This window comes from Bubalus kerabau, chromosome 13 (assembly GCF_029407905.1).
Source record: "Bubalus kerabau isolate K-KA32 ecotype Philippines breed swamp buffalo chromosome 13, PCC_UOA_SB_1v2, whole genome shotgun sequence".
Lineage (NCBI taxonomy): Eukaryota > Metazoa > Chordata > Mammalia > Artiodactyla > Bovidae > Bubalus > Bubalus kerabau.
In genome coordinates, this window is record NC_073636.1 from 84,069,336 (window position 1) to 84,140,393 (window position 71,058).

At 44.4% G+C, this 71,058-nt stretch overlaps 1 long non-coding RNA gene across 1 annotated transcript; it reads right to left on the bottom strand.

Moving 5' to 3' along the window:
* Nucleotides 1-26,956: 26,956 nt before the first annotated feature.
* LOC129625154 (uncharacterized) lies at nt 26,957-48,434 on the bottom strand. The gene is made up of 4 exons (XR_008701287.1): nt 46,901-48,434; nt 30,223-30,335; nt 28,619-28,664; nt 26,957-28,165 (listed from the first exon to the last, which is right to left on the bottom strand). It is a non-coding gene; the product is annotated as an uncharacterized LOC129625154 (long non-coding RNA).
* Between the last annotated feature and the right edge of the window lie 22,624 nt (nt 48,435-71,058).

Consider the following 71,058-nt stretch of genomic DNA (forward strand, 5'->3'; position numbering starts at 1 on the left):
AAATGTCTCTGCTTTTGAATATGCTATCTAGGTGGGTCATAACTTTCCTTCCAAGTAGTAAGTGTCTTTTAATTTCATGGCTGCAGTCACCATCTGCAGTGATTTTGGAGCCCCCCAAATAAAGTCTGACACTGTTTCCATATCTATTTCCCGTGAAGTGATGGGACCAGATACCATGATCTTCATTTTCTGAATGTTGAGCTTTAAGCCAACTTTTTCACTCTCCTCTTTCACTTTCATCAAGAGGCTTTTGAGTTCCTCTTCACTTTCTGCCATAAGGGTGGTGTCATCTGCATATCTGAGGTTATTGATATTTCTCCCAGCAACCTTGATTCCAGCTTGTGCTTCCTCCTGCCCAGCATTTCTCATGATGTACTCTGCATATAAGTTAAATAAGCAGGGTGACAATATACAGCCTTGACGTACTCCTTTTCCTATTTGGAACCTCTGTTGTTCCATGTCCAGTTCTAATTGTTGCTTCCTGACCTACATACAGGTTTCTCAAGAGGCAGGTCAGGTGGTCTGGTATTCCCATCTCTTTCAGAATTTTCCACAGTTTATTGTGATCCACACAGTCAAAGGCTTTGGCATAGTCAATAAAGCAGAAATAAATGTTTTTCTGGAACGCTCTTGCTTTTTTGATGATCCAGAGGATGTTGGCAATTTGATCTCTGGTTCCTCTGCCTTTTCTAAAACCAGCTTGAACATCTGGAAGTTCACGGTTCACATATTGCTGAAGCCTGGATTGGAGAATTTGAGCAATACTTTACTAGTGTGTGAGATGAGTGCAATTGTGCAGTAGTTTGAGCATTCTTTGGTGAGTAGTGACTGTTATCGGTAATTTCTGGAATCTATTCATGGCTAAAGGCAAAGGTGCACCACTGCACCCTGGACCAAGGCTCATCGACTGTTGGCGAGAAGTGGCCACAATTGAACCTCATCAATGTTATAACAGGAGAGAACACAGCTTCACCAAGTGGGAAAGAGACTCAAGTTCCAGATGCCCAGTGCAGACACAATAACCAAAGTCAATTTGTGGGCAAGCTTTCGCCATCAGATGAGTGCCTGAGTTTTAGAGTAATGAGGCTGACAAGAGTTAAGCTGCAATAATTCTGCCTGGCTAAAGCCCAACTTAGGAAGGCTGAGTGTTGAAGAATTTATGTTTTTGAATTGTGGTGCTGGAGAAGACTCTTGAGAGTCCCTTGGACTGCAAGGAGATCAAACCGGTCCATCCTAAAGGAAATCAACCTTGAATATTCATTGGAAGGACTGACGCTGAAGCTGAAATTCCAATACTTTGTCCACCTGATGCGAAGAACTGACTCATTGGGAAAGAGCCTGATGCTGTGAAGGATTGAAGGCAGGAGGAGAAGGGGACAACAGAGGATGAGATGGTTAGATAGTATACCAACTCAATGGACATGAATTTGAGCAAGCTCCAGGAGACAGTGGAGGACAGGAGGCTGGCGTGCGGTCATCCATGGGGTCTCAGAGAATCGGACATGACTTAGTGGCTAAACAACAACCACAAAGCTCTTAGGTAAAACTAAGGCGTTTGTTAGCTCAATTTGTGAGCTTCCTGCAAGAACGGTCAAAGAGTTGTGTTTTCTTTTTTATTCCTTTCTTCCCCATTCTCTTAATCATGGGGTCTCATCACTCAGAGTATCTGAGAGATGCGTTTAGTGAAAGTGAAGGTCAAGCATGGGTGGGAACCAGCCATCACAGTCAGGGGAACCGGAAGCCACATGGGGAAGGGAGCGGCGGAGGTGTCCTGAGGAGCTGGTCATCCAACTATTTATTTGGCAGCTGCAGGTCCTAGATGCTTTTCATTGCCCTGAGCTTCTCTGTCATTCTCAGCGGGAAGAGGGAGAAAGCTTCAGTCCACAAGGTCGCCCTCGTCTCTACCGCCCTTCACAGCACTTGCCTGGGGGGAGTGTGGGGTAGGAGGCCTGAACTGGCGGAGGAGCTGACTGTCTGCGTTCCCATTGCCTCTCTCAGATGAGCCTCTCCCGTGGCTGCGTGTGAGCCTCGTGTTTAAAGAGAGGTATCTTCCTAGAACATGGCCGCTAAAAGCAAGCCAACCACTTTGTCTCCCAGCTGAAAAAAACGGCAATCTGTTTTGACTCTGACAGAAAATGTGCCGATGGTGGCTCCCTGGGAGCTTCTGTCAGCCGCCGGTGTCAGAACTCCAGGAGCACTTGACCTGAGCAGTGCTCCCCTCGGGGCTTCCCAAGTGGCCCTAGTGGTAAAGAACCCGCCTGCCAATGCAGGAGACATGGGTTTGATCCCTGGGTCGGGAAGATCCCCTGGAGAAGGACATGGCAACCCACTCCAGTATTCTTGCCTGGAGAATCCCATGGACAGAGGGGCCTGGTGGGCTACAGTCCGTGGGGTCACAAAGAGTACACGAGTGAAGTGACTTAGCACGCACGCATGTACAATGCTCCCCCTGTGTGCTAAGTTTAGAGTCTAACCCTGGAATACACTGCAACTCCATTGGTTCCCCCATGTCTGGAGAAGCCTCAATTGCTGATAAATTCTCCCATTTAACTGAGATATAGATCTTTATCTATATCTTTATCTGAGATATCTTACCACCCTGATTTCACAGATGAGGAAAGAGAGGGTCTGAGAGGCTGCTGCAGAAGGGGTGGATTTGATTGCAGGACACTTGTCTTCATGTCTTTCCCATAAGACCATACAAGAAAGGTTGAAAGGAAAATCCAACAGAGCTTTTGGTATGTTCAGAACTAATTTTTTGTCTGTGATGAACCGAATTCAGAACAGAAACTGACTGTATCTGTAGAAGTATTAACATCAGTAGAGAACAAACAGGAATGAAACTTAAGGAATAAGAAGACAGATCTCAAATCACACAATTCTAATAAAAGCTATTGAGCATAAGCCCAGGGTAGAGAGATAGAGGTATATGTGTGTGTAAACATATATAATAAATTAAATGACAAGTATTCTATATATATCATTAGAACGTGGTCAGATCATCTTGTGACCTCAGCGCCTTGTGTGCTTTGGCAGTGCTGCCCAGGGCTGCGGTTTCACATTCACTGCCTTTTCATGTGACTCAAACTGTCTTCCGCATCGTGTTGTGAGTTACACGAGGGCAGAAGGGAACTTCTTTCTGCTCACCGTAATATAGCTGATTTCCCAGAACAGTTCCGGGCGCATAGTACACGTGTGTTAGATATTTGTCAAAGGTAAAGAATGAAGCGATGTGGCACAGATTCTAACTCTGGCTTCCTTCTCTGAGGGTATTTCCAATCACAACACTAGTTTCAAACCTCACTTACGTCTTCCCTGACCCTCATGCATCCTGCGCGCTCTGTAATAACCCACCCTCTGCGCCTGGAAGCAGTGTGTTGCTCAGCAGCCTTTCCTTCCCCTGGAGGCCCGTCTTCACAGCTGTGCCTTATTTTCCCTTCCTCACATTGGGTTGTGGGTGTGTCTCAGTTTTGGCCAAGCTACCGGCTCAGCCACTTTCTTTTCTGCCCCTGGGGTTCTGATAATGCCTCCTCTTTGTTAGATTGTGGGTTCAATGAAGCAAAATCTGCCCTTTGCCTGCTAATTGGGTACCTGCAGGATTCTAGGAACAATTCCAAGGTGAGAAGCTATGGCTTCTGAATCCACTGCTTCTGGCTTCTGGCTCTCTGGGCTGGCTATGGGCATCCTGAACGACTAACAATACCCCAACTAACTTGACACTCTGGGCCATCTGTCTGTTGGCTAAATAACCACCTCTTGGATAGACCAACTCATCACTGAGGCAGCTGGTGTTTGAGAGATTGAGTGAGCTGAACAGCTTCTGGGTTGGGTCCAATATTTCCTGACCACAAAAAAAGAAAAAAGAAAAAAAAAAAGAATTTCACAGGGCTTTGAATGAGCTTTGTGGAGTCTTTATAAAGCAAAAGAGACAAGAAAAGCAAAGTGAATGAGGAAATAAATGGGCTGCGCTTCGGAGCACGCCCCTTGTGACTGTGTCTCATTCTCTCCTCCTTTTACTGTCCACACATCCTCCATGTTTCTGCTTCTCTTACTCTCTTCCTATATTTGTTTTTCTCAAGTTCCCAGTCTTACACTCCACTCAGCCAATAGGTAATTAGGGCTTGCTGCTGCTAAGTCACTTCAGTCGTGTCCGACTCTGTGCGACCCCATGGATGGCAGCCCACCAGGCTCCGCCGTCCCTGGGATTCTCCAGGCAAGAACACTGGAGTGGGTTGCCGACAGGGCATTAATTAGGGCAAGGGTGGAAACTCCAGTGCCCTCAGGGGTGTGGCCGGCATCTGTGGTGTGGCTCTTTCTGGTTACTCAAGGGTAGAAACCCCTTCTCACCTTTGGGACCCTTATCCTCAAGGAGCAGAGCTGAGAGCACCAGATAGTCGTGTCCACCTTCCCTTGCAGCTAGGGTACAAGCACGGGACCTAAACTCTGCCAGTCAGACATCCCCCACCCGTCGTTGAATTTGAAGTCTGCACAGGGCAGCAGGGAGCTCACGGAACCTTCTGGGGAGAGAGGAAGCTGCTGCCACTGTTCTAGGGCAGAACCAGCACAGGGAGCCTGGAGCAGGCGACAGGTGCACAGGAGGCCATGTGTGGGTCTGTGCGTGGCAGCCACGTCTGGGGTCTGGTCTCAGTGGGACAAGCTGTGTGCCCCCCTGGGTGCATCAGCCCCAACCCAAGGCTTCCGTTCTAAGAGCCTGTGAGCCGCTGAATGCGAGTGCTCAGCACTCGGTCCTGTCTGACTCTGCGACCCCATGGACTGCAGCCTACCAGGCTACTCTGTCCACGAGATTTCCCAGGCAGGAATACTGGAGTGGGTTGCTATTTCCTCCTCCAGGGGATCTTCCGGACCCAGAAATCAAACTCCTGACTCCTGTCTCCTGTCTCCTGTGTCTCCTGCATTGGCAGGAGGATTCTTTACCGTCGAGCCACCTGGGAAGTCTCAAACCACTGAATATACTCTAATAGATTCCTTTTCTACCGAACCAGTCAGTCAGCTCTTGGTGCTTGCAAGTGTGAGTTCAGATGGACACTGGGGCTATAAATCAGGGCCATAAATGGGTGACGTCAGAAGGAGGGAATTGTGATGACATCAGAAGGAGGGAATCCTGGAAAGGTAGATCGTTTCCGCCTCATCTTGAACAGGCAGCTGGTAGTAAACCTGGTTCATGGCCAGATGTTTGATTTTTCAAAAAAAAGATAAGTTCTGATTTTTTGGTGAAACTTTCACTTTTAGATGTTAGCAACTCAGCCAAAAATGTTGGGGAGGCACACAAACATGACTGTACGCTACAAACAGCTCCAGAACTGCCAGTCTGCATTCTCTTTACTTTTCATTTTTGTCATTTGTGTGTTTGTGGTGTTTTTGCTTTTTGTTTTGTTCTGTTTTTTATTTTTAAGAAACACTTCAGAATATCTGTGACAGAGAGGCTTCTTTGAAGTAACATTCCTTTTTTGAAGTGCAGTGCTTTTTTTAAAACCTTGATTTTTGGCCTTACTGAGCAGCTTGCAGGATCTTAGTTCCCCAACCAAGGATCAAACTTGCACCCCCAGCAGTGAAAGTGCTGAGACCTAACCACTGGTCCATCAGGGAAGTTCTGTAATGTTCTTATTTCCCACTCAAACTCTACACTTTACAGGAGCTCAACCAGCTCACAGATCTATTTATCGCCTGTGCTGGGTCTTCGTTGCTGGATTTTCTCTGGTTGCATGAACGGGGGCTGCTCTCTGATGGCGAGGATGTTCTCTTTGTTAGGAGGATGTCCAGGCTCCTCACTGTGCAGCTTCTCGTGGTGTGGACCACAGGCTCTAGGCGCACAGGCTCTGGTAGGTGTGCCTCAGGGGCTCTAGACTCAGGGTTAGTAGTCGTGGTGCACAGGCTTAGTTTCATGTGGGATCTTCCTGGACCAGGGATCCAACCCATGTCTCCTGCATTGGCAGGTGCCTTCGTGGCCAACAGGGAAGCCCTACTTCACAGACAGAAAATTGTTGGGGAGTAGGTTGGTCTGAATGCGAAATCAGTTCAGTTCAGTTCAGTCGCTCAGTCGTGTCCGACTCTTTGTGATCCCATGAATCGCAGCACGCCAGGCCTCCCTGTCCATCACCAACTCCCGGAGTTCACTCATACTCATGTCCATTGAGTCAGTGATGCCATCCAGCCATCTCATCCTATGTCCTCCCCTTCTCCTCCTGCCCCCAATCCCTCCCAGCATCAGAGTCTTTTCCAATGAGTCAACTCTTCGCATGAGGTGGCCAAAGTACTGGAGTTTCAGCTTCAGCATCATTCCTTCCAAAGAAATCCCAGGGCTGATCTCCTTCAGAATGGACTGGTTGGATCTCCTTGCAGTCCAAGGGACTCTCAAGAGTCTTCTCCAACACCACAGTTCAAAAGCATCAATTCTTCAGTGCTCAGCTTTCTTCACAGTCCAACTCTCACATCCATACATGACCACAGGAAAAACCATAGCCTTGACTAGATGGACCTTTGTTGGCAAAGTAATGTCTCTGCTTTTGAATATGCTATCTAGGTTTGACATAACTTTCCTTCCAAGGAGTAAGTGTCTTTTAATTTCATGGCTGCAGTCACCATCTGCAGTGATTTTGGAGCCCCCAAAAATAAAGTCTGACCCTGTTTCCACTGTTTCCCCATCTATTTCCCATGAAGTGATGGGACCCGATGCCATGAATGGGAAATAACAAATGCTAATTCCAAACCATCACAACTGCCCAGGTGGCCCTGATCACACCCACCCACCTGGTCAAAGGTTTGAATCGCATGGCCTCTCCAGCTCAGACATCACCTCTGACTTGGGGAAGCATCCCAGCTTCCTCCTGATGTGCCTGCTCCAGCTGGGGTGCCTGGCTCCTACCTGGCCACAGGCCATGCCCTTTACCATCCCAGCCTTTCAGAGGAAGTCTCAGGAAACTCAAGAGAGGCTGGGCTATGCGTTCCCAGCATCTTTAGCCTTTAAAATGGAAGGTAATCCTTCCTCTTGGACTTCTGCTCCTGGGGACAGGCAACTGAGGCCACTTGTTCAGCAGAGCCTTCTGATACTCAGAGCAGATCAGGCTGAATGTCTGCCTCTGCCAACCAAGACCTCCCAAGTAACAGGGTTGTCTTTTGCTTTCAATAGAAAACAGTAAAAGATGACAAGGGCAAATGAAATTTCTGTACTTTGGTAACCAACGTGAAATGCACATTTGCCTACTAACATTTTACGGCTCTCAGTTCTACCCAAGAAGATGTTTCAATTAAGGATTGAGCACAAAGGGCTTCCCTGGTGGCTCAGTGGTAAAGAATCCACCTGCCAGTGCAGGAGATTCGAGTCTGACCCCTGGTCCAGGAAGATCCCACATGCTGTGGAGCAACGAAGCCCATGTACCACAAGTACTGAGCCTGTGCTCTAGGGTCCCATGTGCTGTGACTACTAAGCCCAAGCACGCTGGAGCCCATGCTTGGCAACAAAAGCCACTATAATGACAAGCCCTGCAATGGGGCAGGAGCCCCTCACTCCTCCCAGAGAAAAGCTTGAGCAGCACTGAAGACCCAGCACAGCCAAAAATAAAATAAATAGATTTAAAAAAAATTTTTAAAGTATTAAGCACGAGGAAAGTACTAACAGAGGAACCAACGTGATGAGTGATGAGAAGGAGCTGTGTGTGTCCAAGACCTTTTGAGGATGACTCAATGAGGACTTTAGTCCAAACGAGGTGTGAAAAAACTGCTCTTAACAAAGGCAATTAAAATGAAGAGACTGAATCAATAAGAAGCCCCAGAAGAACCCTTATTTACCGAATCTTTGACAGAAGAAGCCAATCCTTCTGCTCAAACCCCAGCAGCTCTGAGGCTGGCAAGGGCAGCAAGGACAGAAGAGGCTGAGCCTTAGATACTGAAGGAGGAAGAACACGTTTCCAGTTGCACGTGGGACACAGACACGAACCCAGCCTCCTGTGAGCTTCCCCCAAGTGGATGCCGAAGAAGCCAGACATGTTTGCAATTAGTGATTTTACACGGCTTGCCAGAGCCCCATTGAATAGCCTCTCGAAAACTCAAGTTCACATTGTTCACATTGCTATGGAAACACTCTCCTGTCAAACAGAAAAAAACCCACAAGAGTGACTCTCAAGTTCTATATAAACTGTTAAGTCCGTACCTGTGTGACCATGTGTGAACACGCGTCCAGGTGCTCACACCTGCACACACACAGACACACACCACATACATACTGGGAGAAGCATGCAGACGCTCATCCTCTGGACTGCAGATTTACATGAAATAGCCTTTTCCAAAAGGAAATGGCTGACCACATCTCTATGAAGGGGATCTACAGAAGTCGTTTCTTGTTTGATAGATGAGACACACAGGAGAAAAAGCGCCAGGAAACATCCTACGGTCTTTCAGGAAGGAACGCCTCCCAGTCCCCTTCCTGGTTTCGGTACTCTTTCCCTTCTCTTGAACACTCCCTCCTTCTGAAGCACTTGAAGTCCCCTTTCCCTTTTCTCTTTTCTTTGTCAGAAAGTTCTGAAATTGTAACTTTCTTGGGAATAAATAAGGTATCTGCATTGTAGTTCCATGAGAGAGTGTCTAATACTATGATGAAACGTGGGCAGAACTGGAACGTTCACCTTCTCTAGAAAGAAGTAGGAGCGGGCACTTCATTTCTAAGGGTCCCCTAGACTTTCTTCTTGGAGACAGCTCCTCACCTGTGTTTTGTCTTCATCCCCATCATTCTGGTTAAGCCACCAACATCTCCCACCTGGGTACTGAGAGGCTTTCTAACTAATCAGCCTGAGTCCAGGGTGGCCCCCCTCTGCCATTCCCCCACTGATGCCAGAAGCCCCAAGTCTGACCATTTCATCCCCTGGCGAGACCGTCTCACTGGCTTCCCACTGTTTCTGTTTAGCCACTTTGCTTCCTACTATTGGTCTCAAGTTGCCATGTCATGTCTGACTCTTTGTGATATCATGGACTGTAGCCCACCAGGTCCCTCTTGCCATGGGATTTCCCAGGCAAGAAGAGGCCATTTCCTTCTCCAGGGTACTTTCCTGAGCCAGGGATCAAGCCTGTGACTCCTGCGTTGGCAGGTGGATTCTTCAACGCTGGGCCACCAGGGAGCCCCTTACCTCCGAGATAAAACCCAAGGTCCTCAGCAGCCCGCTCGCCACCCCTGGAAGGCCCACACCTCCCAGACACACTTGGGTTTGGTTTTCTTGTTGACTGTCACCATTACCACTCATCAATATATTTTACTTTCTGATAGTTTACAAACTCTGTAAGACCTAGGATCACATCTGACTTGTTCAGAATGATAACTCCTCTATGCTGCACAATGCCTAGCATGCAGTAGGAAGTCAAGAATTTTGTGTTGAGTAAATGAGTGAATTAACAAATACGTTCTGGAAATTGGTGGTCTAGCTGTAAACCCCTAAAAGGAAAACTCCTCGGTGCTTCAGCCTGCTGTGTTGTTCGGTGTACAAATATAAATCTGCATAACAAAAACAAATCTCTATTTATCCAAAATGTAAGTGTCTGTTAGGCCCCAGACTAATATTATCCATCCCTCTGCCCTCAACATGAGGGCAGGGGAAAGCAGGTACAGGGAATAAACAAGGAGGAAAAGATACCTTTGGAGAAGGACTTAGGAACTGAGACTGAAATGTTCTGGAGACCACATCAAGACAGATGTTAGACAAGACAGCTTGAAGTAGACTTGACCTTGGCAAAGGCAGTCAAGGTCACAGCAGCAGGATCTCAGGGCACAATCGCAGTACAAGGTCAGGCACGATATGGGAGGATGAATAGCACATTTGGTCCATCCGTGAGTGGAGAAGAGCTTTGTAACAAGCAGTTCAGAACTAAATCCAGGAATGGAAAATTCAAACTAGGGCATGGTATTCACTTAGTACCCATAAAGCACATTAGGGACATGAGTGCTGATTCCAACTAGCCTTGCCGGGCTGGACTTCATTCCCTGGGGTTTGCTCAATTCCTTCGGCCAGAGTTCCTCTCTCCTTCTCCAAAGACTGACAGCAACCTGCGTATAGACCCTTCATTGCACTCAGCACATGCGGGCCTCAGGTTTGACTTGACCTTGGGCTTCTTGGCTGGCCTAGGAACGCGTGTGCTGTGCTGCCATTCAGTCCTGTCTGACTCTTTGTGACCCCGTGGACTATAGCCTGCCAGGCTCCTCCATTCATCGGATTTCCCAGAAAAGACTACTGGAGTGGGTTACCATTTCCTTCTCCAGGGGATCTTCCCAACCCAAGGATTGAAACCATGACCCCTGCGTGTCCTGCATCTTCTGCATTGCCAGCAGATTCTTTATTGCTGAGTCACCAGGGAAGCCTAAAGAATCTCAGTTCAGTTCAGTTCAGTCGCTCAGTCGTGTCCTACTCTTTGCGACCCCATGGACTGCAGCGTGCCAGGCCTTCCTGTCCATCACCAACTCCTGGAGTTTACCTAAACCCATGTCCATTGAGGCGGTGATGTCTTCCAACCATCTCATCTTCTGTCATCCCCTTCTCCTCCCACCTTCAATCTTTCCCAGCTTCAGGGTCTTTTCAAATGAGTCTGTTCTTCGCATCAGGTGGTCAAAGTACTGGAGTTTCAGCTTCAGTATCAGTCATTCCAATGAATATTCAGGACTGAATTCCTTTAGGATGGACTAGTTGGATCTCCTTGCAGTCCAAAGGACTCTCAAGAGTCTTCTCCAACACCACAGTTCAAAAGCATCAATTCTTTACTGCTCAGCTTTCTTTATAGTCCAACTCTCACAACCATACATGACCACTGGAAAAACCACATCTTTGACTAGATGGACCTTTGTTGGCAAAGTAATGCCTCTACTTTTTAATATGCTGTCTAGGTTGGTCGTAGCTTTTCTTCCAAGGAGTAAGTGTCTTTTCATTTCATGGCTTCAATCACCATCTGCAGGGATTTTGGAGCCCCCCAAAATAGTCTCTCACTGTTTCCGTTCTTTCCCCATCTATTTGTCATGAAGTGATGGAACTGGATGCCATGATCTTGGTTTTTTGAATGTTGAGTTTTAAGCCAACTTTTTCACTCGCCTCTTTCACTTTCATCAAGAGGCTCTTTAGTTCTTCTTCACTTTCTACCATAAGGGTGGTGTCATCTGCATATATGAGGTTATTGATATTTCTCCCGGCAATCTTGACTCCAGCTTGTGCTTCTTCCAGCCCAGCGTTTCTCATGATGTACTCTGCATATGAGTTAAATAAGCAGGTTGACAATATACAGCCTTGACGTACTCCTTTCCCTATTGGGAACCAGTCTGTTGTTCCATGTCCAGTTCTTACTGTTGCTTCTTGACGTGCATACAGGTTTCTCAAGAGGTAGGTCAGGTTGTTTGGTATTCCCATCTCTTTCAGAATTTTCCGCAGTTTATTGTGATCCACACAAAGGCTTTGGCATAGTCAATAAAGCAGAAATAGATGTTTTTCTGGAACTCTCTTGCTTTTTCGATGATCCAGCGGATGTTGGCAATTTGATCTTTCGTTCCTCTGCCTTTTCTCAATCCAACTTGAACATCTGGAAGTTCACGGTTCATGTATTGCTGAAGCCTGGCTTGGAGAATTTTGAGCATTACTTTACTAGCAAGTGAGATGAGTGCAATTGTGCGGTAGTTTGAGCATTCTTTGGCATTGTCTTTCTTAGGGATTGGAATGAAAACTGACCTTATCCAGTCCTGTGGCCACTGCTGAGTTTTCCAAATTTGCTGGCATATTGAGTGCAGCACTTTCACAGCATCATCTTTCAGGATTTGAAATAGCTCCACTGGAATTCCATCACCTCCACTAGCTTTGTTCGTAGTGATGCTTTCTAAGGCCCACTTGACTTCACATTCCAAGATGTCTGGCTCTAGGTGAATGATCACACCATTGTGATTATCTGGGTCATGAAGATCTTTTTTGTACAGTTCTGTGTATTCTTGCCACCTCTTGTTAATATCTTCTGCTTCTGTTGGGTCCATACCATTTCTGTCCTTTATCGAGCCCATCTTTGCATGAAATGTCCCCTTTGTATCTCTAATTTTCTTGAAGAGATCGCTAGTCTTTCCCATTCTGTTGTTTTCCTCTATTTCTTTGCATTGATCTCTCCTTGCTATTCTTTGGAACTCTGCATTCAGATGCTTATATCTTTCCTTTTATCCTTTACTTTTTGCTTCTCTTCTTTTCACAGCTATTTGTAAGGCCTCCCCAGACAGCCATTTTGCTTTTTTGCATTTCTTTTCCATGGGGATGGTCTTGATCCGTCTCCTGTACAATGTCACGAACCTCTGTCCATAGTTCATCAGGCACTGTCTATCAGATCTAGGCCCTTAAATCTATTTCTCACTTCCACTGTATAATCATAAGGGATTTGATTTAGGTCATACCTGAATGGTCTAGTGGTTTTTCCTACTTTCTTCAATTTAAGTCTGAATTTGGCAATAAGGAGTTCATGATCTGAGCCACAGTCAGCTCCCAATCTTGTTTTTGCTGACTGTATAGAGCTTCTCCATCTTTGACTGCAAAGAATATAATCAGTCTGATTTTGGTGTTGACCATCTGGTGATGTCCATGTCTAGAGTTTTCTCTTGTGTTGTTGGAAGAGGGTGTTTGCTATGACCAGTGCGTTCTCTTGGCAAAACTGTTTGCCTTTGCCCTGCTTCATTCTGTACTCCAAGGACAAATTTGTCTGTTACTCCAGGTGTTTCTTGACTTCCTATTTTTGCATTCCAGTCCCTTATAATGAAAAGGACATCTTTTTTGGGTGTTATGGTTTAGGGCCCTCATAATTCACTTTAGAGCAGTGTGATGATTAATTTTATGCACCAAGTGGACTGGGCTAAGGGAGACCCAGTTATCTTGTAAAACACTCTGTGTGTGTCTCTGAGGATGCCTCTAGAAGAGATTAGCATGTGAATCAGTGAACTGAGCAAAAAGAATCTCTCTCACTGATGCCAGTGGGCATCAACCAATCCATTGGGAGCCTGAATAGAACAAAAAAGCTGAAGAAAGGTGAATTTCTCTCTGCTAAGCTAGAACACGGATCTTCTCCCACTTTGGACATGGATGTTCCTGATTGTTGGACGGCTGGAATCAGACCAGGACTTATATCAACCCCCCTGGTTCTCAGGCTTCCAGACTCAGACTGAATAACTATCTGCTTTCGTGGGTCTCCAACGTGCAGATTGTAGTCCATGGGACTTCTCAGCCTCCATAATCACGTGAGCCAATTCCTAGGGTAATTCAATCTCTCTCTATGGATAGATTTTTTTCCTGATTGTCAGGAAAACCCTGGCTACTAGTAGAGATGTTGAGAAACAGAATTTTAAAGATGAGATTTCTTATTATTTATTGAAGTGTAGTTGATTTATAATGCGTTAATCTGCTGTACAAAAAAGTGATTCAGTTATACATATATGCATTTTTTACATTCTTTTTCTTTATGGTTTATCATGGGATATCGAATACAGTTCCATGCTATACAGCAGGTCCTTGTTTGTCCATTCCATATATAGTAGATTGCATCTGCTAAACCCAGCCTCCCACTCACTCTACCCCGCAACAACCACCAGTCTGTTCTCAATGTCCATGATTCTGTTTCTATTTCATGGATAGGTTCTTTTGTGCCATATTTTAGATTGCCACAATAAGTGATATCATATACTATTTGTCTTTCTCTTTCTGACTTAACTTAGTGTGATAATCTCTAGTTGCACCCATATTGCTGCAGATGGCATTACTTCATTCTTTTTTGTGTAATATCCCATGAGAAGAGTGGAGAAATAACTCCAGAAAGAATGAAGAGATGGAACCAAAGCAAAAACAATGCCCAGTTGTGGATGTGACTGGTGATGGAAGTACAGTCCAATGCTGTAAAGAACTATATTGCATAGGAACCTGGAATGTTAGGCCCATGAATCAAGGTAAATTGGAAGTGGTCAAATAGGTGAAAGGTTGTTGCTGAACTACGAAAAGAGGCTGGGATTCTTGGCCTCTGGAGGAGAAGAATTCAATCCGGGGCCAGAAATGAGGCTTGATCGCTCAGAGCTTTTGTGTAATAAAGTTTTATTAAAGTGTAAAGGAGATAGAGAAAGTTCTGACATAGGCATCAGAAGGGGACAGAAAGAGTACCCCCTTGTTAGTGTTAGCAGTGGAGTTATATACTCTCCAATGAATCAAAAGAATGTCTGGAGGTTGTAAAGACCTCACCAGACCTACTCCCATAATTTACATTTTAAGATAACAGGATTAGCCAGAAGGTTTAATCCAGAGACTATCCTCATGCAGGATACATTATTGTTATATAATCCTAGAGTTGGCTTAAAGCTCAACATTCAAAAAACGAAGATCATGGCATCTGGTCCCATCACTTCATGGGAAATAGATGGGGAAACAGTGGAAACAGTGTCAGATTTTATTTTTTGGCCTCAAAATCACTGCAGATGGTGATTGTAGCCATGAAATTAAAAGACGCTTACTCCTTGGAAGGAAAGTTATGACCAACCTAGATAGCATATTCAAAAGCAGAGACATTACTTAGCCAACAAAGGTCAGTAGTCTAGTCAGGCTATGGTTCTTTCAGTGGTCATGTATGGATGTGAGAGTTGGACTGTGAAGAAGGCTGAGCACCGAAGAATTGATGCTTTTGAACTGTGGTGTTGGAGAAGACTCTTGAGAGTCCCTTGGACTGCAAGGAGATCCAACCAGTGCATTCTGAAGGAGATCAGCCCTGGGATTTCTTTGGAAGGAATGATGCTAAAGCTGAGACTCCAGTACTTTGGCCACCTCATGCAAAGAGTTGACTCATTGGAAAAGACTCTGATGCTGGGAGGGATTGGGGGCAGGAGGAGAAGGGGACAACAGAGGATGAGATGACTGGATGGCATCACTGACTTGATGAGCATGAGTTTGAGTGAACTCCGGGAGCTGGTGATTCTGGAAGGCCTGGCGTGCTGCAATTTATGGGGTCTCAAAGAATCGGACACGACTGAGGGACTGAACTGAACTGAGTATTCTACTGCATATACATCTTTTTTTATCCATTAATCTGTTGATGAACATTTAAGTTGTTTCCATGTGTGGCTATTATGAATAGCACTTCTATGAACATAGGATGAGTTTTTTTATTTGATTCTAGCTTTTTCCAGAATTGGCTCTCTAATATAATTAAAGATTCTATTTCCACTATTAAAAAAAGATCAACTGTCCATGACATGAGCTATTAATGGAGATATATATATCTCTGCATTGGACAGTCCTAATCAACCACTTGTAAGAAGTTAAGGAGCTAAATGATTCTGTATATGATATTTTCTAAAAATTTTAGAAAACTAAGGAAAATAATGACGTTGGCTGTTGCTCCTAATGTTGCTGGACAATGTGAATGAAAAGAATGGGCTCAGGGATTCAACCATTAAATCCAACTGATGATGCTGATTATACTGATCATAATTACTTAATTGTTATAATTAATACTGATTATAGTTGATCTGATTGATAATGCTTATTAAAACAGTGATGTGAATGGTTTGGATTCCACATAATTCATTTTAGTACATCCGTGTGTTAAATGAGAATTTAGTCAACATCCATCCCATATTTATTTATAGCTATCAGGTACCACATGTGCTCTGTACTCTTGCAGCCTCCAATCCATTCTCCTCAGTATAAAGTGATTTTTTTGTTGATGTGCAATATTATATAAGGTACAGGTTTAGCAAAGTGATTTTTTGAAAAACCAAGTCTGCTCCTGCTTGGAACCACACAGTGTTTCCTGCTGCTCACAGGAGGAAGACCCTGCCACTGAAGGGCCCTGCAGACCCCGACGCCCACGCTGACCCCACCCTTGTGCTGAAACACACAGCCGTCCTGCAGGTCCGACCACATCCCTTCTCACCACAGGAACTGCTCATGAAAGAGCATCTAATCCTAGAACGATGGCCTACTCATTGCTTGATTAAATCACACACATTCTTCCAAGTGCCGCTGCCCAACAGAACTTCTACATGGATGAGAAGGCTCCATGTCCGCACTGTACAGTAGGCAGCGGTGGCTGAAGCACCTGAAACGTGACTAATGTGACCGAGGAATTGAATCTTAAATTTCATTTCACTTTGATTAAAATTTAAATTTAAATAGCCGCATGTGGCTAGTGACTGCCATACCGGATAGTGCAGCTCTAGCATGCAGCTCGGGGAAATGCGAGAGGAAATGTCTGTCGTCACCTCTAAATCTACAGATAGAGATGTTAGCCCCGTACTTTTTAATCATGAAATTTACCACAGAAATGCCATGTGTTAGGGTTTCTATGTGGCTCAGCGGTATCGAATCTAACTGCAATGCAGGAGACCACTGGCAGTGCACGAGACACGGTTTCGATCCCTGAGTCGGGAAGATCCCCTGGAGAAGGAAATGGCAACCCTCTCCAGCATTCTTGCCTGTGAAACCCATGGATAGAGAAGCTTGGTGGGCTACTGTCAATGGAGTTGCAAAAGAGTCAGATGCAACTTAGTGACTACTAACCACATTAGTGTGATTATTTCTTTATCTTCAATTTCCCCCAGTTGTCATCAATTTCCATGAAGTCAAAGGTGGCTCTGTTTTCTTCCACATTGATCCCTAAGACTTAGTACAAGTGCCTGGCACAGAACAGACAATAATATTTGTGAATCAATAAATTAATACAATTCTGTGACTATCTGACTACAAAAACTGGCTGCATACTTCTAACCTTCCATTTTGTCATCTGCATAGTCCATGGGTTCCTTCAAGCTTAAGCACCTTGTAGGTCATGTCTAAATAGGAAATTGCAGACATGTGCACTAGATGAAAAGTTCTACTTATTACTCGAGGCCGTTTTGTCAGCACAACGACTTTTCCTAGAGCATTTCGGAAAATGACAGAAGTTTATAGTTCAAAGACCAAATACAATCCGAAATATTATCAAAGCCCATTTCTGCCACTTCATTAAGGCACACAAAATGGGTACAACCCACGTTTGGCTATTGAAACAATTCATTGGGGTGACCATTTTATATTTTGCTGAGACTACAACACTTTTCAGGCTGAAAGTTAAAATCTGGGACCTCAAAATATGAGAAACACTCCTGGTAATCACTGCACCTCTGATTTATGCATCCTCACAACTAATAAAATATGGATCAGAGAGATTTAATACCAATTTATAATTATCTGTTACTTCTTATTACTTTTGGTAATAACTTTTGTAGCTTTCTCATCACACATGCTTCTTCCAGAACAAAGTAAACCATGCCAAACATAGAGAAGGTTTCATTTGGCCAAGCTATAAAATAAATTGTGTAAAAAGTGGAATCATGGAGGGTTTACATGGAGGTTGAAAGCTTGTCATGAATTTAAACTTGGCCAAGGGCTGCAATCCATGGGGTCGCTAAGAGTCAGACACGACTGAGCGACTTCACTTTCACTTTTCATTTTCCGGCATTGGAGAAGGAAATGGCAACCCACTCCAGTGTTCTTGCCTGGAGAATCCCAGGGACGGGGGAGCCTGGTGGGCTGCCGTCTATGGGGTCGCACAGAGTCGGACACGACTGAAGCGACTTAGCATAGCATTAGCATAGCAAGGTCTTATGTATAGACTCAAGATGCAGAATATAGATACAGCATAGTCATCTTCTGGACCTAGCTTAAAATCTACCCTTCTTTCTGTATTGCCCTGGCTGGGCAAAGGCCCTGCCCTCTTTGGGGCAAAGGCTCAATAAATGAGCCTTCCTGATGCGCTCACCATGGTGACAACAAACAGCATGCACAGGCCACAAGCACAGGCGCTGGGGGAAGCCTGCTGAGGTTTCAGTTGCATCCTGTTTCCTCATATGTAAAAGGAGTGATCGTCGTACCTTCAGAGCTGGCGTGAGGATTAAACAAGATAATTATGTGAGACGTGCTTGCCACACTGTATACGTGTCAAAGAAAAACAGCTATCTTGATATGACAGAGGAACAGAAGCAGACATACTACAGATCTGTGTGCGCAGCTCCTTTACTCAGCAACTCTGTACACAATATTGCCAATAAGTTTAATGCACCACCCTCTTTAGTGGCATTTATGCTTCATAACTACCACTTATCAAGCACCCACCGAGCACCAAGTACACACAGTCTCATGACACCCTCCTGGAAGGGGACGTAATCATTGCAATGGTCTAACAATAACAATAAAACAACAATAACAGTAAAGATAACACCTAATCATGTCTGAGTACTTGCTGTGCTGGACACTTTGTGGTAAGTGTGTTATGTTCATTACCACATTTAACCTCCCTTGTCATCCCATCCCTTCCCACGATAATGAGGGAGTAAGGTTTGGGGCTTCCTAGGTGCTCAGGGGTAAAGAATCTGCCTGCCCACGTAGGAGATGTGGGTTTGATCCCTGGTGTGGGAAGATGCCCAGGAGAAGGAAATGGCAACTCACCCCAGTATTCTTGCCTGGGAAATCCCATGGACAGACGAGCCTGGTGGGCTACAGTCCATGGGGTCACAAAAGAGTTGGACACAACTGAGTGACTAAACAACAACACAAACCTATGCTAGTAGAAGGGTAACTGCTGTTGTTTTAGAGAAAATGAACTCTGGTCTAGAGAGCTAAGTAATAAGTTCAAGATCTGACCATCTATACAGTGTGTCTAACTACTAACAGCTGCTACGTCATACTCCCTTAAGCCTGCTGTCGTGGGAATTTAAAATTGGAAAACTGTATGTATCAGCTGCCAGTAAAAACATGAGCTGGGTAATAATGTGGAGGAGGGCTGGGGCTAGGACGAGGCAAATGAAGTGCCCAGGGTGCCAAAGTCAAGGAGGAATGAACTCTAAAGAAGAACCCACACTGGTTGGGAAGGGATTGGAAACTTGCTATGTGGCTCACTGGGAATGGTGGTTAGGGGTCCCTCATTCTTCTACCCCTTTGTTCCAAAGCCCATGTCTCTGACCTACTGGGAACACAGCATCATACAGTGAACTTGACGTAGGGTGTCTGTTGAAACCTGGATGATGGCAGTCCAGCCCCTTAGTGGGTCTCCAAGCTCCATGGTGTCTCCTACCAGGCAGCCTTGGGGGCTTCAGGAAAAAATGCAGCCAGTGTGACCCTGGCCATGCCCTCCTCCACTGCAAAGGGGTCCACCACCACCTTACGGGCTTCCCAGGTGGCGAGTGGTAAAGAATCTGCCTGCCAAAGCAGGAGCTGCAAGAGACACAAGTTTGATCCCTGGGTTGGGCAGATCCCCTGGAGGAGGGCATGGCAACCCATTCCGGTATTCTTACCTGGAGAATCCCAAGAACCGAGGAGCTGGAGGGCTACAGTCCACAGGGTCACGGAGAGTTGGACATAACTGAGCGTGCAGACACTGTGTTATATGAGATTCTCTATTTGTACACAGTATTCAAATACTATAAAATCTTGGGACATGGTGTAGGCAGAGGCTCTGTGAGCAAGACAGGAAAGGCGGTACCTGGAATAGGTATTGACACCAGCGAGAAAGTGTAGGAAGCAGCTAATGTAATCAGCTGACCACCGAGTGGCCAGATGGCCCCTCAAGGAATGGCATTTCATCAGGGTCTCATGCGATCTAAGCCCGCTACGGGGCCCATATGTATTTTTCATCCCTGCCACCGTATCTCCTCTCTCACGCATGTGTGGACGCACTGTGTGTGTTGATGTCAGATACTGCCTGACACCAACCAGCAGAGTTATTCCGTCCCCCTGATTATTCAGGGCTTCTTCCCTGGCGGTTGCTGCCTAGTGGGTGGTAGCATGCAATGAAGGGTCTTCACACTTCGCACCTACTCCCATGGCTCACCCACATTCCATTCTTCAAACCATGTTGATCCTACTCTTCTTATCTTTCTCCTTCCAGTCTCCTGACCAATCATCCAAGTCATTACTCACTATCTAAAAGGCCACACTCTATCCTTAGGGCCCATCTCTTTCTGTATAGTGTAAATGTGGGTTCACCATCCAAAGCTCTGTCATTGGGAGGATTTCTCTTCACCTCCATTTTCCGGGACATTCCAAGTGTGCAATGGCTTACTCCCACATGCTGAGTCAACTCAGTTCAGTTCAGTTCAGTCACTCAGTCATGTCTGACTCTTTGCAACCCCATAGACTGCAACATGCCAGGCCTCTCTGTCCATCACCAACTCCCACAGTTTACTCAAAGTCATGTCCATTGAGTCAGTGATGCCATCCAACCATCTCATCTTCTGTATCCCCTTCTCTTCCTGCCTTCATTCTTTCCCAGCATCAGGGTCTTTTCCAATGAGTTAGCTCTTCACATCAGGTGGCCAAAAGTACTGGAGTTTCAGCTTCAGCATCAGTCCTTCCAATGAATATTCAGGACTGATTTCCTTGAGGATGGACTGGTTGGATCTCCTTGCAGTCCAAGGGACTCTCCAGAGCTCTCCAGAGTCTTCTAATTTCATGGCTGAAGTCAACATCTGTAGTGATTTTGGAGCAAAAAAAAAAAGTCTGAGACTGTTTCCATTGTTTCCCCATCTATTTGCCACAAAGTGATGTGACTGGATGCCACATTTTTAGTTTTCTGAATGTTGAGCTTTGAGCCAACTTTTTCACTCTCCTCTTTCACTTTCATCAAGAGGCTCTTTAGTTCCTCTTCACTTTCTACCATAAGGGTGGTGTCATCTGCATATCCTAGGTTATTGATATTTCTCCCAGCAATCTTGATTCCAGCTTGTGCTTCATCTAGTCTGGCATTTCTCATGATGTACTCTGCATAGAAGTTCAATAAGCAGGGTGACAATATACAGCCTTGATGTACTCCTTTCCCAATTTGGAATCAGTCTGTTGTTCCATGTCCAGTTCTAACTGTTGCTTCCTGACCTTCATACAGATTTCTCAGGAGGTAGGTCAGGTGGGCTGGTATTCCCATCTCTTTCAGAATTTTCCACAGTTTATTGTGATCCACATAGTCAAAGTTTTTCGTGAAGTCAATAAACCAGAAGTAGATGTGTTTCTGGAACTCTCTTGCTTTTTCCATGATCCAGCGGATGTTGGCAATTTGATCTCTGGTTCCTCTGCCTTTTCTAAATCCAACTTGAACATCTGGAAGTTCATGGCTCAAGTACTGTTGGAGCCTGGCTTGGAGAATTTTGAGCATTATTTTACTAATGTGTGAGATGAGTGCAATTGTGGGGTAGTTTGAGCATTCTTTGGCATTGCCTTTCTTTGGGATTGGAATGAAACCTGACCTTTTCCAGTCCTGTGGCCACTGCTGAGTTTTCGAAATTTGCTGGCATATTGAATGCAGCACTTTTACAGAGTCATCTTTTAGGATTTGAAATAGCTCAACTGGAATTCCATCACCTCCACTAGCTTTGTTCATAGTGATGCTTCCTAAGGCCCACTTGACTTCGAATTCTAGGATGTCTGGCTCTAGGTGAGGGATTACATCATCATGATTACCTGGGTCGTAAAGATCTTTTGTATAGTTCTTCTGTGTATTCTTGCCACTTCTTCTTAATATCTTCTGCTTCTGTTGGGTCCATACCATTTCAGTCCTTTATTGTGCCCATCTTTGCATGAAATGTTCCCTTGGTATCCCTAATTATCTTGAAGAGATCTAGAGACTTTCCCATTCTATTGTTTACCTCTATTTCTTTGCACTGATCACTGAGGAAGTCTTTCTTATCTCTCCTTGCTATTCTTTGGAGTTCTGCATTCAAATGGGTATATCTTTCCTTTTCTCCTTTGCCTTTTGCTTCTCTTCTTTATACAGCTATTTGTAAGGCCTCCTTAGACAACCATTTTGCCTTTTCTTTTTGCATTTCTTTTTCTTGGGGACGGTCTTGATCACTGCCTCCTGTACAGTGTCACGAACCTCTATTCACAGTTCTTCAGGCACTCTGTCTATCAGATCTAATCCCTTGAATCTATTTGTCACTTCCATTGTATAATCGTAAGGGATTTCATTTAGGTCATACCTGAATGCTCTAGTGGTTTTCCCTACTTTCTTCAGTTTACATCTGAATTTGGCAATAAGGAGTTCATGATCTGAAACACAGTCAGCTCCCAGTCTTGTTTTTGCTGACTGTATAGAGCTTCTCCATCTTTGGCTGCAAAGAATATAATCAATCTGATTTCAGTGTTGACCATCTGGGTGATGTTGATGTGTAGAGTCTTCTCTTGTGTTGTTGGAAGAGGGTGTTTGTTATGACCAGTGTGTTTTCTTGGCAAAACTCTGTTAGCCTTTGCCCTGCTTTATTCTGTACTCCAAGGCCAAATTTGCCTGTTATTTCAGATATCTCTTGACATCCTACTTTTGCATCCCAGTCCCCTATAATGAAATGGACATCTTTTTTGGGTGTTAGTTCTAGAAGGTATTGTAGGTCTTCATAGAACTGTTCAACTTCAGCTTCTTCAGCATTACTGGTCAGGGCATAGTCTTGGATTTCTGTGACCCAAACAGAGATCATTCTGTTGTTTTTCAGATTGCATCCAAGTACTCCATTTTGGAATCTTTTGTTGACTACGATGGCTACTCCATTTCTTCTAAGGGATTCTTGCCCACAGTAGAAGATATAATCATCATTTGAGTTAAATTCACCCATTCCAGTCCATTTTAGTTCACTGATTCCTCAAAGGTGTATGTTCACTCTTGCCATCTCTCATTTGACCACTTCTAATTTACCTTGATTCATGGACCTAACATTCCAGGTTCCTGTGCAATATTGCTCTTTACGTCATCAGACTTTACTTCCACCACCAGTCACATCCACAACTGGGTGTTATTCTGGCGGAGGCCTGGGCTGGCGGTGGCCTGCTGCAGGGCTGGGGGCACTGAGTGTAGCAGTGTGTGAATGGGACCTTTTGAAGGAGGTTGCCATTATCTTCAGCATAGTTTGGCCTCAGGTCAAATAACAGGGAGGGAACACATCCACCCATCAATAGAAAACTGTATTAATGATTTTCTGTGCATGGCCCCACCCATCAGAACAAGACCATTTCCCTCTCAGTCAATCTCTCCCATCAGGAAGCTTCCATAAGCCTCTTATCCTTCTCCAACAGAGGGCAGACAGACTGAAAACCACAATCACAGAAAACTAACCAATCTGATCACATGGACCACAGACTTGTCTAACTCAATGAAACTATGAGCCATGTCTTGTAGGGCCACCCAAGACAGACGGGCCATGGAGGAGAGTTTTGACAAAACGTGGTCCACTGGAGAAGGGAATGGCAAACCACTTCAGTATTCTTGTCTTGAGAACCCCATGAGCAGTGTGAAAAGGCAAGAAGATATGACATTGAAAGATGGACTCCCCAGGCCGGTAGGAGCCAACTCATCCATGCAAGAAATCCGGTTCTTTTGCTCTTTATCAGCTGATCATAGGGGAATGTCCTGTGGCCTCAGCGTGGGCTGACAGCGGCAGCGGCGCGAGCGCTGTGAACGGCATGGGCGCCACACCAGCTGCTCGCGGAGCTTGTGCATGCTCAGTTGCTCAGTCGTGTTTGACTCTTTGTGACCTTGTAAACTGTAGCCCGCCAGGCTCCTCTGTCCATGGGGCAAGAATACCGGAGTGAGTTGCCATTTCCTGCTTCAGGAGATCTTCCTGACCCCAGGATCGAACCCAGTGTCCAGGATTCTTTACCACTGAGCCACCTAGTTTACCTGTGCCCTTTGGCCTTGCCCCTTCCTAAGCCCAGACACGCCATGTGCATTCACGATGCATCGCTGCTGGTCTGACAGACCCTAGATCTCCACGAACAGCCCTGGCCACAGGACCACCTGCTGTCCCACGGTCAGGGACTCCATCTCTACCAGGCTCAGCAGCATGCCAGGATTGACATTTTAAAATTGTAATTCTCTTCTGTAGACAGCATGGCTGTGCTCCAGAAACCCAGGGCTCTGTGTTATTGTTTTCCTACTGGAAGTTGCTACAAACTCCACTTGGCGTGTTTGCTCACCACAGATGCTTCTAAAGTCAGATGGACTGTCAGGTCAAGTGGTCCGAGCAGCAGGACAACCGTACACAGCCTGGACCTGCAGTCTTTTCTGCTCAAGGCCCTACTGACTGCTGGGAACTCTGAAGTTATGATCCCCATTCGGTTTCCGTCCTTAAGAAAAGGGAGCCAAGTCTTCATACCTCCTTGACAACAGGACGAACAAAACAACCACAATACAAAAACCAGGCGAAGAGGCTCTCTTTAGCTGGATGAAGCACAGAGAACAACTCGTCTGAGATCCATCAACCACTGACACTCCCCGCGGCTGGAGAAAGAATGCCTCAGTCCTGAAGGCGGGGGTCTGGACAATGCACCATCTCACTCACAGCAGGGTCTGTTTAAAAGGCCTGAGGGGAGTTTGGAGAGATGGAAGAATTAAACAGATCACAGCAAAGGCATGTGTCTCAGGAGAGAGAAGCCGAGGCAGAGACTGACATGAACCTGTTTTGCCAGACCTTTCCTAAAACTGGTTTCTGAAAGCACCCTCTGTGTCTTTAGAATAACTTATGTGTCTATAAACATATCTGATTGGGCTTCTGTTCCTCACAACTGAACATTCTCTGAAAGTCTGTAGGATTTTCTACCTATTGGTTGTAAGTAATTTGGAAAAAAACAGTAGGAATTCAAACCTCCATGGTTTGGGAACGTAGTTCAAAGGTGAAAAGTACGTTCACGATTCATTTAAACAGTACTTTTAGTTTTACTTCAGCTTAACAGGAAGTAGAAACTGAAAAATGTATATCAAACCTAATGAGCTGATTAAAATGAAGACAACTCTCAAAGTTAAGCCAAGCAATTTAAGGGCTTTATTTTACCAAAAGCATGGCTCTAATAGCATTCAGACAATTTATTGCCTAAAAATCATACAAGATTTTGGGATGGGAAACATTTTAAGTACAATAAAGGATATGGTCATTATAGGATCACCTACTTGTGATGATCTGTCAAATTATCTTGAGAAATAAGATCTGTTTTGCCTTTATTCCCCGTTAATTAATAACATTATCTTAAGGAACCTGTCAAATCAGCTAGCTGCTGCTGCATAACAAACCACCCCAAATCTCAGTGCCGTAAAACAAGCATTTATTACTGATCATGAACCTGAGGATCAACTGAGAGGAAGTTCACTTGGTCTCTGTCTTCCCTGCTCACTCATATTTCTGAAATTAGCTGGACTTTAGGTGGGCAGGCCTGCCTGGCTGGGCTCTGTCCTATGTATCTGGTCTGGGATGACCTGAACTGGAACCACTGCCTTCTTCTCCATATGGATATTTATCTTCCACTCATGGGCTTGTTCTCATGGCAGAGGCAGGAGTCCAAGAGCCTGGATTGGAATTATTTAATTTATCTTGCAGCTGAAGCTTAAACTGGCATTTAGGCAGATCCATCACATTCTATTAGCCAAGGCAAGTCACAGAGCGAACCCTGATGCAGAGATCAGGGAGATGCTTCCATGATGGGCGGAGCTACAGAGGGGACTGCCCAGAGTCGTTTCTGTAACTCATCACAGCTATGAAGACTGATAATCATTCTGTTAAACAGCGGACCAGCTGCGTGACCATGAGTAATTTAATCACCCTGTCCGGTCCTCATTTTCTCAATTTATGAAATAGACAGTAACGTAAAACCTATCCCAAAACTGTTCTAAGTATTAAACAAGGTAACATACAGCCATGTCACAATGCCTGAAACATACTCAACAAATGCAATTATTTCTTACTGATATTGTTTATAACCTTCTCATGCATGTATGAAACTTCTTCTATAGATATGTGAGTGGGGGTGGCCTTGGAGGAGTAGGAGAGGACAGTGCATCCGGACGTGAGAAACGGACACCTTTACATTACGTTTCACCAAATCCAATTCTCTCAGGCCTAAGCCATCTCTTGATGAGTAGATACTTTCATAAGTTATTTTATGCCAAAATGAGAACTTCATAAGTGGTTACCCAAGAAGGAAAAGAGTTCAAAATGCAACTGCAAAGATGTCAGAAACAAAAGCCAGAAGATTTGAAAATAAATGCCCTGCTTTTACATTTGGCTGTATTTGCATTCTTCATCAGTATTCTGTATCAGTACAGAACAGGAGCTGATCTCCTCTAAACTCACAGTTTGTAGAACAACTATTAACAAGATACTTTCTCTGTGGCCTTTTCTTTCAAAAATACTCTAAATGAAGGGGAGTTCCTTCATCTTAACTGAGAAGAACAAATTCAGAGAAGATTATGGGCAAAAGCTGACTAATTTTCAAATATAATGTTTTATGTTGATAGTAATTTCCTTTATCAAACTCACACCTCTCTGGATTTTGCATGTTTTGCTGAGTAGCTTCTTCATCTTCTGTTACTGTGGCAGTGTCGTGTTCTTTTCCAACACGACCAGTTGCAGTAAAGTAAAAATTCAAAAGAAACAAAACGGCATGCATGTAGACTAGAAAGAACATTGAATATGAACTTAAAATTACGTGTAATAAAAAGATGATTTCCTATTATGAACAAGTAGTTGCCCATAAATTTGATAATTTAGATGAAACAGACCAAATCCTTGAAAGGTACAAGTGACCAAAACTCACAAAAGAAGAAATGAATAAACTGAATAAGCCTACATTTACTAATTGAATAGAAGACTAATAACATTCTAAGAAAGGAAGCACCGGACTCAGATGGTTTCACTGGCAAATTCTACCAAACATTCGAGGAAGAAATGACATTAAGTCCCCACAAACTATCCTATAAAATATAAGCAGATCGAACATTTTCTACCTCATCCTATGAGAATAGAATTACCTAATATAAAAGCTAAGTAAATTTTAAGAAAGGAAAACTATAGACCAATATCTCTCATGTACACAGATGATAAATCCTCAACAAGTATTAGCAAATCATATTCAATAATGTACGAGAAGAATCCCACAACTAAGTAAGATTTATTACAGTTATATAAGGCTGGCTTAACATTTAAAAATCAATCAGTATAATGTGCTACATGATCAGACTAAAAAAGGAAACACATAGTCATATATAGTATATTGATGTAGTCAAAGCACTTGAGAAAATCCAACATCCATTCATGATAAAAATTCTCATCAAACTAGGGATGGCAAAGAGATGTCTCAACTTCCCAATTCAAATTAAAGAACAGTTACAAAACATCTGTTGCAAAGATCATACTTTTGGTGAAAAGTTGGGCCTGTCCCCCTAAAACTGACAACACAGTGAAATTGGCCTCTCTTGTCACTTTTATTCAATGTCATACAACAAGTTCTAGCTAGTACAATAAGACAAGGGAAAGAAATAAAAGGTATACGTGTTGAAAATAAATAAATAAAATTATCTTTATACATAAATTACATGTCTGTCTATGGAGAAAATCTGCAAGGATTGATGCACACACACAAAATAAATTTCCTGGAACTAATGGATAATTTTAGAATCAGAAGGTTTCATGTTACAAGGTTAATACACAAAGGTCAATTTCTTTTTCATATATCCACAATAAACAACTGAAATTTAAAATTATAAAAACAATACCATTTATAATGGCACACAAAATAAATGAAATATTAGGGATACATGTAACCAAATACAAATAGGATGTATATGTAAAACATTACAAAATTCTGATGAAATAAATCAAAGAAACTAAACAAATGAAGATGCATGCCAAGCTCATGGACTGAAAGAGTCAATATTGCTAAAATGTTTCGCTACAGCCTGATCTATAGACTCAAGTCTATAGATCATTTCATCATTTCAGTCAAACTCCCAGCCAGTTATTTTATAAATAATAAAAAAACTGATTCTGAAGTTTATACTAAAAGACAGAAGTTTAACCAACACAATACTGCAAATGAAAAACAAACCTGAAAGAATCTTTCTACCTGATTTCAAGACTTACTACAAAGCTACGGTGATCAGGATGGTGTCTTACTGGTGAAAGAACAGACTCACGGAATGAAACACAGTAGACAGAACAGAGTACCCAGAAACAGACGCACACAGTCAGCCAGTGTTTGATGAAGAGGCAAAGGCAATCCTTAAAATGATGAAGAAGGTACCCGTGAAAGGCAGGGTGGAGGTCAGCCTTCCTACAGCAGTCATGGCGAATACCCAGCACAGTCCGTAGCGTCAAAGGCAATCTTCAGTCATGACCCTCAGCAAAATAAAACAGAGACAAGACTCTTGAGAGAAGCTCTTCAGGTGTTAATTGAACTGACATTCCGTATAAGCCAGACTATAGGTTTGAGGTTTCCTTGACTATGAGACCTGCTGCAGTTGAACAAAAATAATAAATTCATTCTCTTTTGATAAGGGAACTCCAGCAATGAGCGTTCCACAATAAAAAGGGATCTTTTGTTGTTTTTTTCGCGTTGCCTTTTGAGTTTCTTCATTCAGACAGCCAAATGAGAAATCAAGCTGAATTCAAATCATGGTGCCATCACTTAAGAATCTAATCTCAAAATGCTTCAGAACCCATGAATTCCTTGGACCAATGACATGAACAGAGATGTGGCCTCTTGGAGAACCTTAAGTTAAGATGACCCTTACCCTCTGACAGAGTTTATGAAGTATAACTGGATATATCGAATTTATTAATAGTACTAACCTTTTGTACTTTTGGGGGAAGCAATGACACAAGCTGCTTATGCTTCCTTTATCATCGGCACCAATGACATGTCACCCCAAGAGCAGGAAAAAAGAAAGTGAAAATGACAGAAAAATCAAAGAATATAATGAGAAAATTGTATGTTGAAGAGGAAGGAGGCAATTCTTGACAATATTATAAGACATTCTTAAAATAGCAGCCATTTTTCTTGTTAACAGCATTGGAAGTAAGAGAGCAACAGTATTTTAGTGAGCATGATATTTCTGCGTTAGTAATAAGTTGCCAAAAACATAACTGGGAAATTGCAGACTTTAGAAATTAGGTTCATTGGCCACATGTTCTCTCCTCCCTGGGGAGAAAGGTCTGTCTGAACTTTTCAAAATTTAAAGGAGCCAAGATAAACCACGCTTATTATTTCTTCAGATTTTCTAACTGAATGGATGTAAATTTCTTTATAGGAAGTGAAGTGTTTATGGGAAACTGCAGGTCAAATTCTGGTTCCATCTCTTCCTAGCTCTGTGACTAGGTCTTCAAATGACATAAGTCCCCGCAGCTTTCTCTATAAAACGGTGACGATGATACTGCTCACTCACCAGGGTCAGTGGAACGATTAGACAAAGCACCTAACACAGGGTCCACCACACTAGCATTCAGAAACACAGCATATTATTCTTATTGCAAAACCCATTCATCCTGCCGCACAAACCCTTCCCTATCCCACCACACATGCCCTGTCTCAGGTTCCCTGTTTTACACCCCTTTCAGAACCCTTCAAGTAATGAGATATGGAACTGACTTTTCAACACAGATCAAAACCTGCCTACCTGCCAGCACGCGTGCTGGATTATTTTTTCCTCCCATGCAGTCGCACATGAAGGCTGCACACTTCCTCTGAATTGTGGGTGGGAGTGGTGGTGTAGTTGCTAAGTCAGGTCTGTCTCTTGTGACCCCATGGACTGCAGCCTGCCAGTCTTCTCTGACCATGGGACTCTCCAGCAGGATTATCAGTCAAATCATTCTTGAAATCTCACCCAGTTCAGTTCAACTATTTACCCAGGAAAACCTCTCATTTTTTGTTGGTATCCCTTGGATTTTACCAATATGGCCACACTTAGCTTGTTGAATCCCTTCTTTAGTCAGCTCATGTTTAACTGAACGATTACTATGTGTGAGGGGCTCCCCTGGTGGCTCAAATGGGCAAGAACCTGCCTGTGAAGGAAGCCTGGGAGACCCAGGTTCCATGTCTGGATCAGGAAGATCTCCTGGAGAAGGGAATGGCAACCCACCCCAGCATTCTTGCCTGGAGATTTTCATGGACTGAGGAGCCTGGTGTATCCATGGGGTTGCAAAGAGTCAGACACAACTGAGTGACTAGCACTTTCACTTTTTCACTTTTACATGTGAAGAGCTATGCTCAACTGAGTATGCGTTCAAATAAAACAGATGGCCCCTAACATTTTGACACTTACAACATAATAGAGAGACAAACAATAAACAAGTAATCAAAAAAAAATAGATAAGTATATAATTATACATTGTGACAAATGCTACAGAAATAATGAACCTGACACAAGCATTGTTGAGAGTGAGTGTTGGGGACGCACCTGCTTAGACTGCAGGGAAGGCTGACTTCTTAACACACAGGAAGATGACTGCAGATTCACGCTAAAGAGGGACCAAGCTGGATCCATGTTTTCCAGCGGACACTCAGGTTGCTCTGCAGAGAAATGAAGCACAACCCTGTGCATGAGGGGACCAGTGAGGAGCCTGTCATGGATATCCAGGCAGGAACAGATCATTGTTTGGACAAGAAGAACCCTACTAGTAACTGCAGACAGAAATGTGTGCTTTGGGGGATATTCGTGAAACAGAAACAGCAGAATTGGATGTTAAAGGTGGGGAGTGGAAGAGAGAGTATTCAGAGTCATAGCCAGGCAAAGGTGAAATCGAACTGTCATGAGCCCTGGAGATGAAGTCTCAGTTCCATCCTTACAGAGAGACATCCAAGTGTATGGGGGGTGGTGGGGAGGAGAGGGTCTTAGCAATACATCCATGTGAGCCTTTTGTTTAACAGTTTTCAAAAGTAAGGCATATGTGCATACTTTTTAAAATGGAGTATCTTCAGATTACACATGCCTCAACCCCCAAAACTCTGTCTACCTGCTTCCAACTTTGAGCCTTAACCACCAGATGGATGGGGCTCCTCTTTATGGAGATGGGGAACACGTGAGGCTGGGAGGGTCAGGGTGCCATTGGACGTGGGAATTTGGGATGCCTGCCTAGCACTTAGCTCATCATACAAGATCCTAAACAGCTTCTGGATCTTTCCCAACATCAAATCCATGTTCAAAGAAAAAAATTCCACCATTGACGATACTCATCTTCTAAACTAGGGGTTCTTGAAATTTAAAAATTATCCTTGATAATTTAGAAAACTTACACCCTTTTCCTCTCAGAAAAATACACTTCAGAATGATAGTTGAATTCTCCCTGAGCCGAGAGCCCATCTCTTCTCCAAACGCCATCACCACAGTACACGAGAGGCCAAGGGAAGATGCTCCATCTTCCCAAAGATTATCCTGGTAGGCACAGCAGTTTGCCTTCACGCAGAAATCTCGAGATGTTTGTTTAAAATCAGCTATATTGGGCCTCCCTGGTGGCTCAGTGGTGAGGAATCGCCCGGCCAGTGCAGGAGACGTGGGTTCAATCCCTAGTCTGGGAAGATCCTACGTGCGCCTAAGCCTGTGCACCACGACTCTTGAACCTGTGTCCAGAAGCCACAACTGCTGCACCCATGAGCAGCATCTCCTGAAGTTTCTCCCCGAGAGTCTGTGCTTGGCAAGAGAAGCCTCTGCAGTCAGCAGCCCACACAGCAGCTAGAGAGTGGCCCCCACTCGCCACAACTAGAGAACAGCCTGAGCAGCAACGAAGACCCAGCACAGCCAGAAATAAATAAATAATAAATAAGCTATTAAAAAAATAAAATCAGCAATATCGCTCTGTAGTCTCAACTTATCCTCACAATGGCGATACATTGTAGAACCATGTCATGTTCTATGGTTTCTACGCTGACACCTTCTGAGAATGTTTATTTTCAAAGCACATTTTCATCTTTTGCGTGTTCCCAGGCAATACTATTTGAAAGAACTGAATGTATTTCTTAGCCTCAATAATATGTGCTGGTTTTGTTGTTGTTTTTTTTTTAAGAGCATCGGCTGATCACTGGAGAAATTCACGAATACTAAATATTGCTGCACAGAGTGCCTTTTGCCTGCTCACTTCTCTGTTGTCTCTCAAATGTCCTTTGGTTTATTCACTGCTTCATGTTACAATGTCTCTGACTTTTCTGCCTAATTTCACAACAAACCTAGGGAAAGGCAGTATTAGGAGATGCTGCTGACCCACATTGCTTATAGGAAAATAAAAATGTTGCTTATCAAATCATCAAACCATCAATGCAAATTGTATTAAGACCTGAATTCAGTTCCTATGACAACAGTAACTTCGGCAACATTGTCCAGAAATTAAAGGGATCCCATGAAACAAAGAGGAGCCTCTGTGAGTTTGGAGTCCTCACGTGGACCCCAAACTTGATTGTGCTCGGCAAGCCACCATCCACCTGTCACCTCCACTAGAGAGAGAGCTTCTTGAGGACAAAGATGTCCATGAACCTAGGTGTGTGACTGCATACTTTGCACAGAGTAAATACAAAACACGCACAAAGGAACTGAATGGTGAGACTGGTTTGCCTACTCAACTTGCTGAATCTGAAGCTGAATCTGAAAATTTGGCGTTTTGTTTTTCTGTTATAATTTTGGGGGTGCCCACTGTCTTGCAGGAACTTTATCAGGCATGCTCCACAGTCTCTTTGATGGCTCAGAGAATCATGCTGGTGATATTGTCCCCATTTTGCTAATGAAAAAGCAGAAGCTTCGAGGAATTCAGTCACTTGTCCAGCTTCCAAGAAAACCTGCTGGATGGTTCATGTTTTTTCCACTCCATCACTCACTCTGCTGCTGCAAACCTGGCCTCCAGAATGTCCACCAGACATGGAAGCATTAGCCTACCACAGGACCTTTGCACTTGCTTTCCCTTGGGCCTAGAACGCTGTCTTCCCAGCTATTTATATACTCACTTCTTTCTAAAAAAAAAAGTGTTTATTTGGCTGCACTGGGTCTTTGTTAAAGCGCACAGGATCTTCCTTGCGTTGTGCGGGATTTTCTGCTGCGGCATGAGGGCTCCGGAGCAGTGGCCTCGCAGGCCCAGGAGCTGCAGCACTTGGGCTTAGTAGCAGCACAGCGTGTGGGTCTTAGTTCCTGGCCAAGGACTGAACCTGCGTCCTGCATCGCAAGATGATTCTTAACAAATGGACCACATGGGAAGTCCCTACTCACCTCTTGTCTTCTACCTTTCAATATCATTTCTTCAGAGAGGCTACTTGTGAGCACTTGACCCCAAACTCCTCCTTTCCTGGCGCCTTCTGCTGCTCTGCCCTGTTTACGCTCTGTCGCAGCACTTGCTGCTGCCTGCCAGTATGCTACATGATGCAATGCACCCTGAGTTCAACTATTTCCTAAAATTTTAGAATTCAAGACATCTGTTGACTGGCTTCAGATGACTTAATTTTGTAGCTACTGGGCTTCTTTCCCCCATTTGTTTTGTGTTTGTATGTGACATTTTTCCATTTACGAGTTGATACGGTTTAGGCAGATAATAGAAGATGCTGATTTGAAGGCGTTGAGAGCAGCATTACACCCTGTGGAACGTTTCACTGCTTTCTTTATTTTCTCATGCATTCTTCTTGATTGGTGGACCTTTATTATTTTCTGTTTCTTCTATTGCTATCAGCACTGTGTTCCACCCCAAAGTTAACTAAAAATTAATCCACAAAAATATTAAAATGTTATACGTTCCCTAAGCCTTGCTTTTCATTTATCATCTTTACGTCCTTGCCAGTAAATTTTTTTGGCATTTCTTTTAACTTTGTACTCAATAAGAATTGATGGAGTGTGGGAGCAGGAGTCTGGCTATGATCAAAATTTTACAAAAGGATGTAATTAACAAAAGCAGCAATAGGGATGATGGCTGGCCTTTAATGAGCAGGCACTACCTGCAGCACCACGTCTATGGGCTTCACCGGCGTGTGTGGATGGTCTTTGCAGTAACCCTGGGAAGAGAGCAAGCACGGCAATTGGAAAGCTTGTTGGCAAGTGGTGGGAACAGGGTTTGAACCCAGGCAGTCTTGACTTAAATTGCTCTTAACTGCTCTGCAATGTTGCTGGTACGTTTGGGAGCTACCGCCAGTTTTCTGTCCCTGAGACTCAGTCCAGGTGCAGCGCAGGACGGCATCACTGCTGGTAGACTCAAGCAGACAGACCCCGGAGGCCCACGCAGTGAGGCAACAGATGTGCCTTGAGGCCGACTACTCACTCAGTGCCTGTATAAGTGCTCACAGATTTCATAACGCTTTTGATCTCATCAACTCTAAGAGGCAGGTGGTATTATCTGGTTCATTTTATGTTTAGGGAGACAGAGGCAAGACCAGGAGACGTCATCCATCCAATTTTGCCCGGCTGGTAAGAAGCAGGAGAAGTAGGAGCCATACCCTCGATACAAAACTCATCCCTTTACCAATATGGCTTTGTCCTCAAGAGACAGAAGCTTCTTGTTAAGATGCAACACTTCACAATGACTCTTTATTTATCTTTTTTTCTTATTTCATCTAAAAACCTCGAGGGACAGGCTGTGCAGTGTAAGGAGCCTTGAAGCCACAAATACTCTTTAAAATGTCCAACAGTAAAAAATAATAGGAGAGTAGGAAAGAGAAATGGTTCCCATAAATCAAGGGTTTCCCGCCACCTTCATCCGAGCATTTCCAATTGGCATGGAGTTTTCCAGAGAAAAAACTTTTATATTCGTGGGGGATTTAGAGTCAATCAATAGCCTCAAATCTCACATTATTAAAGTAACTCTGAACCTGTCAAGAACTCTGACCCATAAACCACATTTCTGTGTTGGAACCAGATCAGCCACAGAATGGGTCAAAAATCTTATTTCTCAATATTTTTCAATCCACTTCATCAACCAGATGGTAACTGACAAGCACCCCCAGAGTAACATTTAAGAAAACAATTAGAAGAGAAGCTTCTGGGGGATCAAGGAGTGTTGGCCACAGGGAACGAACCATTAAATCTACGTTTTTAAGTAGAGTCCTGCTGCCATTTGAAAACACTGGGAAACAGTCAAGAAACTCCTGAGTCATGGTGGAAAGCAACGCTGACAATCTCACGTTTTGTTGGTACGTTCACACAGACTTGAAAGGTCAGGCAGCAAAGTGCTTCACAAGATACTGTTCACAGGAATCCCCGTGGAGGAGAGGGGAGGAGACTTGTTTAAACACAAACTCTAGTTGAGTGCAGGAGAAGACTCTTGGAGAGTCCCTTGGACTGCAAGGGGGTCAAGCCAGTCCATCCTAAAGGAAATCAACCCTGAATATTCATTGGAAGAACTGACGCTGAAGCTGAAGCTACAATACGTTGGCCACCTGATGCGAAGAACCAACTCACTGGAAAAGACCCTGATGCTGGGAAAGATTGAAGGCAGGAGGAGAAGGGGGTGACAGAGGATGAGATAGTTGGATGGCATCACCGACTCCATGGACATGAATCTGAATGAACTCTGGGAGGTCCTGGAGGACAGAGGAGCCTGGTGTGCTACAGTCTCTGAGGTCACAAAGAGTCAGACCTGACTTAGCGACTTTCCCAGCTAACACTTTCCCAGGTGATGGGTTATATTTTGAGTGTAACGCTTGCATCATGGAAAAGTCACCGGCTTTCGAATCAGAGAGACATAGGACTGATGCCCACCTCTGCCACTGCCTGGCTGGATGACCTCAAGGAATCTTTAACTTCTCTGAGACTCTGTTTCCTCATTTGTCAAGTTTTCCTGGTAAGACAGAACCCATATGACTGCCTTTCAGTGTCTGGGAAAGAGGAAGAATTCAATTAAGAGAAGCCATCCCAATAATAATGCATATTATTGTTACTATTGTCTCAAAAGGTGGAGACAAAAGTAAAAGATGCTAGAGGTGAAGTCAAAGATGTGGATGGGATCCCAAAAGTCATCAAAGGAGGTTTTCCTGTTTGTTTATTGAGCATCCTCTGTGCAAGACTCAGCTTGAGAACTTGAATGTGTGTCACTCCTGTGACTGAGACAGTAAATCATCTCGGGACTTCCCAGGCAGTCCAGCAGTGCCAGTGTGGGGGTCAGCATTTGATCCCTAGTCAGGGAGCAAGGATCACACTTGCATCATGGCCAAAGAACCAAAACATAAAATAGAAACAACGTTGCAACAAATTCAAGAAAGACTTTAAAAATGGTACACACACACACACACACACACACACACACACAAAACAACCCCCAAAACAAATCTTTAAAAAAGGGGTAAATCATCTTATTAACTCTTACCATCAACCATGACTTCATGGCAAATAGAACGGGGGAAAGAGGAAGCAGTGACAGATTTTATTTTCTTGAGCTCCAAAATCACTGCAGACAGTGACTGCCGCCATGAAAAGAAAAGATTCTTGCTCCTTGGAAGGAAAGCTATGACAAACTTAGACAGCATATTAAAAGCAGAGACATCACTTTGCCGACAAAGGTCCATATAGTCAAAGCTATGGTTTCCAGTAGTCATGTACAAATGTGAGAATTGGCCCATAGAGAAGGCTTGACACTGAAGAATTGATGTTTTCGAACTGCAGTGTTGGAGAAGATTTTTGAGAGTCCCTTGGACTGCAAGGAGATCCAACCAGTCAATCCTAAAAGAAATCAGTCCTGAATATTCATTGGAAGGACTGATGCTAAAGCTGAAGCTCCAATACTTTGGCCACCTGATGCGAACAGCCGACTCATTGGAAAAGATCCTGATAGTGGGAAAGACTGAGGGGAAAAGGAGAAGGGGCAACAGAGGATGAGATGGTTAGACAGCATCACTGACTCAGTGGACATGAATTTGAGCAAACTCTGGGAGATAGTGGAGGACAGGGAAGCCTGGTGTGCTGCAGTCCATGGGTTGCAAAGGGTCAGACAAGACTTAGTGACTGAACAACAGCAGAAATGAAGACTGTACTAATATCACTTGCATCTCACAGAGAAAAAAACTGAAGCTCCAATCCGTTGGCTTATCCGAGATTGCAGCCCATGTGTGGCAAAGGAGGGAACTGAACTCAGCTCTTTATGAACATCAAGAGCTCTCAGCCTCTCACTCTCCATCACTGGCAAGCGGCCCTGAGTATACAGCTGGCAGGCCACGTTGAGTAAGGTGTGTCCCTACCTTAGAGGCGCTCTCAGCCCCTTGGGGAGGCTGTTGAAGACAATTTGAGATGTAACTCCAACAGAAAAAAATCACTCTAACTACTAAAAGAACTGAAAAGCCCCATCAATGAGGCATTCACTTCCATAGATTTGCAATGGAGATCTGAGTGTAGGGTGTCTTTGGGAGGAATCTGTGCATGCTGAGGTCCACAGTTATTCTTAGAATCCCAGTTGCTCTAGAAGCAAGTGATTCAAAGCACTTTGCCTGAATCCCCTTACCTATTAAATGGAGCCACCTTCATGGAATTATTCCACTCCTGTTGTGTTAAATTGCTTTTCACATTCCCTCTGGTTCCTGCTATGTAATCCTGAGTATTTCATTTGCTGACTTCTTGATGCCGGACACAGGTGAGAGACCCTAGCAAATAAAGCTCGGTTCTCTGATTGTTGGTATAACTCAGGGCTCTTTTTGCCACAAGTGACAAAAATCCAATTCAGACCAGTTTAAAGGGAAAAACAATGTTATTTATTGACTCACTGACCTGAGAAATCTAGGGTGATGATCTGACTTCAGGAACAGCTAGACCCAGGGGTCCGAAAAACTCCCACAGGACCTAAGCTCTCTGTCTCTCGGTTTGGCTTCCGTCTGCACTGGCTCAGTTCTCCTGCGTCTCCTGCTGGTGGCAAGCCAGCCCACAGGGGCTCTGCGCGTATACTGCTCTGCCCACGTGTGTGCTCAGTCATGTCCCACTCTTCATGACCCTTTGGACCGTAGCTTGCCAAGTTTCTCTGTCCATGAGATTTTTCAGGCAAGAACACTGGAATGGGTTGCCATTTTCTCCTCCAGGGGATCTTCGCAACCCAGGGATCAAAACAGTGTCTCCTGTGTCTCCTGCACTGCAGGCAGATTCTTGACTTGCTGAGCCATCAGGGAAGCCCACTGATATTGCTGTCAAAATGTAAATTTCCTCCCCAATGATTGCAAGAGATGTGCTGGATTTATTGCAATGGACTGATTTCGGACTTGTATCTATGCTTAAAACAATCCCCATGACCAAGGGGATAAAATGTGCTGATTGGTCAGGAGCTGATCATGTGGCTACCCATCAGGCATCATCCAGGGACCATGTGGAAGGCATGTGGGAAGAGTGGTCTACTAAAATGCTGCCAAAACAAGTATCTGGCCGATGAAAACATTAGAAAGTTGCCACAGTGCTGACGGACAAGGTCTCACGAGATACCAAGAAGTGATGAGAGGACTGGAGAGAGCTGTGGAGCTGGGAGTTTGAGAGGCACTGTAAGCGGATTCATCCTATCTTTCCTGAGCACCATCTCCAACCACCTAATACAAAGACTTAACATGGCGGAGGAGTGCAGGCTTCTGCTGAGACACCTGGGTGACCTTCCCAGGTGGCTCAGTGGTAAAGAACCCGCCTGCCAACACAGGAGACTCAGGTTCCATCCCTGGGTCGGGAAGATCCCCTGGAGGAGGAAATGGCAACCCACTGCAGTGTTCTTGCCTGGAGAATCCCGAGACTTAGCCACTGAACAACAACAACAAAGCTGGGACAAGGTATTTCTTATGAAACTCCTGGTCTAAAATGGTACTGCTTTGGAGGCAGCCATAAGGCATAGTCCTCCCCACCATCCCTGTGGCCCCATAGGTACGGGAACATGGTACAATTTCTCAAGTGAGTACAAAAGCAATTCATCTTTATCATCTATCTCTTAGGCTTTTCCAAGACCCCGAACAGCAATGACTTCTCTAAATGAGGCAGCCTCCTGAGCAACCTAGTGGAATAGCAGGGCTGACTCCGGTGCTGGCAACTATAGCGAAACCCTTTCTGATCGCCGCCAAGCCAGCCGAGAAGGGAAGGGGGAACGAAGTATTTGCGCATCGGCAGGCACATGCACACACGGGTTTATAGAAATCACTCAGTCCAATGCAGCAGACCGCCCGGTGCTACAGAGTGAAGCCAAAGGGAGAAACAGAAAAATTACTGGGGCCAGCACAAATTCTGTTCGAGGCCTCAGGGATCTGGATACCATGGAAATAGCGATTGTAGTCAAGGCTATTTCACATGATCCACATATAAATGAAGAAGTTTCATATTGGGGGAATTTAATGATCCACAGAAAACTGCCAGCAAGTTAAAAAACTATATTGTGTTGATTACTGTATTGGATTTCCACATCCTTTTCAGTGTGATCTCTTGACAAGTGATACCGCAGGACTGATGACCTCAACACAAATAGTTTGGAAACTCAGTAGAGAGTGCAGATCTAAGGTGAAGAGGAGTTATTTTCTAGGATTATGACTTTTACAGAGCTATCCATCTGTGCTTAGAGAATTTAGCATTTCTATTCATTGTAAATGACAGAAATCCCAGCCCAAACTGTATTAAGCAGGAAACACAACTTATTACGGAACTGAAGAAGCCACAGAGGCTGCAGGCCTGGCTGTCAAGGACTCCCGTGACGTCGCCAGGACTCAGTCTCTTTCTTCCTTTCAGCTCTGCCTTCCCCTGCACGGGTTTCATCCTCAAGTTCATTCTGTGGTTCCCAGTTGCCCCAGAACTTCAACCATCCCCAGTTAAAGATGACAGAAAACATGCTGTCCTGTGTGTCTCCATCACAAGCCCTGAGACACTCGGTCAGGCCAACGCGGATCCCGTGTCTCCCCTGGCGGCCCGTCACCATGCGGGTGGAGTGTTCTGGCCCACTGCATCCACCCAGTGAAGAAGGGACAGAGCTCCTCTTGGTGGAGAAGGGGCTGCTTCCTCAGGAAATGCAGGACTGTGTTACAGAAGGAAAAAAAAATGCCTTCTTCAGGGACATAAAATATTTATTAAAAAGGATCTGGGGGCAAGAGAAAAGCAAATATGGTATATTAATGCGCACGTGTGGAATCTGGGAAAATAGTACAGATGAACCTATTTGCACAGCAGACGTAGAGACACAGAGGTAGAGACTAAATGTATGGACACCAAGTGGCAGAAAAAGGGGTCGGATGAATTGGGAGATCAGAGTTGACACATGTACACTGCTCTGCATAAAGCAGATAACTGATGAGAACCTCCCTTATAGCACAGGGAACGGCACCCAGGCCCCGTGGTGCCCTGAGGGGGAAGGAAACCCAGAACAGAGGGTGTGTGTGTATGTGTGTAGCTGACACATTCTGCTGCACAGCAGAAACGAACACAACACCATAAAGCAACTAGACGCCAATAAAAAATTTAAAACCAAGTAAGCTTATATTCTATTATTTTAAAATGTTTTATAGGAAAAAAACATATCATGCATTCAAAAATATACAAAATTATAAGTAAATAAATAAATTTATAAATAAATACTAAACATTAAAAACAAACCAAACAAAAAAGGGTTTGGGGGCAAGTGAAGCTTCCATCAAGGCCAAGAGGTAACGGCTGTTCACAGGTGGACAAAGCAACTTTCTTAGTTTTCCCGACCCCCCCTTTCTGTGCCATTTTCCTGCTTGTAACCTAATTCACTTCCAGCCCATCTGAAAATCAAACCACAGACTCCACAATCCAGAGCACACTGCTAGACGCACTTCTTTTCCTCAGAAGAAAGAAACGCTCCTGGACTCTGTGTCTAGATGCTGGCTGCTCTCTGTCCTGGGCTGTAAACCAGGCCTGTGCGACCCCACCCATTAACCAGAGAGGAAGTGGGTAACGTCATGTCAAATAAGCCTTCTGAAAGGCCTAGTGAAGAAAATGAATGGGGAATCTCCAGTCACACAGAGCTTCAGGTTCACGGGGAGTAGGAAAGGGACGTTAAACAGATACAGTAAAATCCCAAGAAACAACAGTTGCTATCCTTTTGATGCACAAAATAAGAAACTTATTTTTCTTCAGTAGGACACACGCTTTTATATTTTTGTCAATAGACATTCCCTTTTCTTAATTAAATATTAGCAAGTTTACTGTTAGTCAAACTCACAGTAAAACTTCAAAGAGCTTTCATTTCTTTTAGAAATCGTGGCCCTTAAAGTACTGATCTAAAGTTTCCCAGCTTCTCCTATCACTCTCACTGCTAAAAATAAACAAAGAATATACAGTAGAATATATTTCTAAATGAATAAGAAGTAAATTGAGGAAGTTCCTGTCTGAGAGATACAACTCTTCACTAAAAAAGGATCATTTTGTAACGTGGATACACGCACGCTTAGTCACTCAGGTGTGTCCGACTCTCTGCGACCTCATGGACTGTAGCCCGCCAGGCTCCTCTGTCCATGGGACTTCTCAGGCAAGAATACTGGAGTAGGTTGCCATTTCCTCTTCCAGAGGATCATCTCCACCCAGGGATCAAACCCTCGTCTCCTGTTTCCTGTGTCTCCTGCATTGGCAGGCAGATTCTTTCCCTGCTGAGCCATTAAGGAAGCCCTTGTAATGTGAATAAATATTCCCAAATTCAGGGATAAAGAGTAGATACATGCCAACTCTTCTTGATTCAGTGACCACCTAGAGTAAGGGTCCGCAAACTTGTCCTGTGAAGGCAGATGATAAGTATTTCCAGCTTTGTAAGTAAGCAACACAGTCTCTGCCACAACTATTCAACCCTGCCTTTGCAGTACAGAAGCAGCCATAGACGATAAGTAATGGGAGACTTCTCTGGTGGCCCAGTGGTTAAGACTCCACACTTCCAGTGCAGAGGGTACACTTTCAGTCCCTGGTCAGGGAACTAAGATGCCCACATGCTGCGCAGTACAGCCAAAAAGTTTAACAAAGAAAAAAAGGAAAAAATAAACTAGTGAGTGGGGCTGCGTTCTAATAAAACTTTATTTATAAAAACATGCAGTGGGCCAGATTTAGCTCCATAGGCCCTAACTTGCTGATCCCCAGTCTAGAACCGTGTTGAGAAGAATTCTGAAGTTCGCTCTGAGCTCAGTGAAAAAAAAAGACAGTCCAGTCAATTAGTGAGGTTTGCCAAAGGCGGGGGAACAAAAGGTCAGCACATAAGCTACACGTCTGCTATTTCTGCAAGTTTACCAATCTGTTATTTCAGCCACATGTCCCCTTGCGTCCCCCTGTGTCAGGAATTGTGACCTCACTGCCTGGGGTGGAAGGTGTGGCCTGAGTTTTCTTTTGAGATTAACTAATTGCCTAGACAGGGATCAAGCTCATGACCTTGGCCTCATTAGCACCAGACTGAACCTTGGAGCTGAGGCATCATGCTACAAATCTGGCTGCTGGAAAAGCAGAAAAAAACAAGGCCCTTGTTCTTTGAAAATGGTAGCAACTCACACTGGGAAAGTGATCATTAGGAGAAGGAAGAGTGAGTATGTGTCCCAGTTTAACCTCTTGTCACTAGATTTCCTTAACTCCCCTCTTCAGGGCTTGCGGATTAATGAAATTCACAGTGATTGTGCTTCCCCTTGAATATTCACTGGTGAATGTTATCTCCTTTATGAGGCGGACAACCTACTATTTAGTGAGAAAACTGGGAATCATTTCCAAACTTTGTAATATGGGAAAATGACAGGAAAGCACAGGCTGATATCACTTACATGTGGAATCTAAAAATAATGGTACAAATAAACTCACCTATGGGAGTAGGAGGGAGGCTCAAGAGGGAGGGGATATATAGATATATCTATACATAGATAGATAGATAGAGTTATGATGGGTTCACATTGTTGTATGGCAGAAACCAACACAAACTGTTAAGCATTATCCTCCAACTAAATAAATAAAAGATCAATGGCAATAAAACCCAACTCAAAAAAAAATTACCTGCAAAACAGAAACAGTCACAGATGTAGAAAAGCATCTAATGGTGACCAGGGGAAAGGAAGGGAGAGAGAAACTGGGAGACGGGGCTTGCCACACACGCACCACTGTATATAAAGCAGAGGACTGCCCTGGTGGCACAGTGGCAAGGAATCCACCTGCCAGTGCAGGGGACACACGCTTGATACCGGGTCTGGGAAGATCTCACACGCTGTGGAGCAACTAAGTCACGGGCCACAACTGCTGGGTCTGCCTGCAGCACCCACTGGAGCCTGAGCACCTCGAGTCCGTGGCACAAGGAAGAGAAGACTTCACGACCAGAGAAAGCCCACATGCAGCAAGGAAGACCTAGCATGGCCAAAAATTAATTAATTAAAACAGATAACTAATAAGGACCTACTATATAGCACATGGAACCCTGCTCAATACTGTGTAATGATCTAAATGGGAAAAGAATCTTTAAAAAGGTGTTGATACATGTATATGTATAACAGATTCACGACATTGTAAATCAACTATACTCCAAAAAAATTTTTTTAATTTAAAAGAAAGCACAGAATTCATAACATTGTGATTTCCCCCCCTCCAACCATTTCATCACCATAGATAAAAACAAAGTGTTATTTTTCAGAAGACATCTCCTAAAATGAAAGCAGATACCCAGGCATTTCAAAGGTTTTAATTAGTTGTTTAGGGGTTTCTACACTGATTATGAAGGTGTTCAGGAGACATCTGTCAAGTGGATGATCCAGTGAATGAACGTCCTTAACATAGGAGCATGGCTGGCTTCACTGGCCTGTGACCCACTGCCTCCCACGACTCTGGGCTCAGAAGGGCCCCCGACCTGGAATAGCCCTGACGTCGGTTTACTGCTTAGCTGTCGCCACCTTCAATAATTTTTGAACCTGGGGCTCTACATTTTCATTTGGCCCTAGATACCCCTTCCTCTCCAATTATGTAGCCAATACTGAATGTACAAGTCACTGTGCTGGGTGCCAAGTCACTTTAGCCGTGTCCAACTCTTTGCAACCCAATGGACTGTAGCCTGCCAGGCTCCTCTGTCCATAGGATTCTCCAGGCAAGAATCCTGGAGTGGGTTGCCATGCCCTCCTCCAGGGCATCTTCCCAATGCAGGGCCTGGCCCCAGTCTCCTCCGTCCCCTGCAGGTAGGTTCTTCACCACTAGTGCCACCTGGGAGCCCAAGCCACTGAATATATTACAGTCAATTTCCAGTCTCCTCAGTGCAATCTGGTAAAAGGTAACCAGGCACTGTTTTCTTTTTTTCTTTCCTTCTTTCTTATTTCTTTCATTTTTTTCATTCATCCACACAACAATGCATATCTAAAGGATTTCTCTGTGCTCTCAAAGTCCTAAAATCCTTTCAACTTTGTTGTGAAAATTATATACCATGTGTAAAGAACCTGGCAAATACTTCATGACAAATAGAAGGGGAAAAGTGGAAGCGATGACAGGTTTTATTTTCTTGGGCTCCGAAATCACTGCAGACAGTGTGTGCAGCCCTGAGATGGAAAGATGCTCGCTCCTTGGAAGGAAAGCCGTGACAAATCTAGACAGCATATTAAAAGTCAGGGACATCACTTTGCCAACAAAGGTCCGTGTAGTCAAAGCTATGGTTTTTTTCAGTAGTCAGGTATGGAATGGACGGGAGGGTTGGACCGTGAAGAAGGCTGAGTGTTGAAGAATTGATGCTTTCAAATTGTGGTGTTGGAGAAGACTCTTGAGAATCCCTTAGACTGCAAGGAGACCAAACCAGTCAATCCTAAAGGAAATAAACACTGAATATTCATTGGAAGGACTGATGCTGAAGCTGAAACTCCAATACTTTGACCACCTGATGCCAAGAGCTGACTCATTGGAAAAGACCATGATGCTGGGAGGGATTGGGGGCAGGAGGAGAAGGGGACGACAGAGGATGAGATGGCTGGATGGCATCACCGACTCGATGGACATGAATTTGAGCACGCTCTGGGAGATGGTAAAGGACAGGGGAGCCTGGTATGCTGTAATCAGTGGGATCACAAAAAGTCGGATGCAGGTCAGCAACTGAACAACAATAAAAAGTACCTCTGGGGTCTGCACATAGTAATGCTTGACTATTAATACTCTGCAAAGTCACAGAAATGACCTTTCCATCTTGCCCAGTAATTAAACTCTAGGGAATTTTTTCTAAGAAAAATTGACAAAAGAATAAAACTCGAGGCACAAAGATAATCCTTCCAGGATCATCTGCATTTGTGTTATTTTTTTTAAATAAATGAATTAAAGATGCTTGTTATCCGTAATAGAATTAAAGATGCTTGTTATCTGTAACTGGAGACAACATAATTGTTCAACAGCAATGTAATATTGAAGGTAATGATGGTACATCAACATGATAGACTATTTTGAGGACATTAAAAATGATAATGATCAAAACAGCACCGTTACATGGAAATGGTTTTTTGTATAATATTATGCAAGAGAAACAGTACAAAATGTCATGCTTGTTCCATAATAACTGGGATTAGACTGGTTTCATTCACGGTGGTCCAGCTGACACCTAGTAGAGTGCACACGGGGTGAGCATGTACTGAACAGACTCTAAAACCACAGGACCAGACCTGGATGGTTGGGGGCAAACAATTTGCTTAAATATTGGTGGCATTAAGAGTTTGGTTTTCCATTGTTTCTGCAGTTAGAAAGGAAGGAGTAAAGAAGAAAGGCAGGGAGGAAGCAAAGAGAGGAGAAGGAGAAAGAAGGGAGGGAGGGTCGAACTCAAGGCTCTTGTGTTTGTAAACCTGAAAGGCCCCATAAAATAATGCTGAGAGCGGCGATGCTGAGGTCACAGGGCGACCTAGAGGGGTGGGAGAGGGAGGGGACATGTGCAGGTGCTCAGTCGCTCAGTCGTGTCCGACTCTTTGCAGCCCCAAGAACTGTAGCCCACCAGGCTCCTCTGTCCATGGGATTCTCCAAGCAAGAATACTGGAGCAGGTTGCCATTTCCTCCTCCAGGAGATCTTCCCAACCCAGGGATCAAATCCGCGTCACATCTCCTGCCCTGGTAGGTGGGTTCTTTACCACTACCACCACTGAAAGAACCTGCCTGCCTATGCAGGAGGCATAAGAGACAACACCAGCTAGATCCCTGGCTGGGAAGATCCCCCGGAGGAGGACGTGGCGACTCACTGTCGTCCCATGTCGCAGAGAGTCGGACAGGATGGAAGCAACGCAGCACGCACGCGCGCCGCCTGAGAAGCCCTGCAGCTGATGCGTGTTGTTGTACATCAGAAACCAACACAAGATTGTGAGGCAATTATCCTCCGATTAAAACTTTAAAAAAAATAAATAAATAAAACGAAAGCAGTTTCTTAACAAGAACAACAAAAATCTCCTGAGCCACTAACAGATAGCAGAGAAAACAAATAAAGATAAAACTCTCTGGCCTGATCCCTGGAAAGGAGCCACACAATCCCCTCAGGCAGACAGGTGCTGGCCACCTGTCCGGAGCCGCCTGGTGGCCCAGCTCCTCCGGTTTAAAGGGAGTTGCCTGTCACAGCCTCACCGAACCAAAGCATGTTCTCATTGAACTGTTTCCTGCATGGACCAACTGCCACGGCCCCATCCACAGAAATAATTAACATGCCCCTGGCAGCCTTTATTGATATTCGGTTTATAAAGCGGTGACCTAGAGAGGGGGCATCTCTGGCAGATTAATGGCTCACAAGGGTCATTACTGGCGCGAAGGTGCTTCCAGGGGCTACCGATCCCTTTCCACTGGTTGTTGCCCGGTTTCAGCTGCCAAGTGCGAGGTGCACATGAGGGTTCACATTAGCAGTTGGGATGGGCATGCAGTAACAAGCTTTGCCTTCAGACACCCCACTTTGCATTTTTCAAAGTGAGGAAAGAAAGACTTAGCACTGGAATCAAATATTTATTTATGCTGGCAATCTTCACACAAAACACCCCTGCTCTGCCGAAACCCAGGACAACGTCCGCACTGCCGCAGTCGGGATGGCTTGCTGCCTGACGCACGTCCGTTCCCTTTTTCGTCTTTGGACCAGAACACCAATCATATTCTGAGCACAACCAAGCTCAGCCAAGCGGTCACATCTCGCAGCTCTCCTTGCAGCAGGGTAGCCGCTGATACATAAGCAGAAGTTGCTTTGTAGAGATTCTGAGAAAACTCCGGTACCCCTCTCCCAGCTACTTACCTGCGTACCAGAAGGCACCTCGCAGCCTGAGGAGCTCGTGGAAGATGCTAGAGCCAAACGCTGAAGGCGCACGTGCTGGCCAGCTTCCTGCAGGGGCGGCGCCAGCCTCGGGTGCCTACTTCCGACCCTCTTCTGCGCGTGAGCGGGGAAGCTGCCAAGAACTGGGAAGGGTCCGTGTTTCACCCTCCTCGCAAGGCAGCCATCTGGCCAGCCACAGCTTCAAGGATTCTGAGAGATGGACCAAGACTCTCCTACTCCCAGCACAGCCCGCAGCCGAAGCCTCACGGGCCATCAGTCTCCTCTGTCCCCCCAGCCCCCAGCACCCGGTGCCCTAGAGGTGCCAAGGATGGATTCTGTGCTCGCAGTAGCTTGGCATCACAGCTGAGGAACCCTGAACCTGGGATACCTGACTTTTTTATAACTGGCTGTGAGCAAATGGGTCCGAACATCACCCTGTAAAGAGATGTTATCTTTATTAACCCACGCAGCAAACATGTCTTCCCTCTGCCCCAGGGGGAGACACTCTCTCTAGCTTCCAAAGCTGTTTGCAACAAATATCCTGCAGGAGATCCTCCGGAACAAAAGCTGCTCACAAACCAAGCAGAAATGAGGAAGACCTATGCAAAACTACCGCCAACAGTAACCATCTGTTTTGTTTAAGCCACTGCTATCTGCAGTTTGTTACCTGCCACTGAGTGAAATTCCCTGCTAGTTCTTTTTTACATGTGTATACAATTGTATTTTTTTTCGTTTTTGGCTGTGCTGGGTCTTCATTGCTGCCTGGACTTTTCTCTCATCATGGACCATGGGCTCTCGAGCAAGCAGGCCCAGTAGCTATGGCACACGGGCTTCATTGCTCCAAGGCACATGGAATCTTCCCAGACCAGGGATCGAACCCATGTCCCCTACACTTGCAGGCAGATTCCTCACCACTGGGCACCAGGGAAGCCCTCCCTGCCAGTTCCTCCAGTGGCTGCGTCACCGTGTCATTTTCCTTTACACAGAATGGAGCGCGGGTCACGTGACTCTCCTGGCTCTGGAGGTCCAGTCAGGAGGACTAACTCTGGAACCAGACTGCTCGGCTCTGATCCCAGTCCCACTGCGTATTAGCTGTGTGACATAAGCAAGTTACTCAGTCTCTCTGTGCTTGGTTTTCTTATCTGAAAGGTAGGAATGATAAGAGCAGCAACCGCACAGTTGGGGTGAGAACGAGTGTTAATGCACACAAAGCAATACGTGAGTGAAATGTGAGCGGGTGCAGAGAAGAGCCGACCTGGGAAAGCAAACCTGAGACTGGACCCAGGCCCTCCACTCACAGCAGAGCTTGCGTGGAGTCAGTGCCTCAACCTCTCCAAATGTCTTTATCTGCAAAACAGCACGGGGGTGAAAAGGGACAAGGCACACAAGATGCCAGCACACTGCCTGGCACAGGGCAGACCCTTCACAAAATCACTCTGTCATTGCCACTGCTGCTCATTTCGTGTTGGACCTGAAGTTTGTTCTTTAATCATTTAGAGACACTGGAAGACCTTTGTATGCCTTGCTTTAGCTCATGAATACTTTTAGTCAAACATTATTAAATATCTCTGATTGCAGACCCCTTTAATCTTCTGGTTTCGTTCTGACAGAGGTCGCCTGGGGTCATCCCAACCTCATCAAATTCTCAGTCAATTCAATTGCATTACAGAAAGACAGAGGCCCTCAGAGCTCACCATTTCTATGCTTCTGAATCCATGAAAAAGATTCAGTCTTTCTTCTTTTAAAAGGTCTCTGAACTCCATTTGTTCTAAATAATACTTTCTAAGAAGGATCCAAGTGCTAATTGAAAGCATTTCATTCCCCATATATTAAATAAAAATGAGATCTGGAATTCTTCATCTACATTAAAATTCTTCTATGCTATTCACATCTTTAATGTGAATCTAACATACTGAAACACTGTCAGAAAATCTTAAGTTGAAAGATTTTATAGATTTTCTCAAAGTAAGATTGATTTGAATTATTTTTTAAATACAACATTTACTAGAATGTCACTATAGAATTTCTTCATTTCATCACAAGTTTTTGACAGCTAAGAAAGGTCTCTTTCATCTTTCTAAATTAGATCCTTTAATACATGCACAGTCTTGACTTGAGACAGGTTGATTATATGACCAAAACTCCCAGCAGTAAGCTTATAATTAAGCAGTAATATTAATAGACAGTGAGCTTGGGCATGTGTTCCAATAAAGTGCAAAGATTTGAAAAGAGCTGAATACCGGGTAATAGGAGGAGTCCCTGTTTATCCAAGTGTTTGGGATGATACTTCACCCCAGCAAGCTCTGACAGATGCATCTCTGCTCTTCACCACTCTTTCTGACATCACTGAGCTGAATTCTCAGACTCACCAAAACAAATCTTGGGCCCCTTCTGCTAATATATTTTTCAACTTCAGGACTACAAAACAAAACAAAACTGAAAAATAGCCCCAGGAGCTTTGAGGGTTGCCATTATTGAGGCAAGGAGTCCAAGTATAAAATTATACCAGAGTCAAGCACAATTCTGTAAGCATTTCCCAAGGGTGGATAATGAACCATATATGCAAAGTTCTCCCTTCATCGTCTGACAAACTTCTATTCGTCCTCCAAGGATCTCCAGGTGACCTTACTCTAAGAAGCCTTCCTTCATTTCCCTTAGCCCAAAGTGGAACGGGCACAGACATCCCTTCTGCATCATCTCAAAGTGTCCTGAGCATAGCTCAGTCATTGCATTTATCCTTTTCTGTGTATTTTTAAATTTTTATATTATTCATTTTTATCCTTAGCACTCACCACATGACTTAGAGCACAGGAGATGTAACAATGCGTATGTGCGACGTGCTCAGTCACTCAGCCGTGTCCGACTCTTGGAAACCCTCTGGACTGCAGTGCACCAGGCTCCTCTGTCCACGGATTTCCCAGGCAAGAGTACTGGGGTGGGTTGTAATTTCCTCCTCAAGGGGCTCTACCTGACCCAGGGATCGATCACACATCCCCTGTGCCTCCTGTATTGGGAGGCAGGCAGATTCTTTACCACTGAGTCCCCCTGGGAAGCCCAGTTATTAATATAACAGTGCCTATAAGAAAAACCTTTAAGAAGATTAATGTGAAAAGAGAAAACAAGCTAGAAGGAAGGCATGGGTGGAACTGCAGCTCTCCGGGGAAGGCAGAGGTAGGGCGTAGCACAGTACCATGTGCTATGTTGTGGGCCGGGATGCGAAGAGCGGTCAAATATCCACCAAGCACAGACGGGCGATTTTAAAAAGGAGAATGGACTGAGTAGAGAATAGTAGAGATTTTAGTAAAATGACCATTTTAAAAGTCCAGAAAGCAAAATATCCTAATTTCTTCCCCCTCCCCCCTAGTTTTTAAAGCAGTTGTACATGCTAAGTTGCTTCAGTCGTGTCCAACTCTGTGTGACTCTAAGGGCTTCAGCCTGCCAGGCTCCTCTGTCCATGGGATTTTCCAGGCAATAATACTGGAGTGGGTTGCCGTGCCCTCCAGGGGGTGTTCCCGACTCAGGAATCAAACCCGCGTCTCTTGCGTCTAACTGCACTGGCAGGCGGGTTCCTATCCACTAGCGTCACCCGGGAAGCCTTTTCTAAAGAAGGCCTGTCTTCAAACATGGCAGGATATGGCCACCAGTTAGAAAGCTGGAGAAATTTTAGTTTCCAGTCCAGGGTTCCAAGAGTGGTCTCTGCTTATTCACTAGTGATAAAAGGAAATGACCACTGGGACTTACCTGGTGGTCGAATGGCTAAGACCCCATGCTCCCGATGCAGGGGCCCAGTCCGACCCTGGTCAGGGAACTAGGTCCCACATGTCACAGCTGAAGGTCCTGCATGCTGCGATGAAGACCCAGTGCCGCTGAATAAACAAATAAATATTAAAAATAAATAAATAATCACCCATAAGCCTACAGGCCAAAAGAGCATGTATTTCTTCCATTTAATAAGGAGAAAGTCAATAATAAGGACCTCTGCCTCAGCAAAATATATGGGAAAAAATTGGTTTGCTCAAATTCATGCGCATTAAGTCAGTGATGCTATCTAGCCATCTCATCCTTTTGCTGCCCCCTTCTCCTCCTGCCTTCAATCTTTCCCAGCATCAGGGTCTTTTCCAATGAGTCAGCTCTTTGCATCAAGTGGCCAAAGTATTCAGCTTCAGCTTCAGCATCAGTCCTTCCAAGGTACATTCAGGAATGATCTCCTTAAGGACGGAGTGGTTTGATCTCCTTGCTGTCCAAAGGACTCAAGAGTTTTCTCCAGCACCACGGTTTGAAAGCTTCTATTCTTCAGTGCCCAGCCTTCTTTATGGTCCAACTCTCACATCCGTACATGACTACTGGGAAAGCCACAGCTTTGACTACATGGACCTTTGTCAGAAAAGTGATGCCTCTGCTTTTTAATACACTATCTAGGTTTGTCATAGCTTTCCTTCCAAGGAGAAAGTGATGCTTTGGTTCTGACTAAACAATACCATAAGTCACAAAAGGATTCAAGTGATTCCCAGAAACTTAATAGTGTTTCAGAACAAAAATGGGCTTCCCTGGTGGCTCAACTGGTAAAGCATCCTCCTGCAATGCGAGAGACCTGGGTTCAATCCTTGGGTTGGGAAGATCCCCTGGGGAAGGGAGTAGCTACCCATGCCAGTATTCTGGCCTGGAGAAGTCCATGGAATGTACAGTCCATGGGGTCGCAAAGAGTCAGATATGACTGAGCACCTTTCACTTTCAGAACAAAAATCCAACACTATTTAAAGGAATATGATAAAATAAAGTCCAGCAACCAGAAAAATAAAATTCACAATATCTGCAGGAATAAACAGGTGGCATTGCTACAGTTCCTAACCAAATAAATGTAAAATAAGGAAGTGTTCCAAATAATATGTTGTTAAATTTGACAAGTCCGACAAAATGGACAGGTTCCTTGAAAGACACAAACAGGCATTACTCTAGAAGAAAGTGGTAACCTGAATAGTCCTATATATATTAAAGAGTTGAATCCATAGTTTAAAAATCTTTCCACAAGGAAAATTCCGTGCCAGATGGCTTCACTGGTGAATTCTATACATTCTTTTAAAAAAATGTAAAACAAGATGATACATTCCAAGACATTTTAGAAAAGCAGCATTATTCAGTTAGCAGAACTAAAAAAGACACTATTTTTTTAAAAGAAAATGGACTATGTACATATGTATCTCATGTACATGAGTGCCAAAATCCTTTAAAATCTTTGCAAACTGAATCTAACAATGTGTAAATGAAGTGGGGTTCATCCCAATAATGCAAGGTTGATTTAATTTTTGAAAAGCAATTGATGCAAGTCAATATATTAGCAGGCTAAAGATGAAAAAAAAAACTAACCTCTCAAAAAGATGCAGTGAAACATTTAATAAAAGTCCATGCCTGATATTCATGATAAAAACTCTCAACAAACTTGCAAGAAAACCCTTTCAACCTGATAAAAAGGCACCTGTGTTAAACCTGTTTGTTGTTGCTCAGTCACTCAGTCATGTCTGACTCTCTGCGACCCCATGAACTGCAGCATACCAGATTTCTCTGTCCTTTACGATCTCCGGGAGTTTGCTCAAACTCATGTCCATTGAGTCAATGCTGCCATCCAACCATCTCATCCTCTGTCACCTCTTCTCCTCCTGCCCTTAATCTTAGCCAACAACATACTGAAATATTGAAAAATTAGACCTTAATTCTCAACATTAAGAACAAGGCAAGGATGTCTGCTCTCACTACTCCAAGCCAACATCACACTGGAGGTTCTTGCCTTTCTAATATAACAAAAACATAATGTGTATGAATTGGAAAGGAAGAAGTAAAACTTTATTTATTGTTAGACAACATGGCGGAAAATCCTAGGGGGACTACAAAAAATAGCCACCAGAAGTAATAATTGAGTTTATAAAGATTCAACATCAATGTACAAAAGTCATTTAGATTTCTAGATACTAGCACTGAAGAAATGGAAATTGAAATCTCTACTTAAAATATAATCCAAATTATTAAATACTTTGGAATAAATTTAAGAATAAAACATTGCTAAGATAAATTAAAGAAGGCCTAAATAGGGTTTTCCAGTTGGCATAGTGGTAAAGAATCCAACTGCCAATGCAGGCAACACAGGAGACGTGGGTTTGATCCCTGCGTCTGGAAGATCCCCTAAAAAAGGAGGAGATGGCAATCCACTCCAGTATTCTGGCCCGGGAAATCCCATGGACAGAGGAGTCTGGCAGGATAAGTTCATGGGGTCACAAGAGAGTAGGACACAACTGAGCGACTGAACATGAACATGACCAAATGACCACAAGTACGTATCACGCTCTCCATCGAAAGACTTGTTATTGTTAAGCTGTCAGTTATCATCCAACTGATATATACATTTATTATGTTCCCAATCACACTTACTGCGGGTGCTTTTACATAAACAAATAAACCAATTTTAAAATTCATATGGAAATGCAAAAAACCTAGAATAGTGAAAATAATTTTTTAAAAGATGAGCAATAATAGAGGACTAACTAGGCTTCCAGGCGGCTCAGTGGTAACGAATCTGCCTGCGAAGGAGGAGAGGCCAGAGGGTCGGGTGGGTCTCTGCGTCCGGAAGATCCCCTGGGGAAGGAAATGGCAACCCACTCCAGTATTCTTTGCCTGGGGAATCCTATAGACAGAGGAGCCTGGTAGACTACATCCACGGGTTAGCAAAAGAGTTGGACAAAACTTAGCAGCTAAACAACAGCAACAATAATATTCCAGTCATGTTGGGAAACAGTTTGGCAGTTTCTCATAGAGAAACTATCCACAACATCCAGTAATCTCTAGGCATTTACTCAAGATAAATAAACTACACATTCACAAAGAGACACATACTCTAATGCTCATGGCGGCCTTATTCATAATCACTATAAACAAAACACAATCCAAATATCCATCAACAGGGAAATGGATAAACAAATTGAAAGAGGGAGCCATTCCACAGAGCACTACCCACCAAGACAAAGCACTAACCACTCATTCACACACCAGCACGGCTGAGTTTCAGAACCATGATACCAAGTGAAAACAGCCTGATGTAAAAGACTGCAGACTGTAGGATTCCACTTATCACGAATTCCAGAGTGACTTCTCTGGTGGTCGGGTGGTTAAAACTCCATGCTTCCAACACAGGGGACTCAGGTTCGACACCTGGTCAGGGAACTAAGATCGCACATGCCACACAGTGTAGCCAAGAGATTAAGTAATTAATTAAAATTACCTACAAAACAATTCTAGAAAAGGCAAAACTAGGGGTTTCACAAAAGTGAAACCCCTAGAAAGCAGATCTGTGATTGCCTAGAGCTGGGGGTGAGGAAGATTATTTTCTAAAGGAAATTCTGTGGAGTGGGAGGAATATTTTGAGTCCTGACTGTGGGAAGGGCCTTATAGCTCTACACGTTTGCAATCTTGTTAATCTTCTGTATTTAATGTATGTCCTTCTCATCTTTTTTCCAAATTTCCTGAAATTTGTCCTTATGAAGTAATTTTTAAGTGTACCCAACATGTTAAAGAACTTAAAAAAATTGGAAACGATCAAAATACCTAACGATGCAGAAAAAAACAAAAGATGGTACATCTGTTTAAGGGAATATTATGAGTGCAGCCAATAAAAATCACATTTTCATACAATATTTAATGACATGCGGAAATATTCATGACACAATGTAAAACACAAAAGCAGTAGGGAGTACTTTATATTCATAAAACCCTACCTCTGTTTATATATACAATATATGTATGAATACACACATAGAGAACTGTGTGATTTCTTTGTTCTAAACTAGGGCACACTGCCCAAACTATGTAAAACCGACAAAGAACGTCCCAGAACTGGCACCTGAAATTGTCATCTGCACCCAGGCTGCGCAGAGCAAACTTGATCGCTTGGCTTGTCCAGGGAGTGGGCAGTGCTGCTTGCCCGACAATCTAGTTGCTATAGTTGCAGGATAAGCCACCGTCTCAGTACCACTCACACTGGACCCAATGCAGCCCTACAAAATATACCCTATGCTGAGACTAGACAAAAGGCAAATGTTTCCGAATGAACTTGAAGGTGTGTTTCAGGGACCTGGGGCCTTGAGAACCCTAACTATCCTCCTACTAAAAGGCAGTGTCACTTCACTGGGAGGAGCAAGTGTGATTTACAGCCTCTGGAGCAAGTCACAGAAGCAGAATGCAGCCTTCCTTTCTAGAGAACCAGGAACAACACTGCCCACTAAGCCTGCCTCCCCCGGAAGATCCTAGCAAAAATCCAATGAGTCAAATGAATGACATTAATTTTTAATTTACAGACCACAAGTCCAAGAGGAGGTAGTTTTATTTCTGTGACTTTGGGGCCATTCACAACAAGCAGCTGCTTGACTATATCTCTGATTTAATTTTATATATAAAAGCATTTAAGTGCTTCTATGGGAAGGAGACAGAGAATCTTTGGTGTTCAAGAGAACTGTGACCACAGCCACAGAGGCGGACAGACTGATTTCAGGACCCCTATCCTAAAAGACGCTTACTCCTTGGAAGAAAAGTTATGACCAACCTAGATAGCATATTCAAAAGCAGAGACATTACTTTGCCAACAAAGGTTCGTCTAGTCAAGGCTATGGTTTTTCCTGTGGTCATGTATGGATGTGAGAGTTGGACTGTGAAGAAGGCTGAGCACTGAAGAATTGATGCTTTTGAACTGTGGTGTTGGAGAAGACTCTTGAGAGTCCCTTGGACTGCAAGGAGATCCAACCAGTCCATTCTGAAGGAGATCAGCCCTGGGATTTCTTTGGAAGGAATGATGCTAAAGCTGAAACTCCAGTACTTTGGCCACCTCATGCAAAGAGTTGATTCATTGGAAAAGACCCTGATGGTGGGAGGGATTGGGGGCAGGAGGAGAAGGGGGCGACAGAGGATGAGATGGCTGGATGGCATCACTGACTCGATGGACGTGAGTCTGAGTGAACTCCAGGAGTTGGTGATGGACAGGGAGGCCTGGCCTGCTGCGATTCATGGGGTCGCAAAGAGTCAGACACGACTGAGCGACTGATATGATCCGATCTGATCTGATCCTAAAACCTGACACTAACAGGGATGGTAAATAGAAAGGCCATGGACTATGAAGCCAAACCAACCTAAGTTTAATTTCCAGCTAAGTGTTAAATGACACAATATTTAATTTCACTGAACCACAGTTTTATCCATTTTTTTGGCCTTACCATACAGCGTGTGGGATCTTTGTTTCCCAACGAGGGATCGAACCTGAGTCCCCTGCACTGGAAGTTCAGAGTCTTGCTCACTGAACTGCCAGGGAAGTCCCTTTATCCACTGTTGAATGAGGGTGATAAGACCTCCTCCCTGAGGTTGTAATGTGGTACCAATAAGATCAAATATGGTGCATCCCAACACTTACTGGGATTCTCTGGTACTTTAGTGATAAAGAATCCGCCTGCGATGCAGAAGACACAGGAGACGACGATTCTATTTCTGGGCCAAGAAGAATCCCCTGGGGGAGGGCGTGGCAGTCCTTTCCAGTGTTCTTGCCTGGAGAATCCCATGGACAGAGCGGCCTGGTGGGCTACAGTCCATGGGGTGACAAAGAGGTCACAAAGGACACGACTAAAGCAACTGAGCAGGCAGACACAACACACATGCTCACTCTCCGTCCTGACACTGACTTTGAATTCCATTTGTTATTGTTTAGTCACTCAGTCTTGTCCAACTCTTTGCAACACCATGGACTGTAGCCCTCCAGGCTCCTCTGTCCATGGATTCTCCAGGCAAGAATACTGGAGTGGGTTGCCATTTTTTTCTCCCAGGGATCTTTCTGACCCACGGATCAAACCTGAGTTCCCTGCTTGGCAGGTGGATTCTTTACCACTGAGCCACGGGGAAGTCCATAAGTTCTATAAATTCTAATTAATGACACTCAGTGACAACTCTTAACACACAGGCACAGGATTGAAGATAGACATAGAGAAAGAGATACATTCTTTCAACTATCCAGACCAAAAAAAAAAACAAAAAAAACCAACTCTGAATCTCTTAGATAGCGAGAACTTCTAAAATTTCATAGTTAGGATGAACACAATTGTGAAAAATGTCATGATCCTATTTGCCCCAAATCAAAACTAAGTTATAATAATATATATTTTTTAAAACCCATAGCAACTTTCTCCAGGGAAAAAAGTTTGTGACTTACTATTGTCTAACACTTAAAGAGGACTTCTCTGGTGGCTCAGTGGTAAAGAATCCACCGGCCAAGCAGGAGATGCGAGTTTGATCCCTGGATCAGGAAGATCATCTGGAGAAGGAAATGGCAACCTGTTCCACTGTCTTCCCTGAGAAATTCCATGGACAGAGAAGTCTGGTGGGCTACAGTCCATGGGGTCTCAAAGAGTCAGATCCTACTTAGCGACTAAACACCACCACCACTTGAAGAGCAGCTTCTATTTAAGAAAAAATAACCAACTTTGGCTAGTGCAAAAGATTTTGTTGAACGACAGAGCAAACCAAGGTGAAACTTCTTCCCTTTCCTCGAAGCAGAGATAACTACAAATAGAATACAGTGATAATAGGCAGGTGGGGCTATTATATTCTTTTAGAAATTGGGAACAGCAGGAAGTTGATAGCTCCTAGGTGAATGTGACAAGAACAGAAAGCACGCCAGGTTCTAAATCCATCCAACTGCCAAACGCGGTAACATGCTGACGAAGTTAGTTTTTCACAAAAGAAGACGCTTTCTCACCATCTCCTCTGCCCACCAACATCTTAATTGAGGGTGACTGACTGGGGTTTCAGTCACCCCAAGGGCTACCCGTGGGCCCCACCCCAGGGCCACTCTAAAAGCAGTATGTTTCAGGAATACGTGGTGTTTGTGTAGATAGCAAGTTCTTAATAGAATCTGGGAAGATGTTCTTTGGCAGAAAATGATTTCGCGGACATTTCTCATTATGATAGATGTGGTATTACAGCCGCTATAAACAGTGTCAAGCTGTGTTGCTGCTTTGCCACCAGTGTTATAAATCACTCACTTGTATATTAAAATCTGCAGAAAGCCACCGAAGAAAAGGGCGGGGGAGCAAACTCCCATTTCCTATTTACAGACTAGGTATAATTTGGTATCGTTCTTAAAGGTTCAAGGCAGCTTAGAGGATCTGTACTCAGTCCTTCCGATTGGATCAGGAGATCACATTCCATGACTGCTGAGTGGGGAAGGCAGGGGCCGTGCAGTGAGCAGTGAGCTGACACCTTCTGCTGCAAATCCTGACGTGAAAGGGAGAGCCTGTGCTTCCCAGAGATGGAGGGCAGAGAAACGCACTGCCGTGCGCACGTTAAGCTGCTAATGGAATTAATGAAGAATTAATAATTACATATGGGAGAAGCAGCTCTGGGCCACTGATGTGATTTATTTGATCCACGTGGATGTCTGTGTGCAGGGTGGTCTCTCTCTGGCTGCCCTTATGGGCACCTGTAACACTGCCCTACGTGCTCTGCTGACAGCTGGGCAGAGAAGGTCCTCATCTGGGGCATAAGTTCTACTGGATGTTGGACATTTTTAATACCATACTATGGACATTGCTGTTGTTTAGTCGTGTCCAACTCTTGCAACCCTCTGGACTGTAGTCTGCCAGGCTCCTCTGTCCATGGGATATCCCAAGCAAGAATACTGGAGTGGATTGCCATTTCCTTCTCCAGGGGATCTTCCCAACCCAGAGACCAAACCTGTGTTTCCTGCATTGGCAGATGGATTCTCTTTACCACTGAGCCACCTGGGAAGCCATATAACCATGGCATGGAGGAGCAAAGACCCAGGATGTCATTATACCCATCTTTTTTTAGGTCAAAAGCACTGACATAGACACACAGTTCAGTTCAATTCAGTTCAGTTGCTCAGTTGTGTCTGACTCTTTGCGACCCCACGGACTGCAGCACGCCAGGCCTCCCTGTCCATCACCAATTCCTGGAGTTTACTCAAACTCATGTCCGTTGAGTCGGTGATGCCGTCCAACCATCTCATCCTCTGTTGTCCCCTTCTCTGCCTGCCTTCAATCTTTCCCAGCACCAGGGTATTTTCAAAGGAGTCAGTTCTTTGCATCAGGTGGCCAAAGTATTGGAGTTTCAGCTTCAGCATTAGTCCTTTACACGACCATGTGCAAAATAGACAGCCAGTGGGAAGCTGCTGGATAACACAGGGAGCCCAGCCCAGTGCTCCATGATGACCCAGAGGGTGCAGTGAGAGGGAGGTTCACGAGGGAGGGGATAGAAACACACTGCAAAACAATTAAACTCCAATTAAAAAATAAATTAATAAAAGTATAAAAAAGTTTACTGGGACACAGCCATAAAGAAAAGGTGCATGCCTGAGTTCAGTGCACACTGCTTTAGCCTCCCTCACAAAAGCGGGGCTCTTCATGATCACAGTGGTGTGTCACCCACATGGCCGAGTGGTGGAGGCGGGAGACAGGCAGGGATGACACAGGGGCTGCCCTGCCATCTGCAGCTCAGCCTCGGAAGAGTGGTTCTCAACCAAGAGTGACTCTACTCTCTCGGGGACACGAGGCAATGCATGGAGGCAGTCTTGGTTGTCGCAACTGCTTTCCCAGAGATAGACAACGGCTGCCGCTGCACCTCCTATGGTACACAAATCCCAAGATGCCTCGTCCAAGCACCAACAGAAGAGAGCAACCCATCACTCCATCCCTTCATCACACTCTTTCAATAACCTCTTCATTCTTCATGGTCCCCAACATGCAACCATATACTGACTTGTTTGCTTGCATATTATCTGAACCCCTGACTCCACTGTCACCTCCACAATGGCAGATTTTTTATTGGCTAACTGCATCCTTAGTGCTTAAAGAGGTCCAGGCACATAGTAGGTGCATAATGAATGTGTATGGAATGAATGGAATCTGGAGGAGAGGGAGAAGGAGGAAGGAGATGGGAAGAGGATGAGAAAGAGAAGGGAGCCAGGAGCAAGGAGAGACAGGCGGAGGGAAGAATGGAGGAGGAGGGAAAAGGATGGGAGAGGAGGTGGGAGGACCGTAACTGAGCAGGTGCAGGGTCCTGGGGAAGTCTCAAGTCTGCCTCCTCTGTCTGTGACAGGACGCATTTCCTGGCTCCTGAGAGCAGACCCCTACCTCTGACAGGGCTCTGTCAAAAGCAGAGGCCCAAGCTTGTATCTGACAGCATGGTGGGTTCCGGGAGACCCCCAGCACCCCAGCAGAGGAAGGAAATGGCACCTCACTCTGCGGGAGCAGGTGATGGACAGGGAGGCCTGGCGTGCTGCGGTCCATGGGGTCATAGACAGTCAGACACGACTGAGCCCCTGAACTTAACTGAACTGAACCGCAAAGGGACTGTAACCAGGGTCCTTCGGTGCCTCTTTCCCAGCTTCTCACTTCAGCAGTTACTGGTGGCTATAGCATCGCAAACGCCTGGTTAGGTTTAGCTATTTGCACAATTGCATTTTCTGCTTTAATAGCTGGAACACAGACGTCTTAGTCAAGTTCAGGCATAAGCCTTGAATAAAATGAATCCTTTAATCATGAATAAAATTCCCCAGCTGAAGTAAACAAGAAGGTTTTAAACTGTGCTATACAAGCAGGGTTTCACGATAATCTCAAAGGAGATGTTTATAGAAATGATAAATGGCTCAGACAGTAAAGCTTCCACCTGCAATGCGGGAGACCCAGGTTCGCTCCCTGGGTCGGGAAGATCCCCTGGAGAAGGAAATGGCAATCCACTCCAGTACTCTTGCCTGGAAGGTGCCATGGACAGAGGAGCCTGGTAGGGACACAACTGAGCGACTTCACTTTCACTTTCAAAATGATCTTCCTCTTTGGGGCTTTGAGAGCCTCAACTCTAGTGAGTGGAAGTAAAGCACAAAAATATAACCCTGCATTAGAACACCTGTATCATCGATCATTTCACCACAACACTGGTCTAAAATCACGAGGTCTGAGGCATCAAACTGCATGATGGGACACATACAGTAAAACCTGTTTGGGTCAGACCCAGACCCTCAAATATTTCTGCTGTTTTCCCTCTTTGACTGGCATTTGGTTGGTTGGTTGTCATGTCTGTTGTTGGTTTCTCTGCCTCTTTGCTGTGGCTGAGACATTTGCAATGAATCTGCGTTACAAAGAGCTTCAAGGCAGCTTGGGGTGCCAGTCGCTTCAGCACAGGGTGGGGGGGGTGCGGAGACAGGAGGCAGTGAGCATGTGATAACACAGGCAGAGGCCGCTCTGAGGTCCTGTGTGATGAGAACAAGCAGCTCCACCAGGACTGATCCTGTATCCGGAGCAGAGAGAGGGACAGTCTCAAATCAGCCCATCTCCAAGTCAACTTCATACTACTCAGGGTTCCCTTGGTTTTAAGAACTGGAAACCAGAGATCAAAACCCTTTTGTAAACTGCCTCTGAATAACACAGCTAATGTCATCTTGAAGCCAAAGCTGGATCATTATAATACGAAGAAGCAACACTAAATTTTTAGACTGTTTTTTCCCCCCAGGGAAAGGCTCATTTTCTATAGAGAATTTTTAGTTTGCAGGGGGCTCCTTAATAGTATCTCATTGATGGATTCCAATCACAAAAGAACAAAGAGTGAGTGAGCTGCCCCTACAAGCTGCTGATCGTTCACACATCCCAGAAACCTTCTCATCATTAGAGGAGGGCCAACCTTTGGCCCGAGTGAGGGATTTTACTCATCTACCCAGAATATGATTAAAAAGAAGCCAGGATATAATGAGAGAATCACTGCCAGGGCCAGCGTGTACAGGATGGGTTTTTAATAAAGCATGAATTATTCTCAGCAGTTGAGACCTCAGTCGGAGGAAGGGGAAAGCCAGAGGGACGGTACAAACACTAAAACGAAACCCTCTGCCCAGAGACCCCATGTTCAGCGCTCATCAATGTTTAATGTTCGTGCTTCTCATATCTTTCCATTCCTGCAGTCCTATGTTCTCTGCAACTGAAAGGTTCTGATGTCATATTTTGTTGTTGTTCTTTAGTCACTAAGCCATGTTCGACTCTTTTGCGACTCCATGGACTGTAGCCCACCACACTCTTCAGTCCGTGGGATTCTCCAGGCAGGAATACTGGAGTGGGTTGCCATTTCCTTCTCCAGGGGATCTTCCCGGCCCAGGGATTGAACCCGTGCTTCCTGCATTGTCAGGCGGATTCTTTACCACTGGCCACCTGGGAAGCCCTGTCATATTTTAGACACCAACAGACACTGCTAGGCTCACTCTCATGGTGACCTGTGACATGGTCAGTTCAGTAAGCACTCACTGTAAGAATACTACACCCAGGGCTCTGAGAATATGATGCGAAGGAAGACACGTTCCAGTGTTAATTAGGAATCCAACTCTGGAGCCAGAAGGCAAGGTCTTGCTCACTTTCCTACTCTGTGTATCAGCTAACTTTTCTTGTCTGCAAACTAGACAGATGGTAAGCATCTACCTGTCGCAGAGTCGGGCAAACATTATAAGCATCACTGTTGTTGTTCAGTTGCTAAGTTGTATTCTACACTTTGCAACCCCGTGGACTGCAGCACGCTAGGCCTCCCTGCCCCTCACTGTCTCCTAGAGTTTGCCCAAGTTCATGTCTATTGAATCGGTGATGCCATCCAATCACCATGCAAAAATACTTAGAATAGTCACTGACTATGAGGTCATGCAAGCTTAACTATCATTTTTCTAAGAGGTCTCAGGCTATAGAAAGAAGCAAGAATGCTCAGCCCAACCTTGGGGACTAAACGCTGTGGCACTGACCAGCATGGCAGTGAGTGGAGCCCTGAGCGAGATGGGGCAGACGGGTTGGAGTAAGGAAAGACGTTCAGTAAGAGATGGAACGGAATGGAGACTTTCTAAAATCAAAGAAAACCCAACGTGTAGCCACACCTGTTTACAAATGTCCACTTTTTCCTTAAGAATGAAGGTTTTCTCAACTGTTCAATCCTTTCCTCAAGACTAAACATTTGAAGTTGGCTAAAAGAGTACACCTTAAGTGTTCTGATCACACACAGAAAAGATGGTCATTATAGGAGGGGAAGGAGGTGTCCATCAACTTGATTGTGATGTGTCTATAGTGTGTATAGATAGTATAGACATCCACATCTATAGCTAGTATAGTTTCCACAGTATCTACAGATATTAAATCATCACACTGTACATCTTTGAGAAATCACATTGCACAACCTCAATATATACAATTTTTATTTACAGTTATACCTCAATAAAGTCGGGGAAGGAGGTGGAGACTAAAGCTGAGAACAGTATTCACGAGGTAAGTTGATCCTTCCTGCTCCAACTTCATCCAAGGATATTATGAGGGCTTCCCTGGAGCCTCAATGATAAAGAATCTACCTGCCAACGCAGGAGACATGGGTTCAATCCCAGCTCCAGGAAGATCCCACATGCTAAGGAACAAATAAGCCCACACACCACAACTGTTGAGCCCACACTCTGGAGCCTGGACGCCACAACTAGTGAGCCCACGTGGAGCACCCTCTGAAGCCCGCGCAGCCTGACCCCGTGCTCTGCCAAGGGAGAAGCCACTGAAGTGAGAAGCCCGCACAGCAGAGTAGCCTCTGCTCACTGTAACTAGAGAAAAGCCTAAGCAGCAACTGAGAGCTAGCACAGCCAATAATAAATAAATAAAAATTTTAAAATAATATACATTCTTAAAAAGGATATCTCTTCACCCCAGGTTAAGAGTATGGAAATGGATACAGGACAGCTAGGGGTTAAATTCCAGTTCCACTTACAGTTTGGAAACCTTGGATGAGTGACTTAAGCTTGTGGTGACTCAGTTTCCTTATGGATAAAACAGGGACCAAAATAGTCCCTACCGATACGGTGGTTATGAGAATTAAATAAATAAATGCATGTAAAGCATTTAAGACAATGCCTGGCAGAGTATGAAAGTGAAATGTTAGTCGCTCAGTCGTGTCCAACTCCTCGCGACCCCCATGGATCTCTCTGTGACTCTGCCAGGCTCCTCTGTCCTTGGGATTCTCCAGGCAAGAATACTGGAGTGAGTAGCCCTTCTCTTCTCCAGAGGATCTTCCAGACCCAAGGATCAAACCCAGGTCTCCTGCATCACAGGCAGATTCCTGACTGTCTGAGCCACCAGGGAAGCATAGTATGACTGTGTAAATAGAGACGGTAGTGACTGTTCTTTTAAAATGACAGCATCCTCAGGATCAGAAGTGGCAGTCTCATCTAAAATTTACTGACCAAGGGACTCCCCTCGTGGCCCAGTGGTTGAGACTCTGCGCTTCCACTGCAGGGGGTTCCGTTTGGGGAACTAAGATCCTGCACGCCATGCACAGTGCCGCAAGAGAAAAAAATCTCTCCTCATTTAAAGAAAAATAAATAAAAAGAAAAAACCTATTGACCATCCCAATTCTTTCTTTAAAAACCATTTTAGTAGTTATAAGACACACACGATAAACTGCATGTATTTGAAGAACAATATCTGAAAGCTTAGACATATGTATTCATACCCTTAAATCCATCACCACAATTAAATACCCTTTGTAATCTCTCCCCATGTCACTCCCTTCCCTCTCCCATCCCTTTGCAATCACTAATCTATATTGTCACTATAGATTAATTTGCATTTTAAAGAATTTTATAAAAGTGAAGCCATCCAGTATGTACTGGTTTTTGGTCTGGCGTCTTTCACTCAGTGTAACTATCCTGAGCTTCACACATGTTATAGTATATATCTATGGTTCATTCCTGTTTATTAATGAGCAATATTTCATGGTTGTTAATTCATGCACCTGTAGATACTTGGGGCTTTTGTGATGTTTCTACTTGGGGCTATTGTAGCTACAGCTGCTATAAACATTCATGTGCAAGTCTTTTTATGAATGTGCATTTCTTTCTCTTGAGTAAATAGCTAAAAATAGTTCAATCATAGAGTATGCATATCTTTCCATTTTAAAAAACTCAAATTCTTTCCCAAAGTGATTGTGCCATTTGACACTCCCTCCAATAGTATATCAGAGTTTCAGCTTCTCCACATGCCCATCAACTCTTTGCTTGGTTCAGTCAGTTTAGTTGCTCAGTTGTGTCCGATTCTTTGTGACCCCATGAACTGCAGTACACCAGACTTCCCTGTCCATCAACAACTCCCGGAGCTTGCTCAAACTCATGTCCATCGAGTCAGTGATGCCATCCAACCGTCTCATCCTCTGTCGTCCCCTTCTCCTCCCACCTTCAATCTTTCCCAGCACCAGGGTCTTTTCAAATGACTCAGCTCTTCACATCAGGTGGCCAAAGTATTGGAGCTTCAGCTTTAGCATCAGTCCTTCCAATGAATATTCAGGACTGATTTCCTTTAGGATGGACTGGTTGGATCTCCTTGCAGAGATCTTCCAGGTTGGATCTCCCTTGGACTCTTGAGAGTCTTTTCCAACTCCACAGTTCAAAAGCATCAATTCTTTGGCCCTCAGCTTTCTTTATAATCCAACTCTCACATCCATACATGACTACTGGAAAAACCATAGCTTTGACTAGATGGACCTTTGTTGGCAAAGCAATGTCTTTGCTTTTTAATATACTGTCTAGGTTGATTTTCCCTCATAGCTCAGTTGGTAAAGAATCTGCCTGCAATGCAGGAGACCCTGGTTTGATTTCTGGGTTGGAAGATCTGCTGGAGAAGGGATAGGCCACTCACTCCAGTATTCTTGGGCTTCCCTGGTGGCTCAGCTGGTAAAGAATCCACCTGCAATGTGGGAGACCTGGGTTAAATGCCTGTGTTGGGAAGATCCCCTGGAGAAGGGAAAGGCCACCCACTCCAGCATTCTGGCCTGGAGAATTCCATAGACTATACAGTCCACGGGGTCACAAAGAGTCAGACATGACTGAGTGGCTTTCACTTTCACTTTCGGGTTGATCATAGCTTTTCTTCCAAGGAGCTTGGTTAGTCTGTTTAATTTTAGCCATAGACATGTAATGGTATAAAAATTTGGTTTTAATTTGCATTTTCATATTGACTGATGATGCTAAGCATCTTTTCATGTGCTTCCTTGCCATACAACTAAGTATCCTTCTTTGGTAAATATTCTTTTCAAATCTTCTGCCCATTTAAAAAATTGAGTTATTTGATTTCTCATCAGTGAGCTTTGAGAGCTCTTTATATAATCTGAGGGCTTCCCTAGTGGCTCAGCTGGTAAAGAATCTGCTTGCAATGCGGGAGAGCTGGGTTCAATCCCCATGTTGGGAAGTGACCCTGGAGAAGGGAAAGGCTACCCACTCCATTTTCTGGCCTGAAGAATTCCACTGACCATATAGCCCATGGGGTCGCAAAGAGTCAGACATGACTGAGTGCCTTTAACTAACAACATAATCTGAATATAAGTTCTTTATTAGATATATGACTGCAAACATTGGCTTCCAGTGTGCTGACTTTTTCATTCTCTTACCAGTGTGTTTTTAAAAGGGTCATTTTTCATTTTGATGAAATTCAATGTATCCATGGGATTCCTATGGATTATATTTTTGGTCCAGTATCTAAGAAACCCTTGCCTAACCTAGTTCTCAAGGAGTTTCTCCTGGTTCCCCCCACACCAGAACATTCGCAGTTTTAGGTTTTCCATTTAGATTTATTATCCAGTTAAGTTCATTTTTACATAGACGTATGGGCCAAAGTCTGTTTACAAATGGCTCTCCAATTATTTTTACCCCGCTGTTGACAAGACTATCCTTTCTTCACTCAGTTGGCTTTGTAACTTGTCAAAAGGCAGTTGCCATAGAGGTGGGGGTCTATTTCCAGATCCTCTATTCCACTGACACATTTACGTTCCTGCTGGTCTTGCTTATCTTTGCACATTGTCTTGATTACTATAGATCAGTAATAAACCTTGAAATCAAGTAATATTAGTCAAGTTTTTCTTTTTAAAAGTTGTTTTGGAGATTATATGCACTTTCATATGAATTTTAGTATGAACTTATTGATGTTGACAAAAATTTCAACTGAATTCTGATTGGAATTAGATTGAAAACATAGATAAATTCTGAGAGGATTCACATCCTAACAAAATTGAATCTTCCAAACAATGAACATGGTTTATCTCTCCATTTATTTGGATCCTTAATTTAATCAGTAATGTGTAGTTTTCACGCATGTAGTTTTGATTATAGGAATTTCACATCTTATCCGATGTATACCTAAGGCTTTCACATTTGTGAAATATATTATTATAAATTATATTGGTTTTTAAATTTCAATTCCAAATTATATGTAAGAAGGATATAGAAACAAAACTGGTTCTTCTATGTTGATTTGAAACCTGCAAACATGCTAAATATAATGTGTTTGTTCCAGTTGCTTTTTTGAAGGTTCTGCTAAGAGTCCATGTAGAAGACATGTCAACTGCAAAGAAAGGCAGTTTTACGTCTTCCTTTCAAATCCAGATTCTTTTTGTTTCTTTTTCTTGCCTTATTTCACCAGCTAGAAGCTTTAGTACAATGTTGGATGAAAGAGGTAAGAACACACATCTTTGTCTTGTTGCTGATCTTAAGAACATCATTCTTTCACCATTAAGCATGAGGTTAGCTGTAGGTTTTCCGTCGATGTCCCGTATAACTGAGTAAGTCCCTTCTATTCTGAACATGATCTGTTTAAACTTTCAGCTGAATGTTCATGGGGACCTTCGGCAGATCTCTGTGATTCTCTCTCCCCTCTGGCATTCCTCTGCAGTGTCTACCCACCTTTGCTCCCCCAAACACTCAGGGAATCGACTGGGCCCCTGAGTTCCTTCCCTCTGTGGCACCATCTGGAAACCCGCTCTAGGTAGAAAACTGAGGTAAATGTGGGCTGACCCTTTCTATTTCTCATCTCTCAGGGATCACTGTCCTTCACTGCCTGAAGTCCAGTGTCTAGAAAGCCATTCTTTTATATAATTGATCTCTTTTCAGATTGTTTCAGTAAGAAGGTTAAATCTTCCATCTTAGAAGTAGAGGTCTCTGTCTTAACCTTTACCCATTTCCTCTGGTTTCTAATGAGGATCACTCCTGTGTTCCCCACCAACTGACCTCTATGCCTTGAGAGTCACTTTCTATCACCTCCTGGTTCTTCAGCGAGAAAAACATGCTCCTGGGACCAGAAATATCTCGGTGCAAGTGCTGCCTGTGGCACTAACGACACGCTGTGCTTGGTTCGCCCGTCTACAAATGGGAGCGATCTGTTTTACAGGATTGTTGCAAAGATTAGATGCCATTACCAGTTAAGTAACGTCTGCAGTGACTGGTAGATCACAGAGACTCAATAACTGATGGGTGTCATCCCTGTTACTAGGCTTTTTGTTCCAGTTTATTCTCTCTCCCCTCTCTTCCTCCCTGCCTCCGCTTCCCTATCTCCGGATCCTTTCAACCCTAATGTTCGATGACTGTGGGCTGCAGTGACAGATTACACTTTAAGTCTCAAGCCCCATGACAGCTGAGTCACGCCATCGAGAGTCGTCTGTAGAGGGGGATTCAGTCCTAGCCCTGAAATATCAGGGTGTGTGGGTGGTTTCTGCAGGAATTGCTGACGAACACCTGTTAAATATTTTACTTTTCTTAGACAATCCTCAGTCATTCACTTTTAAGATTTAAAATAGTCTCCCTACACTTGACAAAAGACTGAATACTCCTGGGCCAGCATCTGTGGCTGTTCTGATGGTTCTCTGCACAGCTCTGTGGGGCTCCTGTCACCCTACAAACACTGGACATCTGTCACGTGTGACACGTACCTGACTGACTGATAGCAGCAAGCACATTGAGAAGAGACACCTTTTTCTCCTTTGCATAAGTAGGAGTTTTACAGAGACGTTAACAGTGGTTGGAATCATTCAAAGGGTACCCCACAAGTTTCATAATGGAATAAAGATTCAACTCTCTGCTGGAAGCTAGCTTGACCACCCCTTCTAGAAATTTGTTTCAGGCCTGGAAAATAGTCTGATGGATGGAGGAGCGGTATGAGGACCAAGAACGGACTGGCTAAGAACACGGCCGCCCCACTGGCCGAGACTGGGCTCCAGTCCCAGTCGCAGCGTTTATCTACCAGCAGCACTGTCTTGGGTGGCTTGTTTGACCCTTCCGTGGATTTGTAAAATGAGAGTAAGCATGTCAGGATGGCCAAGGGGTCTAAGGCCCCAGACTCAAGGCATGAAACATGAGAGTAAAAGCATCCGGGTTAGGTAAGAGTGTAAGTGAGGCCGGCATGAGATAATCTAGGTAGAGTGCCCCGCATGCACTGCGTGCCCAGTAGCTGGCGGTTCTATCATCACTCTCGTCGCCACCAGCACCGTCCTCGGAGCTGTCGCTACGGCAGTGGTGCGTCTGACCAGGACGGCGCCGTCCAGCGCACTCGCCGTGGAGCAGGGAACTCCTGCCTCCTTGTTTTCCAATATGATAACACAGGACATCCACTCGCCGTGGAGCAGGAAACTCCTGCCTCCTTGTTTTCCAATATGATAACACAGGACATCCATGGATATTGAGCACTTGCATCGGATAGCAAAGCCCCAGGGAATACAACTGCCTTAGCCTGTTCCAGTTGCTATAACAGAATGCCATAGGTTGAGTAACTTAGAAACAAAAAATTCTCTCTCACGGCTTTGGAAGCTATGAAGTCCAAGATCAAGGCACCAGGAGACTGCTGAGGACTGCCTGGTTCATAAACCGCTATCTCTCACTGTGTCCTCCTGTGACAGAGGAGGTAAGGGAGCTCTCCGGGGCCTCTCTTATAAGGGTCCCACTCAACAGGGTGGAGTTTAATTATCACTTCCTAAGGCTCCTCCTCAAAACACCATCACATTTGGAATTTGGCTTCAATCTATGAATGTAGCTCAGCTGGTAAAGAATCCACCTGCAATGCAAGAGACCCGGTTTGATTCCTGGGTCAGGAAGATCTGCTGGAGAAGGGATAGGCTACTCAGTCCTGTATTCTTGGGCTTCCCTGGTGACTCAGCTGGTAAAGAATATGCCTGCAATGTGGGAGATCTGGGTTTCATTCTTGGGTTGGGAAGATCCCCTGGAGAAGGGAAAGGCTACCCACTCCAGTATTGTGGCTAGAGAATTCCACGGACTGTACAGTCTATGGGGTCACAAGAGTCGGACACGACTGAATGACTTTCACTTTTCACCATGAATTGCTGGGTTGGGGTGGTGAGACACAAGCGTTCACTCTGTGGCACCAGTGATGGGAATCACTGATTGGAAAACAGAGCAGGACCCTGTGGTCCTTCCCTTTCATGTCCTCTGCCTGCCATTTGCCTGTAAAAAAAACTTCAGCCAAAGAATAAATTTAATCAGAGAAGTGAGAAAATTCAAAAGCAAAGAGAAACAGTCAAACAAGACCAAATGATAACAGTTTAATCATTAAGTAAAGTCAAGAACTTTTAGTTCCTCCTGGAGGACTATAAATAATAATATTCTGAGCCATGTCCTTTGAGCTGTGCTGTAGATACTAAAACTCCCACCAGGCGGTAGAAGTTAACTACACAAGTATCAGACTATAGCCATGACATAAACTGCCACAATTCCAAGAATCGGCCTCAAAGAAATGGGAACAAACCAATCCTGTAACTCAAGATTAACGGTACTCAAAACGATCGATATGACATTGATGTGACTGATGACCAATTTCAAGGTAACTGTCAGAGCGGACTGTGCTGTTTCTGCATGTAGCCCAGTCCCTTTACCTACACACCCCGCCCCCACCCCACCCCAAAATTCCGCTTTAAAAAGCCTTTGCTCTTTGTCCGCTGATTGTCTGTGGGGAGAGTCAAACTTTATGGACATGAACTTGGGCAAACTTGGGCAAACTCTGAAAGACAGTGAGGGACAGGGAAGCCTGGCGTGCTGCAGCCATGGGGCCACAAAGAGTTGGACACAACTAGGAAAGTGAACCACCACCACCGCCCTCTCCCCTGGTTGCTGGCCTCCGAAACAAAGCAAACTTGCCTTTCCACCAACCTTATCTCTGGAGTATTGACTTCCGAATGGTGAGTAACCAGACTCAGATTTCAGTAACAGCTGGGAAATCTCATAAACATTTTGCAACCCTACAAAGGAACGACATTCCCGCGGATCAAGCCTGTGGAGG